Source organism: Eumetopias jubatus, unplaced genomic scaffold (assembly GCF_037043125.1).
Source record: "Eumetopias jubatus isolate StellerSeaLion01/CBP00866 unplaced genomic scaffold, mEumJub1_p1.0 scaffold_10, whole genome shotgun sequence".
NCBI classification, from domain to species: domain Eukaryota; kingdom Metazoa; phylum Chordata; class Mammalia; order Carnivora; family Otariidae; genus Eumetopias; species Eumetopias jubatus.
Genome location: NW_028274816.1, coordinates 22,703,855 through 22,771,299, shown reverse-complemented (window position 1 = coordinate 22,771,299; position 67,445 = coordinate 22,703,855). Strand labels below are relative to the sequence as shown.

Here is a 67,445-nt window from a genome sequence, read left to right as displayed (position 1 = left end):
GAACCAACTTCCTCTCCCATCTGTGCCCCGCTCCAGCCTCAGTTTGCTCCTTTGTAAAATGGGCTGATCATGACTGTCCCTGGGATGGCTGTCAGGGTTACATGAGATGTCACACATGCTATTTCTGGATTCTCTCAGCTCTGCTGCCTACCATCTGCACACGACCACAGGTGACTTGCCCTGCCTCCCTGGGCCTCAGTTTCCTCATTTCCAAAAAGGAATGTATAAAACCTGCCCTGGAGAGTTGTAAAGCTCCTTTATTTAATAAATATTTCCCGAGTACCTACTATGTTCCAGTGACTATCCTGTGGGTTGAGAATGTAGCAGTGATGATGAAGAGGGACAAAAATCCCTCTTCTCATGGAGCAAATCTTCAAAGGGTGGGGGGAGAAGAAAAATGAAATAGGACAATAGATAAAATATATAGTACAGTACGGTGGGAAATAATAAAAGCTCTAGAAAAATAAGGCAGGGTGGGGGGGCCAGGGTTGCCAATTCTAAAGAGGGTAAATCCAGGGATAGAATCTCTGACAGGTTGACATTGGATGACATCTGAAGGAGGTGAGGGAGCCCTGAGATATCTGGGGGGGGGGAACAGCATGTCAGGCAGAGGGCACAGCAAACGCAAAGGCCCTGAGGTGGGAGCGGCCTAGGCTAGCTCCAAAGAAGCAGGAGGCCGAAGACAAAGAGCAGCAGGGGGTGAGGTTGCAGAAGCAAAGGGGTTGGATCCTGTGGACATTTTATAACTCTGGTTTTGCTTTGGAGAGGAATCTAGCATATCACCTGGTACATGGTAGGTGTGTAATTCATTGGAGCTCTAATGATAACGATTCCTGGCATCACATCTCCCCACAGCGCCTCTGTTGTCAGGCTCCAGGGTGACACACAGTGACACACACACCTGCCTTTCCACTGGCCCGGCTTTACCGGAAGGCAGCCCCAGCATTCCCGACACACCCATTCCCTCTCGGACTCCTTTCCAGGCCTGCCACACCCCTGTGGCTGGCTGGGCAGTGGGCACAGGAATGCTGGGGCAGCCGCGGGCTGGGCCGACCTTGGAGGAGGCCTAAGGACAAGCAGCGGCAGCAAGGAGGAGCAGTGGAGTGCGGCCTGCACCCCCAGGCTGAGCGGGGAGTGCCTTCCAAGTGTTCCCTCCCAGCCCTTGAAGAGAGGGGCTGTCTTAGGAAACCGAGGCTTGGAGAGGTCACTCCCTCAGGTGCGTCACACCCATACTGCCACCCTTAGGGGCTGCACTCTTCACCAGGACTCCACCCCACCGGACTGTGGGGACCGTTTCCCACCAGGCTCCCCTTCTGAGAGAGAAGAATCTTGCAGCTCCTGCCCGCCAGCTCTGCAGCTGCCCGCAAGCCTGGACAGGTCCTGGCTGGTGCCTCCTCAGTGGCTGAGGATGGAGTAGAGGGGGAATCACGTTTCATCAGCTCCGGGATAGAACCCAGGTTGCTGAGTCAGGTCTTTTCCCAGGGCTTCTTGGACTCAGCCGCCAGCCCTGGAGTGGAGGCGGCGGCCCAGAACTGGGCCCCCCCAGGCCCCCCTCCTTACCTGTCTGACTTCATCTCAGGGCACTCTTGCTCTTTCTCTGCTCCAACCACACTGGCCTCCCTGCTGAATCCCACCAAGCACACTCCTGCCTCAGGGCCTTTGCACTTGTTCCTCTTATTCAAACATACTTGCTCTCTAGTATCCTCCAGTCTTTACTCAAATGCCACCTTCTCAGTGAGGCCCTCCCTGACTACTAGAACTGAGCCCCACCCCCAGCCTGTCCTTCCTGACCCTCTTCCCAACTTGATCTTCCCCTGTAGCTTCACCTTTCACTGTTCCACGTATTTTACTGATTTGTCTTGTTTATGGTCTCTCTCCCATTGAATGTTAGCGGGATCGCCCTTAGACTGGCCTGGAAGGACCTCTGCACTGTGCTTCAGAAGGCCCTGCTCTGGCCCTCCTGCCCTTCCAGGAAGCCAAGTTGGGACCGCTAGAACCTGGGTCTACCTCCCTGCCCTCTAGACCATTCCCTGCCCAAATGGTCCCAGGCCCCTCCCAGGGCTGTCCAAAGGGCAGCCAACATAGCCCGGGTGTATATTCCTAGGCCCAGGGGATGGAAGGCTATCTATGGGGATCAGTGGACAAAGCTTGGATGTGTGGGCTGGGGTGTACACACAGGAACCTCATGGTGTGGGATAGAGCCTGGTTGGGGGGGCGGTGTGTGTGTGTGTGTAGAAAAGTGGATTGACCATTGCTCCTGGGCTGAGGGCTAACTCTGCCCGTGCAGTCACATTCTGGACCAGCACTCCAGATGTCTGAAGATCCAGATTAAAACCTGGCCTTCCAGATTGCTGTGAAGACATGCTTGTTCCACTAGGAAGATAGACTACCTTTAATTTAACAATTCAGTCAACTCATATGGTATGTGGGCCCTACACACTACTAGGACTGGGATTTTGAATATTTTCTGCATTTCTGTATCTCCAGCACCTAGACCAGTGCCCGGCACAGAACACATGCTTGGCAAATAGTTGTTAAATGAATGAACAAAAACGCCCTGGGGCAATGCCCCCACATACTCTTGGGGGCCCCAGAAGTGGTTGGAAGGGCTGTGGCTTTTCTGTGTCAGAGCCTCAGAGTCTCAAGGTCCGGGTGGGGGGGGACAACTCTGCCTTGCCTAGGGGCTCTATATGAAGACCCTCTCCCACCACCTGCCTGCTCCCACACCCCATTATAGCTGCAAGAGAGATCGATGTGGGGCTCGATCCCAAGACCCTGGTATGATGACCTGAGCCAAAGGCAGACGTTAACTGACTGAGCCACCCAGGCGCCCCTACTCTTCTTCTTACTCTTTTTTTTTTTTAAAGACTTTACTTTTAAGTAATCTCTACACCCATGGTAGGCATGGATCTCACAACCCAAGATCAAGAGTCTCAGGCTCCACCGACTGAGCCAGCCAGGCGCCCCTGGAGTTTTTTATTCTTAATAGTAAAAAGAGCTCATACTTGGGAATCAAGAAGACCTGGACCCCAAAACTGTCTCTGCCACTTCCTGTCTGTGTATGGCCTTTACTCTTCTTTATCCTCAATTTCCTTTTACAAAGGGAAGCATGAAAACTCTCCCGGGGATGTTGGTGGGAGAATGTAGGTAACCGATTCTGGGCACATGAAGAGCATGGCCAGTCATCGCCCAGTGTTGACTGCCGCCGTCACCGCCACCACTCTTACCACCAGAACGTCCAAGGCAGTTGATGACACACCTCGGACTCCCGCGCAAGGTGCGGGCCAGCAGGCGGAACGGCTCCGCCCTCAGCCCTTCCGGCGGACCTTGCCCCCGGGTCTCCAGCCTGGAAGGCGCGCGGCCGTCCCAAGGTTCGGGTGAAGAGTGCCCTCTGCTGGGCGCGTGGGGAAGGGCTTACGGGGAAATCACGGCCGCCCTGACCCCTGAAGGGGCTTTGTGCAGACAGGAAATGTGTCCCTCGGGGTGGGACGTGCAGTTTCCACTCAGAGCAGATAAAGGAGCAGTAACCGGCCCTGTCAGTGTGTCAGCAATCACCACAGGAGAGATAACACTGAGGAGGCTTTGTATGCCAGGCATCCTTGTAAACACTTTACAGATACCAACTCGTTTACTCCTCCATTTTACAGATGAGAAGAGTGAGGCACAGAGGTTAAGAGATTTGTCTAAGGCGTCATACACTGGAAGTGCTGGGATTTGAACCTGTGCCTCGAACCATGCCTCCTTAGTGGAAAGTAGCTGTACCTTTAGCCAAAAAAGAGTTGGCTCTGTGGAGTTCCCCAGTGAGTTTGGAACTGGACATACAGGGTGTATGGGCTGAAAAGGGGGCTTTCCATAGTGACTGTCCCCACCCACTCAATGGCAGGCCAGCCGCCAAGCTGACCTCAGGGCCCCCTCCTGACTGGCCATCCCTCAGCATTTCCCTGCCCGGATCCTCTTTTGGCATTGCTGTGTGGGCAGGGGTGGGGGTGGGGGTGTTAAGTAAAGTCTACACCTAGCACAAGAGGCTATGAATCTGAGGCCTCAGCTACTTGCCCACCTTCCAAGGATGATAGTCATTTCCCTTAGGCCCCCTCAAGGGCCTGGACAGAGCTCACCTGGGGAGATGGGGCCTATCTGCCTACCGTCTGCTCAGGTAGGCAGCAAGGGAAAATGCGAGAAGGGAGGCTTGGGCTCTGCCCATCTCAGCCCTGCTGGTCGATCTGCTTTTGGAAACTCTTTTATCTTTTCCCATCTGAAAAATGACAGGGGTGGATTAGTGGCAATTTCCAAAGTGCTCTGGATTTGGGGTTAGGGAGAAACACTGGGAAGATGAGGCCAAAAGGCAAGTCTCTCAGCTACCTGACCCCTTCTTCCAACACGTTCATTTAAAAAATTATTTTTAAGTCTTTAAGTAATCTCTATACCGAACGTGGGGCTTGAACTCAAGACCTTAAGATCAAGAGTCTCAGTCTCCACCAACTGAGTCAGCCAGGCGCCCCTACAATTTCATTTTTTCATTGGACTAAGGATCTGTGACTTTAGCTTTACGTCTTGGGGGGAATCACTTAACAGAATGAGCCTGAGGGGGTCTTTTCAGCAGCAAGCTGTCATCCTGGACTGACCCCCCCACTTGGAAGTGGGCAGCCTTGATCCCAAACGGGGCCACAGGGACTCCTCTCATGCATCCCTAGCCATTGGAGGACTGGCTGTGAAGCATTTGCAGAGCTGGATGCTCCAGGGAGTTTACCTCAACATTGTCAAGGGAAAAGACTAGAATCATTATGTCCATGGTTAGTGGTGAGATTAAATAAATGCTAACCCATCCCAACTGGATTATGTCGCAGACAGTAAGGTAGCCTCCTAGGCCCTGTTATGAAAGCTATAATGCAAAATGCATGTGAAACGTGGAAGGGAGAGGTTGGAAGGATGCATACCAAACTGTTGCACCACAAAATATGAAGGATCAGCATTCCAGGTATGTAATGTCAAACATCCAGGCCGTTCCCACTGGTATGGCCAGCAAGATTGATTATTTATGGGTGCTAAACTCTTGAGTGGTTAGCATTGGTAACATATCATATTTTGACTTATTATGGGCCCCAAAGACCAGAGTGCTAAAATCCCATTTTGCAGAGGAGAAGCAGGCCCAGAGTGAGAGAGGGATGTAACATCCATACCCATCACAGAGCCCAGGTTTGTTTTTTTTCCAAATCACTCAGAGGGTGATGACTAGTTCCATTGCCAGGGGAATCTAGATCCATCCACAGAGCTCAGGCTTGGCTAGAAAAGGCCACTCTTCTTCAACACCCTCAAAAAATCCCAGGGGAGGAAGGCCAGCCTGCACAGTGGCTGTTTGGTTTTATTATTAGTCTCAGCTGTAGATAGGGTTTCAGGCTTTATGCGGGCGTTTCAGAGAGGAGTTTAAGATAAGGGGCAGCAGGTGTTTGCTGGCCGAGACACCTAATCCTCTCACCTTATCAGCACGAGCAGCAGGGTCATGGTGGAGGGAGATGGAGGCCAGAAGAGCCAGAGGCTGCGGCTGGACAGAGAGGCAGGAGGTGGCCTTGACCTGCAGGCTAAGGTGCTGTGGACCAGGGACCAGTGGGAAGGTTTCTCACCCAAGTTGAGTTCCCCTTTGATTTCCCATCTAGGGCCTGAGGTTTCAGGACACCCTCCAACTCCTCCTTCAGAGCCTAGGTCCCAAATTTGACTGTGCATCAGAATTGCCTGGAAGGCCTGTTAAGTCACATTTCGGGGGCCCACCTGCAGCTTCTGATTCAGCCGCTCATGCTGCTGCCGCCCGTCCAGGAACTGCATTTTGAGTGCCATTGCTTTAAAGAATTAGTCACTGTTGGGGGACGAAAACTTTTATCTCAAGTTCAGCAATCCCTTTTGGCTTCACTTCACATTCTCTTCTCTTGGTTCATTGCACATAAGTTAAACTTCGCTTTAACAAAGGCCTGTGTGGAATTGTTCTTTCCCCACTGTCTCTGCATCCCCATATTGTTAGGAACGTTCCAATTTCACGTACATCCTGGTGAGTTCTCTAATTTTCTGTCTGGCTTGATTCTGATGATGATCAAGTGCCATTTAAAAAAAATACAATGAAGCCATTCTTTAAAGGAGGAAAATCCCCTCAGAGGGCAATTGTGAGGGTTTAAAGGAAATAATTAAAGTTATTTGGCCCTAAAAAGTATTAAATAAATGGTAGCTGTTACCAGTGAACACAAATAGCATACGGTGTGCCAGATATGAAGTCATTTAATCTCCATAAAAACTCCCCATTTGATACATGAAAAATGTAAGGCAAGTCGAGGTTAAATGTGACTTTCTAGGAAGTAGCAGAATCGGACCCCTCCCTGCCTTTTGATACAGAGCCCACCACACGGAAGAGGAACTCTTCCTGTACTGCATTACCGGAGAGCAGCCACTGTTCCAGAAAAGATGTTGCCTGTAGCTCTGGTAGGGCTCAGCCCAGGGCTAAGGGGGTTAATGGTTCTCCCACACAGGAGAGCAGCTCAGAATTTGTAGAGAGAGGGGCGCCTGGCTGGCTCAGTCAGAAGAGCATGTGTCTCTTGATCTCAGGGTTGTGAGTTCGAGCATCACGTTGGGTATAGAGATTACTTAAAAAAAAAAAATTGTAAAGAGGATAGATTTACCCTCATCAGGCCCACCTGGACATGTATATGAATCCTGAGCTTCCTCTCCCTTCGGGAGGAAGCTGGGTGAAGCCAGCAGGGTTAAAAGTGCTCACTCCCCGTACACAACTCTGACTATTCTAAAAACCACTGAATTGGACACTGAAGTGGGTGAATGGTGTGGTATGTGACTCACAGGGCAATAAAACTATAATACAAAGAAATTCACTCCCCAGGCACCTTGGGAAAAATTCCTTTAATAAAAAAGTTGTAGTACATTTACACGATTGTCATCACCCTTTATCTACAGCACTCAGTAGGGAAAATAAAAAATAAAGGACAACATAGTCACGCTCAGTATAAAAACGCAGGAATTCATTCCAATAGGAGGCCTTGTTGTCTGGAGAGGAGAGAGAAGTGCACGAGGGCACATGAGCGGAACAGCTCAGGCCTGGGCTTCTGGAGAAATCCAGGGGACCGCTGAGGACCCGCCTCTAACTTTTTGAAGACAGTATTAAAAAAAAGTCCAGGGTGTAGCAAGAGGCCTCATTCTAAGGAGCGGGGTCCATTCCAGAGAGAACATCATCACCGGGAGGTGTGGGGTAGTGGGGGGTGGTCAGAGTTGGTCTGGGCATTTATGGCAGGTGATAGACTCCCAGAAATTTGGCCTCGGAGGCAACCCTGGCCTAGTCTGAGAGGTTTCCAGAGGTGAAATCAAACTGCCCATGTCCCTCCATTCTGGAAGGCTTAGAAACCAACCCTTAATGTCAGACTTGAGGGCCTCTCTCCTCCAAGTTGCTAAGGCCACTTCTTGACAAGCTCCCAAGTCCTTGGCTGAGGGGGAGGACTCAGGCTCCTCGGAGATGCCACTGTGGCCCAACCTTTAGTCCCTGGGCCTGCTGGCAGGCGGTCTAGTCGTCCTGGCCTCCGCCATACATGTCAGCCAGCTTCTTGAAGCGGCTGCCCCACTCGTTCAGATAGTCATAGTCTTGGTCCTGGTCAGAGGCTGAGGAGGTGAGGGAGCTCAGGGAGGCAGCGTCAGAGCCGCGGCCCTCGTAGTCAAACACCAACAGGGAGTCGTAGGGCGGGGCTGTGGGGTCCGTGTTAGCTGCCTTCAGGTTCTGGGGCGACAAGAGCGGGTGGTTAGGAGCGGCAGGCAGACCCCGGCAGCTGCGAGAGCTCGGGCACGTTGAGATCCCCCTGCTGAGCCTGCGTCTCCTCATCTGTGAGGACATCTCTTATTCCATTTAAGGTGTGTTTGTGTTTGTATTTTTTAAAGATTTTATTTATTTATTTGAGAAGAGAGAGCACAGAGGGAGAGTGAGAGGAGAAGCAGATGCCCCGCTAAGTGGAGAGCCTGATGCGGGGCTCGATCCCAGAACGCCAAGACCACGACCCGAGCTGAAGGCAGAAAGGCAGACGCCCAATGGACAGAGCCACCCAGGCGCCCCTCCATTAAGGTTGTTTTTTTTTTTTTTTATTTGACGGAGAGAGACACAGCGAGAGAGGGAACACAAGCAGGGGGAGTGGGAGAGGGAGAAGCAGGCTTCCCGCGGAGCAGGGAGCCCGATGCGGGGCTCCATCCCAGGACCCTGGGATCACGACCCGATCCAAAGGCAGGTGCCCAACAACTGAGCCACCCAGGTGCCCCTCCATTAAGGTTTTGAAAGGCGAAATGAAATAATGCACATAAATATTGAGCACGGAGCCCAGAATACGGCAACTGCTTGGTGCGACAGGCCAGTGGTCAGAACTCGGACGTCACACCCTAGTTTTATGACCTCGGACAAACCCCTTAACCTCTACATGCTGTTTTTGTCTTGTCTCTAAAATGGGAGACTTCATATCGTTTTAGAGGAATAAATTAATACATGTAAATATCTGTAAAGTGCTTATTAGAATAGTACCTGGCATATAGTTGAACATTATTTCCTCATTTGTAAAATGAGGATAACAAGAGGATTCCCTCCCCACAGCTGATGTGGGGATTGAAAGAGACCGTATTTGCAAACTATCTAAATGTCTGTCCAGAGACATTCTGGAAGTGGTCTTCATCTAACTGGAGGGAAAAGTTCCAGGTATTTGGCTCCAAGGCATTTTCTCAAACCATCTGCTCTGAGCAACTTTCCCCAGATGCTTTTGTTTTTGCACAGCAAATATGCTCATGCTAAAGAACAGAGTCTAACCACCAGGCTACTTCCAGAAGGCAAGGAGGGTAAGCAGAAAGGTTCAAGCCAGGATGAGGTATTGTGACCGCCCACCAAGCCCTCTGCCCATTGCTGCTTCCTCACACTCTCTAAGATCCATCAATCTATCTTTTTTCCCTCCCTCCCTCCCTCCTAGCCTTCCTTCCTCGTATTAAGAACCTCCACTAATGGAGCACCTGACTGGCTCAGTTGGTAGAGCATGAGGCTCATGATCTCAGGGTCTGTGTTAAAGGCCCATGTTGCGGGGCGCCTGGGTGGCTCAGTTGGTTAAGCGACTGCCTTCGGCTCGGGTCATGATCCTGGAGTCCCAGGATCGAGTCCCACATTGGGCTCCCTGCTGAGCAGGGAGTCTGCTTCTCCCTCCGACCCTCTTCCCTCTCGTGCTTTCTATCTCATTCTCTCTCTCTCTCTCAAATAAATAAATAAAATCTTTAAAAAAAAAAAAGGCCCATGTTGGGTGTAGAGCTTACTTAGGAAAAAAAAAAAAAGAAAAACTTCCGTTTACTGCTAATGAGGTACCAGGCTGTGATAGGTGCCTATCATCTATCTCCCATGTACCTAGTTCAGTGGTTCTCACAACCCTGGCTGTATACTTAATTTTAAGCTTGGGGAGCTTTAAAAAAATCAGAGCCTAAAACACAAATGAATCCCTGCTTTCCAGGCATTGCTGTTTTTTAAAGTCACTCAGATAAATCAAACACGTTACCACAGTTAAAAACACTGGAGATACTCAGCTATTATCAATAATAACTATCATTACCTATTAAAGGCTACATGCCAAGCAAGTGGGTCTTAGACTTAAATTGGGATTTTTTTTAAGTTTTTATTTATTTGAAGAGAGTGAGCGTGCACGCGCGCGCGCGCGCACACACACACACACACGTGGGGGAGGGGCAGAGGGAGAAGCAGGCCTCCTGCAGAGCATGGAGCCCAATGTGGGGCTCGATCCCAGGACCCCGAGATCATGACCTGAGCCAAAGGCAGCCACTCAACTGACTGAGCCACCCAGGCACCCCTACTTGGGAATTTTTAAGAAATTCTGAAGCTCAGGCCACATCCAGATCAATTACATCACAATCTCTGCAAGGAGTCAGAGACATCAGTAGTTTTTGAAATTCCCCAGGAGATTCCAATGTTTGGGAACCTTTCAGATGCTTGCTCATCCAATTCTTAAAGCAACCTGTAGGGGCGCCTGAGTGGCTCAGTCCTTAGGCGTCTGCCTTGGGCTCAGGTCATGATCTCAGTGTCCTGGGATTGAGCCCCGCGTTGGGCTCCCTGCTCAGTGGGAAGCCTGCCTCTCCCTCTCCCACTCCCCCTGCTTGTGTTCCCTCTTCCACTGTGTCTCTCTCTGTCAAATAAATAAAAAATAAAATCTTCAAAAAAAAAAAAAAAGCAACCTGTAACAGGGTGGCTCCGACGGTTAAGCACCTGACTTTGGCTCACGTCGTGATCTCAGGGTCCTGTGATGAGGCCACTTAGGGCTCTGTGCTAAGCAGGGAATCTGCTTCTGCTTCTCCCTCTCCCTCTGCCTCTCCCCTCTGCTCATGCGCTCTCTCTCAAAAAGAAAATGCAACCTATAACAGAGGGTCCCCAAATCTGGTCCACAATGGGATCACCTGGGACCTTTAAAAATTCAAACCCAGGTAGTCTGGCTGCACAGTTTTCTAACAACTGTTATATTTGTTGAATAAATGAATAATTCATAACCTATTGTTAACCACTCTGCAACTCAGAATTTCATAGAGGAGAAAATAGAAGCCCAGAAGTTACTCAAATATGCCAGAGGTCACACAGCTGGCTGGTGAGGGAGGCAAGATTTGAACCCAGGGTCAAGACTCCAAGCCCATGCTCTTTCTCCCATGCTGCTGGTGCTTGAATAAAGGGCTGCCCTCAGCTGGCCCCCTAGGCCTCACCTCGATGATGAAGTTCCCGATCTCATCCGGGTTGGCTGGACGTGGACGGTACATGGGTGTGGGGATGAAGGTTGGCGCCACATCATTGCGGAGAACCACCTCAGGCCGGGCCTCCAGACCCCGGTGGAGTTGGGTGATGTCATAGTCCTTCATGGATGTGAAGGAGAACATGGGATTGAGAAGGCAGCTCCCCACCATTTATGTTTCAGCCCACTCCCCTGCCATGTATGTGGGTGTTCTGGTTCATGGGTAGGACTTAGAAGCCCTTGTTTCCAACAGCCCCTCCCCCCAAATTAAGCAGAGGCTCAAGGCCACCTTGGCTGGGGTCAAAGGGACTACAGCTATGGACCAGACACCCTCTCAGAACAGAAGAGTTGGTGGTCAATCCTACATGAAGACTGATGCGTTAGGTCAGATGCAGCTAACGTGGTTAGTTGGTTGACCGAACCATCCCTGCCAGTGGCCCTGGAGGCATCCATCTCCCAACCCCCTAGACCTTCCAGTGCCTCACCTGGTCCTCCTCACCACCTCCCTCTTCACCGTAGTAAAAGACATTGTCACGGGTGTCATCTTCTGGGAGTAGAAGGGGCTCCTTCACCTTCCTCTTCTTCCTCACCAGCAAGAGGAGCACCAGCAGGAGGACTGCAAGAGTTAGGGAGGGTAAATATTCACCCCCCACAACCACACAGCTGTGGCTGATACCCCACTCTCAGAGCCCCACCTAAGTTTAGACCCCGTTCCTCGGTAGCCAGGCTCCCCTGCATGTAGGAAAACCCCGAACTCCTTATCAAAGTGTACAGGATTGGCCCCTACCTGTCTCCACACATCTATACCCCCGCGTGGGTCTAATCCCAGTGGCTTCCTTAGAGCGCCTCAAGTACACCCAGCAGTCTCCCGCTTTAGGACCTGCGCCTGGGCAGGTTCCTCACCTGGAACGCTCTGCATGCACACGCGCGGCTCTCACCCTTCAGGCCTCAGTCTGGCATCACCTCCTCCTAGCAGCAACCCGACCTCATCCCTGCCCACCCCCATAATTGTCAGTCTTCCCTTGTCGGTGATACCATGGTCCTCAAGGGATTCTCCCAGCAGATGTTACTTTTCTTTTTTTTTTTTTTTTTAAGATTTTATTTATTTATTTGAGAGAGAGAGAGAGAGAGAGAGAGAGCACATGAGAGGGGGGAGGGTCAGAGGGAGAAGAAGCAGACTCCCCGCTGAGCAGGGAGCCCGATGCGGGACTCGATCCCAGGACTCCAGGATCATGACCTGAGCTAAAGACAGTCGCCTAACCAACTGAGCCACCCAGGCGCCCAGATGTTACTTTTCAACAGGACACTTTTTCAGTCCCCAGATTACCCCTCAATTAGCCACAAACTTTAAGTTAAAAGCAAGACAGTGCAAGTCTATGTGGTGTAGTAATTTGAATGTAGGTGCAAATACTATGTTGGTATTTCAAGAGAAGGACTGGATTTTAGTGATATGGTTGGAAGGGCTGGCAGGCTATTTGGACTTTGGGGTACTGGCCAGCTAATGCCTGGCTGTTCTCCCTAATGCCACGACCACCTCCAGTTAATCCCATATAAAGAAGCAACCCCAGGGCCCTCTCTGTGGCTCTTCAGTGTGAGAGGATACGGCCACTATTTACCTTTATCACTTCTTTGGCCTGTTGACAGAATTGATGTCCATCTCTGGCCCAACAGCACAAATCTAGCCTTCTTGGGGAGTCTATGGGTTCTCAGGACGCACACCTATGTGGGCTATACTGCATTCTTTCTCTCCTCTCTTCCTGCCCATTGAGTCTGAGGAAAGGCAGGAGGTGAAGTGGACTTTTCACCGGCACCAAAGCTTATACATCTGCCTACTGATATCTCCATTTGGACTGCCTGGCAATTCTCTTCCCATGATCTTTTCCAAACTGGTTAATGGAAAGTCCAGTTTCTACTTGTCTGGGTCTTAGAAATATGGATGGTTCTTTTCCTCATATCACATAAGAATCTGAACTGATTCTGCCTTGAAATAGGACCATCTCTCATCATCTCACCCCTAGATTACGGCAATAGCTCCTTAATGGTCTCCCTGTCTCCACCCTTACCTCTGCACAGTCTGTTTAGTAGGAATCCTGTAAAACTCAAGTCAAATCACATCACTGCTTTACTCTAAACCCTCTGATGACTTCACATTTCATCCAGATCCTTGCGGTAGGCTTCAAGGCCCAGCATGATGCTCCGCCAGAGCCATCACCTCTCTGACTTCACCTCTTACTTTTTTCCCCTTTTGCTTTTTCCACTCCAGCCATCTGTTGTTTCCACACACCAAGCACAGTGCTGCCTCAGGGCCTTTGCACTTGCTGTTCCTGAGATACCTGCATGATCTGCTTCCTCACCTCTTTCAGGTCTTTACTCAAATATCCCTTCTCAGCAAAGCCTTTCTTATCCATCCTACTTGAGATGGCAGACCTCCTCCCCCTGCTTGCTTTTTCTCCATACCAACACTGATTTCTCTGCCAGATCATTTATTGTCTGTTCTCTGCACTGGAAATTAATCTCCATGAGGGCAGAAAGTAGTCTGTTTTATAAAGTGCTGCACCCCCAGCGCCAGAAACAGTGCTGGGTGTGCAGTATGTGGATTAAAGCTTGCCCTTGTTGAATTCCTATCGGATTGAATGTGTTTCTGTATAAGGACCAATTCAGAGAGTGGAAAAAGACAATGTGAAAGGTTCCACCTTTAGAGTAAAGAATTTAGTTTGTAACTAAACACGTATGCCCCGTAAACTGGTGACTCTCAAACCCTAGCACGCATCAGAACCCCTGGAGGGCTTGTGAAAATACAGATTACTGGGTCTTAACCCTAAGTTTCTGAATCAGTGGGTCAAAAGTGGGCCTGCGAACCGGCCTTTTTAACAAGTTCCTGGCACTGCAGATGCTGTTGGTCTGGAGATCGCACGTTCAGAATGACTTGCTCTAGCCTCTAGATGACATCACAGCAGGGCTCAGTCTGTCTGTTTCCCCCACGGTCTCCCCAAAGCCTGGCACATTCCAGAAGCTCCATAAACATTTATCCACTGAATGACACTCCTAGAATTAAGAGTATCAGGAACAGATGGGCAATGTTGGGGACACCTTAGTCCCAGCAGTTCAGGGTAGAATTGGGTCTTCGAACTATCCCATCCTCGGAGGGGAGAGAGCAGGGGTACTCACGCAGCAGAGCCAGGACAGCCCCCAGGATTGGGAGGAGGAAGCCCCCCTTCCAGGGTCTGGAGCAGTTCTCCACGTGGCCATGGCAGTCACACACGGTGGCCTTGATCACTGTCAGCTGTTCCTTGTTGCCACGGTCAGCCAGAGAAAGGTGCACATCATACGTGTGTTGCTTCAGGAACTTCTTCAAGGACAAGGCCACTGTGTTTCCTGGAGGAAACAGATAGCGTTTACCACAAGGCGGCCACAAGTGGAATGTAGTGTATCACGCTGGAGATTAAGGAGACCGCCTCTACATCTGGTCAACAGGGAGAAATACCCCAAAAGCACACTTAGGCCAAGTGTTAAAAAAAAAATTGTTATTTGGCCAAAGCCAAATTCACCAACATGGAAAGGATTATTGGGATAGAAAATAAATTCATCACCTTATTTTCTTAAAATCAATAGTCACAGTATTTTTAAAATGAAGTTCTTAAAGGTTTATTTATTTTATTTATTTATTTGAGAGAAAGAGAGAGTGCACGTGTGCATAAGTGAGGGGAGGGGCAGAGGGAGAGGGAGAAGCAGGCTCTCTGCTGAGCATGGAGCCCAATGCAGGGCTCGATCCCAGGACCCCAAGATCATGAGCTGAGCTGAAGGCAGATGCTTAACTGAGCCACTCAGGTGCCTCAAAATAATGAAATTTTAAAAAAATCATGTCATACAGGGCCAATAATTTCTCAGCACCACTAGATGCTTGACTGTTCTCAAAAAGAACACACTGAAATACATTCTTCCTGAGATAACTAACCCCATCTTATAATATTCACATTGACCGCCTGTTTTCCTATTTGAAAGTTCACTACCATTATTACAGCATTTTGCCCTTGCAATAGTAAATATAATGTTTATGCCTTAACTATCTGATAGAATTTCAGTATCTGAAACACTGATAGTTCTGCAAAAGCATTATTTTTTTCAAAGATTTATTTATTTCAGAGATAGAGAGTGTAAGGGTGCAGGGGGAGGGGGAGAGGTAGAGAGAGTCTTAAGCAGGCTCCACACTGAGCGTGGAGCCCGACACAGGGCTCAATCTCAGGACCCCAAAATCATGACCTGAGCCAAAATCAAGGGTCTGATGCTCAACCCACTGCACCATCTAGGCGCCCCAACAGCATCAGTTATTAATAAATCCAAATGCACACGGCTTGGTGATATAAGTGACATTGTTGAGCATGTCAGAGAGGCTGCCGGCCTGCACCGTCACAGCATTAGTGAGGCACACAGGTTCGGGGGTGCTCTGAGGCTATACAGTGGGCACTGTGCTAACCGGCCTTCAAAGGCCCAGCGTGGGTGGCAGGTTAACCTCAAAGCAGAAGCCGAGCTTCACTGGGGCTGCACAAGGGGTCCCACTCTGGGGAGACTGTGTGGCGATCCTAGAATGGGGAACAGGGCTCTGTTTGTGGGTGAGAAATACAGGGTCAGGGGCTTTTCGGAAGAAAGGCCTTCAGTTTAGACTCATTTCTCAAGAAGGAGCTATTAGCCAGGGTAGCATGACTTCTCATCATGCAGGACTTTCCCAAGCATTACAGATCCTCACTGTTAAGTGCCAGCAGTGTCCCCCAATCATTGGGGCAACCAAAAACCACCCCACGATTCTAGCTCACCCACCCTCAGGCTTGCTGGCTTATTTCAGCACTGACTTCAAGCCACTTTTTGTTCAAAGGTTCTGCATACTCACTGGGCTCCTCTTAGTTAGAAAGCCAGAAGGCAGACTTCGCCCTGTTCCCATGCGGCAATGGCAGGCAGACAGGGAGCTCTGCAGGCTGAATATTTGGTCTACCACGTCGTGGAGGCCAAGGTGGAGTAGTTCACTGTAATATCCCTACCACCGTGCTGTCCCCGTGCCGGAGGGCGGATTTCTCAGGTGACGATGACGATGGTGGTGCTGGTGACTAAGTGGAAACTGACGGGGAGTGAGGCTCTGCTCTCATCTTCACCACCGCTTTAAGAGGAGGTTACTATTAGCCTCACTTTACAAATGCAGAAATTGAAGCTTAAGGAGGTTAAGTAACCAGACCGAGGTCACGCAGGGGTAGGGTTTGGATTAACTCCCCTGACAACAAGGTCATGGTCAGAGGGAAAAACTAAATTAAAACCAAGAACCAGGGGCGCCTGGGTGGCTCAATCTGTTACCCATCTGACTTCGGCTCAGGTCATGATCCCGGGATCCTGGGATTGAGCCCTGAGTCGGCTTGTTCCTCTCCCTCTGCCCTACCCCCCACCCCGGCTTGTTCTCTCTCTCAAATAAGTAAAACAAAACAAAAATAAAACCCAAGAACCAGGTCTCAATACTATCATCAGGTGTTTGTATCATTGGGCTTCGGCCATAATGCTCACACCTGACTGAGCCAGATCTGTGACTGCTGCCTGGGACGAATGCTCATAAGGTGGCCGCTTCCATCTACTGAGCACTGATGTACCAGACAAGAGGCCTCTCGTGGAATCACCTACTTCATCTTCATGGTATCTGGATGGAAGTAGGACAATTATTGGCACCATTCTACAGGTAGGGATAACTGAGGAACAGTGAGGTTCAGTAACTTGTCCATAATCACAAAGCTAATAAATGGAGGAACTGGGCGTTGAATCAAAGCATTCTGGTTCCAGAGTCCATCCTCTGTAAATGGTAAGACCAGGGAGAGGAAAAAATGGCTTCTAGGCCACAAGGGGGTGACAGGAGACCAAGGTGGGTTCCTCAAAGGGAAGGTGCAGGACATACATACCCAAATCACAGGAATCATAAAATTGAGACAATGTGGGTATGTGAAGCAGGTCTCCTGAGTCCTTTCTGGGCTGGGCTCAGCAGCAGTCACAGACACTGGGCACTTGGTTCCTTTGGGGCTGAACCTGTGTGTACTGGTTCCCTATTTCCCTCCTGGGGAACCTTCTTAGCTCCAAGAGGAAGGCGGAGACATTTTAAACCAAAGTGAACAGTGTTTCTCCAGGGGCCTTACTGGCTCTTGGGGCTGGATCCTTCTCACACACCCCGGGTCCTCACTCACTTGGTGCCAGTTAGACCCTTTCCCAGGTCAGTGACAACTGAAAAGCCATGGAAGCCTGAGAAGCTCCGGGAGGATGGGAAAGAGAAAGGACAGAGAGGTGGAGAGGAGCAGGTGCGTGGGGGACCAGGACTGTGGCTACAACTTCTTCCCGCGCTCTGTGCCCTTGGGCACGCTACTTAACCTCTCCGAGCCTCACTGTCATCTGTAAATGGGGATAAAAATACTGACCACAGAGGGTGGTAGAAGTATTAAATAAGGAAAGGAAAAGCATTTTGCCTATCATCAGGGTTCAATAAATAGTAGGCAGCAGAACACCAATGGTAAATTAGAAATGTCTGGATTCAAATTCTGGTGGCATCATTTTCTAGCTCAAATGCCTCTGGCAAGATATTTAACCTTCTGTAAGCCCTGGTTTCCTCATCTGTGAAATGGGCGCACACACGTATATGTGGGTTGCCGTGAGGACTGAGTAACCCAATCTATGAAGCGTGTGAAGTGCCGTCTGCCACACAGTAAGCATGCTCAGGGCATATGAGCTAGTATCGCTGCAGGAATCCTGGTTCTTTCATTATGTGAGATTGAGAAAGTCACACCCTCTCTCTCCTTGCCCCAGTTTTTCCAACTGTACAGGAAGGTGACTGGGCTAGAACACTCTTTTTTTTTTTTTTTCCTTAAAGGCTTACATTAAGTTAATAAGCAGCATTTGGTTGACGTTCTTAACTCAGTGGGAACGTGTACAGGGTCCTGGCATGGGGCACACACCCACCTACCACCACCACTCACTCACCTTTCTCGTTGACCTCTGCTGTCCAGTAGATGTCCGAATCGTGTGTGAGCTGGGCCTGGAAAGGGGAGGTGTGGGGGGACAGGTCCTTGTCCGTGATGTTCAGCACTTGGGGCACAGGGCTTTGGTTGCAGATGGTGATCTGACGGGGCTCGGGGACCGGGCCGTGGTCGTTGATATCCATAAGTGTTAGCAGGAGGGTCCCAGTGCCAGTGGTGGGAGGGCTTCCTGTTCATAATTACACACAGGAGCCCTTTTTAGCATCTGCCCTTGGTTGGGGTGATAGATGAATGTTAAGCTCTCTGACCTACCTAATCAGCCTCAGGGAGGTTCCTGTTTATTGCCCGCTATAACTTTTCAAGCCCCTCCCTGTCCTGCCCTAGTCTCATCATAGATCAAACCAGTGATGGCAAATCCATGACAATCATGCCTTCATTCTCAGCAGGTTTTCCCAACCGATCCTAGCAGTTACAGCCACTGCCAATCTATCCCAGAGAGAAACCTACTGGCCACCTCAGGGCTGATGCGCTTTAGGGGTGGCTCTTTTCACAGTCCTACCGTGACTTCTCGCCTGCTTCCAGGCCTTGCTTTGCTGGGTCAAGCAGAGATGTCAAATCACATCACAACCCCCAGCTCTGTCATGGTGTGACATCACTAATCAATCATGCCATCTTCCAGGCAGGCCCTTCTAATCCAATCACAAGGGGAAACCAACAGGCCAATCTAGGGGTCAGTGAACCCCACACTTGGGCTGAAATAAGTCTTTCTCCTAACACTTGGGTCTTAGGGAAACCAGAGCCAGCCAATCCTAGTCTTAGAAGTCTCCTCTGCAAGTTTCCCTTGACCCTCTAGATTGCTTTGCTGACACCCCTCTCTGACACCATACTGTCTGGGGACGGGATATGCTATGCCTTGGGCTCCAAAGGTACCCAAGTGGAGGGGTTGGAAGGAAGCTCTCACCATCATCTGTAGCCAAGACCATGACTTCGTAGACATTGTTCTTCACAAACTGTTCATCCTCACGGTCTAAGATCCCCGTGGCAGTGACCTGCCCACTGTCTGGGTCCATTGCTAGCCACCCTGCTGGGTCTCTCAGGATGTGGTAGCTGGGATGGAAAAGTTGAGAAGAATCATACCCAGAATACTTAGAATTCTGGTTATCATTCAAAGCCTACTCATTCCAACTGGCAGATGGTGTCATGGGACTTGGGGCTCCGAGGCAGGATCACATGAAAAATGCATCTCACCCCTAAATGGGAGCCCAGCAGGGACACATGAGAGAGAGTGGCTATACCTGCTCCCCTGGATCTCTTCTTAAAGTCCTTAGCCTTGGGAAGGGTAGGAAGGGAAGGCCCTGTGCAGGGGTGATGTTCAAAATATGTAGCAATCTTTATGGTAATTAGAACAAACACTGACCATAATAAATAGCCCATCCAATACTACCAGTGCTTTTGGATGCATCTGAGCCCAGCTCCTGGTTACCTGATCTTCTGACTCCCTTTGTCAGGATCCTGCGCAGTGTAGGTGCAGACAGGCTCCCCGACAGAGATGCCCTCCTGGACCTCGATGACTTTGGAGGGTGGGACGAACACAGGTGCCTCGTTCACATCGTCCACGTGGACCACTACGGTGGCTGTGGAGGTTGGGAGCTTCACCACAAAGGGAGCCTCGTTGGTCACTTCAACATACAGAACGTGCTGGTTTTTGACCTCGAAGTCCAAGCCCTGAGAGAGAAGAGGAAGGAGGACCTGAGCCGCCAGTGTGTGAGGAGGACTTATGCAGTGCTGTGATGTCAGAAAGAAAGGGCCCACGGTGAGGGGCTGGAGGCTCCCGGCATCAACAATGCCATCCTTCCAGGGGTGCAGTTGGTTAAGCACCCAGCTCTTGGTTTTGTCTCCAGATGTGATCTCAGGGTTGTGAAATCGAGCCCCATGTGGAGACCTGCACTGAGCTCTGTGCTTGATGCTCAGTCTGCTCGAGTTTCTCTCTCTCCCTCTGCCACACCTCTCTCTCTAAAATAAATAAATCTTTAAAAAAAGAAATGTTGTCCTTTCCATAAAACCTCTTGCACTTTTTTTTTTTTTTTTTGAGGGGGTGGAGAGGGAGCGGGAAAGAGAGAATCTTAAGCAGGCTCCATGCCCAGTGCTGAGCTTGATGTGGGACTCGATCTCACAACCCTGAGATCATGACCTGAGCTGAAATCTAGAATTGGATGCTTAACCATCGGAGCCACCCAGGCTCCCCATCCTCCTGCCCTTTCTGAGTGTCTTGTAGGGCCTCTCAGACCACCCCAGACCAGTAAGCCTTAGAGATGGTTCCCAGTGGGGTGGTGGTCCCCTAGGGGCTATTGTAGAAACTTGTGAAGGCCTTTCTGGTTGTCATAATGATTGGGGATGATGTTGGCATTTATAGGCTGGGGCAGGGACACAAAGAACTGTCCCCCAGGCCATGTGACTTGCCAATAGCCCCTTGGACATTCATGTATTCATGGGTGTGAAAAATCTGTTTATAATTACTTGTTTTACATATAAACTAAGTTTTTGGTGTTGTTTTAATATATACTGACTTTTCCAGGAATGTAACTTCTGAGGGGAGCTTGTAATTTGATTTGTCCAGGCCTTTCCTACAAGTTGTGTATTTGCTGTTGTGTAGAGACATTGGTATGACTTGTGGTACACCTGAGCTGCCTGAGTGACATGCAGTATCCACTACATTTGGACAATTCCACAAAGAGACACACGTAACTGACTACCTCATTATGTTTTCTAGTATGCACCCCAAAACTTACATATAGAAACATCTTATTATCAGCAACTCTTCTTGTAAAATTCTCCTTTATTTCACAGTTATGACATTCTATTTTTCCAGAAATTGTGTAAGTTATAACTTATTATAAATAAAATTAATTTCACAATATAACAAGGGCATTACAAAGTTTTTGTTGCAAGGAGATAGTCGTTAAAGTATTATATAAAACCCTGCTTCTCAAACTAGGCCATTCTTTTTTTTTTTTTTTAAGATTTTATTTATTTTGGAGAGAGAGAGAAAGCACAAGCAGGGGGACCAGCAGACTCCCTGCTGAGCTGGGAGCCCAATGCAGGGCTTGATCCCAGGGACCTGAGCCGAAGGCACCTGCTTAACCAACTGAGCCACGTAGGTGCCCCTGGCCATTTTTCATAATAAACCAGGAGGTAAAAGAAATCAAAAAAAATTAGGCCCATCTTCTTAAAGCATCAATTTTATTCAAAGACTTTGTGAGAAGCAAGCATCTAACTACTAAGTAACTTTGAACATTTTACTATGCAAAAACCTAGATATGTATTATGGATTAAACACAAAACTAGCAAGAATTCCAACAAAACAGAGACCCTCTGTGTGGGAAGACTAACTGGGGGCAGCCACCGGACACCAGGATCTGGGAGGAGGGGCTCCATTCCTCTGCCTCCATCAGATCAGTGACTCTCCCCGGTATTATGAATTGAGTCCCTCGGTAAGATTTACTTTGAACAAATCCATTCCCTAACACGAGAGGGATGGGTAAGTGTCAGAAGCCACGGGCCTGGTGCACTCCCTGGTGAATGTTCCAAAGCAGGTATCCCAAGGCATGTGGTCCACCGCCCTGTCCTGGGGGCTGTAGACTTGACTGCCCCAGGGGTGACCCCTGTCTAAAGCCCAAACTGACTCACCTTTCTGGTCATCAGGATGCCCTGGTTGCTCTCGGGGTGGGTGGTGATGGTAAAATGGTCCCCGTCATCACCTTCCAAGATGCGGTAGGTGGTGCGCCATGCTGGTGAGTTGGGGGCATCCAGGTCAGTCACCGTCAGCCTCTGCACCTCATGGCCCACCGTGTTCTCGGGTACACGGGCCTCGTACTGTCAGTGCGGGAAGCACAGCATCGTCAGAGTAGAGACTGATCACCCGTCCTGAGACTGTTCCACTCTTCGCCAGCTGTGGATCCTCCATGCAACTCACTCTTCCTGGGACCACCCAACCCACACACCAGGGTTTCAGGGCACACACAGATGCAGAATGTCCTCACAGCTGCTGGGACAGGCCATAGGGATCATGGGCCGGCTTTTCCTATATCCAGGGCCAAAATATTCCAGGAATCTCACTGGGATCTGGGTGCCCTAAACCCTGCCACGTGTGGCCATCTAGCTGAAATCAGAAGGGTACGAGGAGGGTGGCAAGAAGGACTAGGGGCCTGATTGCTGTACGGCACGGGTCAGGAACATTTTTGGAAATTCTGGAACAGGTGGCAAACACTGGGAACTCAGCTGCTCAGAGCAAATTTTTAATCAAGCCAAAATAATGTTCGGTAGCCAGAGTTATCTAAAGATGGAAGGGGGGTGGATGGGTGTCATCTTGATTGGCCCTGAGTCCTCTGTCGCTGGAGGTGACCCAGAGCAGTCACGGGGTGAAGGTGGGCACGTACAGGTATGAGGCAAATTCTAAGTGTTCATACCAACAAGGATTTTCTTTCTCTCTCTCTCTCTCTCTTTCTTTCCTTCCTTCCTTCCTCCCTCCCTCCCTCTCTCTCTTTCTTTCTGTAAACTCTTAACACTAAGGAGGGGCTTGAACTCATGACACCAAGAGTCACATGCTCTACCAACCGAGCCAGCCAGGCGCCCCTCAGTGAGGATTTTTCATATTGAGCACTTATGTACCAGGGATTGTGTTATGAACTGTACAGAGATTATGCCTTTTAAAACTCAGAACAATGCAACAGGTTAATATTATTACCTCCACTTCACAGATTAGGAAATGGGGCACAAAGAGGTTAGGTAATTTGTCTCTGGTCACACAGCTAGTAAGTGGTGGGGCGGGACTGGAAGCAACGTGAGCTGGTTCCAGAGTTCCATTAGAAAGGAAAACCTGAGTCCTTCATCATCTACTGAGGGAAGAAGGATTGAAAGGGCACTTACCTTTGGAGGATCAAACACAGGAGCATTGTCATTGGCATCGAGGAGTTCTACTATGGCCACTGCGGTGGTGGTAGAACCATCCCCATCCATGTCTGTTGCCTGGATGGTCAGTGTGTACTCGGGGACTCTCTGGGGAGAAAAGGAGAGTTCAGGCTGAGGGGTCCCTCAGTCTGGGCTCCCAGAGGCATAGCCCTGGATGTATGTGGAGGGACGAGGAATGTCTCCCCTTCTCACAGTGTCCTCTTGAATCCCTGCCCCACTGCTCACCCACCACAGGGAAGAACAGAGGCAAACAGGGGAGGGGGAGGGGAAATGCAGACCCCGACGGTTCTCTTGGGCCAACCGGCGGTGGAGTCTGGGCATTGCCCCCTGACCCTGGGCTGATGCAGAATGGAAGCTCTGAGTGGGGATTTGGGCAAAGGTATTAATTAGGAAACAGTAGGCAACTCCAATATCCTTGGAGCTAACTCTACTTTGTAGCACACAAGGGACAATTCTGGGCAACGTGCATGCTACGTAAGTCATTCTGAGAGGAAATGAGAAAATCTACAGAAAATATCAAACGCCTGCATTTTACAGCTGCCTCCTCAGCCTAACGAGACCATTTGGCACCATGCAGCTGGCTCCAGAGAGCTGTGGGACATCAACACGGGAACACAACAGCGACCATGGACAGGGGCTCCTGCTCTTGAGCATCAGGCCCCAGCCTGAGCAAGCCTGGGTAGGAGCCACTCACCTCCCGGTCCAGGCCACTGGAGATCACACTGATGGTGCCCGTGCTCCGGTGGACAGTGAACATGAGGTCATGAGGGTCCTTTGGCTCTTGGCTGTGGATAGAGTAAGCAACCACCCCATTGTACGTGTTGACGGCATCGTCCTCATCGGTGGCTGTCACCTGCATCACAGAAGTGCCTAGAGGGCAGAAGGACTGGGTGAGCATCCTTCCTTCCCTGCTCTAGTCCCAGCCTTGCCCACTTCTGGAACTGTGAGAGGCTCCACCCTGCTCATCGGCTTGGACTTGTATTCCACTTTGTGGCAGACAGCTAGCTGGTGTCCGTTTTCCATTCTCCGCTTTTTTAGAAACAAAATCCTCAATCATTTTAAGCTGAGCACAGTCCTGCCTGGAACAAAGACTATCTATTTCCCATCCCTTCTTGCCACTATGGTCTTGAGACTAAATTTTGACGAACAGGATATATAACTTCGGCGGAAGTGCTTTTCTGAGGATGGGGCTTAATCTCCACACCCCCACCCCTTCCAGGTGTAACAGCTGGAGTTCTAGCAGCAACCACGAGGTAATCTTGGAAATAAAGCCTAAATAGCAGAGCAATGAGAGAAAAGGGGCCTAGGTCTCCCACGTTTTATTTATTTTTTAAAAAGATTTTATTTATTTATTTGACAGAGACACAGCGAGAGAGGGAACACAAGCAGGGGGAGTGGGAGAGGGAGAAGCAGGCTTCCCGCGGAGCAGGGAACCTGATGCAGGGCTCGATCTCAGGTCCCTGGGATCATGACCCGAGCCGGAGGCAGACGCCCAACCGACTGAGCCACCCAGGCGCCCCTCCCATGTTTTAAAGTACCATTCCAGCCTTGATTGTCCACCTCCAGGCTTCTTGAATATAAGGAGAAAATAAGGTTCCATCTCACTTAAGGTACTGTTGTTCTTTGGGGGATGTCTGTATTGGCAGCCTAACCAACTCACACTTCTCGGATTCTCCACAACTCAGAGAGGAAGGGAACAGGAGAACACCACCCCACCGGCATCTGTCTTGGAGGCTGTTTTATCTAATCTTCACAATTCTTTACAGGAGACATTGTTCCTATTTTCTTCCTTCCTTCCTTCCTTTCTTTTTCTTTTCTTTCAAGATTTTATTTATTTGAGAGAGAGAGAGAACAAGCAGGGGGAGGAGCAGAGGGGGAGGGACAAGCAGACTCCGTGCTGAGCACAAAGCCTGACGAGGGGCCCAATCCCAGGACCCTGAGATCACGACCTGAGCTGAAATCAAGGGTTGGACAATCAACCGACTGAGTGACCCAGGTGTCCCCTTTGTTCCCATTTTCAGATGTGAAGTTTGAGGCCCAGAAGTCAAGAACTTGTCCAGGGTCACAGGTAAAGAGGCAAATCGAGATTCAAATCTATACCTTTGTAGCTCTAAAACTAGTGGTTCCCAAACCTGGCTGATCATCTGAAGCTTCTGGGAAATTTTTAAATATACAGATTCCAGGCTGTACTCTAGGATCACTCTTGTTCAGGGATCTTGGGATGGAGTGGGAGAATCTAAATTTTTAAGATGATCCCAGGTAATGTGATGCACAGCTGAGGAAATCGGGTATGGAGGGTTCTTCTAGCATTTAGGGGTCTGGTCTGACCTCCAGATGGTTCTAAAAGTTGACCCAAGGCTAGGTCTGGACCCAGCAGACCTCTCCATCTATAACCCCCCCACCACAGTCCTCTTACCAGGTAGTACCCCTTCCAAGACGCTCCCTCTGAAAACATCCTGGGTGAACTTGGGTTTGTGGTCGTTCTGGTCTGTGACAATGATGGAGATGTTCATGGGGTCTTCCACTGAGGCACCATTCTCTGATACAGCATGGCCAAAGAGCTGTGGGTGCACAGGTGTGAGGTCAGCCTGGCCCCCCTCCCCACCTGGCCCCGGGGCCCTGCTTCTTGTTGGATGCTACAGGTTACTTGCCTCATACTTTGCAATCTTCTCCCGGTCCAGTGGCTTATTCAACAACAACCAGCCTGTTTCCTTCTCTATGGTGAAGACACCCTCAGGGGGACTGTCTGCTCCAGGCCCTGTGATGCTGTAGAAAATCTTGGTGCCTCTGTCCTTATTAGATTTGAGCTGGAAGCAAAAGAAAATGGCAGCTGACAAATTCTCAACTATCTCAGGACCGCAAGAAAGGTGGGGAGGGGTGGAGAGGCACTGCCTTATCAGAACCCGCTCCCATTACAGAGGCTTCCAGGAGCAAGAAACCTCATTGGCAGGCCTTTGGATGAGGGTCCCTGCAGCCACCAATGACTGTAGGGAGAAGGCGCAGTCATACCTGATTCAGCCTCTGGGGGAAGGGGCCCTTGCCATTCTCGGCGACAGATATTGGTGGAACCACCCATTCTCTCTTGCGTCTTCGCAAGATATGGTTGGATGGGGAGATCTTCAATGCTTTCCTTTCCTGCAAGGAGAGAAGACCCCTTAACCAGACACACAAACAGCTGGAAACCACCCAACATCCTCTCACTTACAGAAGTTATTAAAGGGTGAGTAGAGAGACCTAAATGGCTTTACTACAAAAGGCAAATTGAAAATAATCCTAAGTGTTCATTTAGAGAGAACCAACTAAATACACATTATAGTACTTCTATCTACTGGGACTGCTATACAGCTCTAAAAATGAGGAAGTCTATGTGCTGACAGGAAAGATCTTTGATATACGCTGTTAAATGAAAAAGAACAAGGTATACTAAACTATAATGTAGTTTAGTATTTTACTTAACAACTTAACATAGCTAATACGTATCATCTTTTGTGTGAAAGGGTAGGAAAATAAGACTGTATTCATAGTGGCTCACACATAAAGTATGGGGGCAAATACAAAAGAAACTAATGACAGGGTTACCTGTGAGAAGGGGACAGGCAGTATATCGATGTATTTTTAAGTGCAGAAAGAAGGTCCAGACATGTGAATAGTATGCTAGCTTTTGCATAAAAGAGAAGGAAAAAGAGTCTGTGTATCTGTATATAAAATATTTAACATATATAATATGTTTAATATAAATAAATATAGAATATATAAAGAAACTTTAGAAGGAAAAAACTGGTAACAGTGGTTATGTGTCTTTTTTTTTTTTTAAAGATTTTATTTATTTATTTGAGAGAGAGAATGAGGGAGAGAGAGCACATGAGAAGGGGGAGGGTCGGAGGGAGAAGCAGACTCGCTGCTGAGCAGGAGCCTGCCGCGGGACTCGATCCCAGGACTCCAGGATCATGACCTGAGTTGAAGGCAGTTGCTTAACCAACTGAGCCACCCAGGCGCCCGGTTATCTGTGTCTTGGACAGGGCATTAGATAGATGCATAGAAACAAAGGTTATTCATTGTGTAACTCAATATTTTTAAATTTTTGAATCATGTGGATACATTAGCTCTTCAAAAAATTCTAAGAAATGTGGCTGAGTTCCTTAGGTCTGTCTTCCCCGAGGCTCATGGGATTGGCAGCCCAGTGTTGGAATCATCTTCCCTTGGGGTTTAGCCAGATGATATGGGAAAGAAGGAAAGGGAGGTGGGAAAGGGAATCCCAGGGGCAAAGGGCACTGGGCCAGGGCAGTTCTTTGCCCCACGGGCCTGACTCTCTGGCGCCCCTAGTGGGAGGTTGTAAGCTGTGGGCAACTGAGGGCCAGCAGCAAGCTGGGCATTCATGGAGAACATTGTGGTGTTTTACCTGGACTGTTCTATCATTCGGCACAGTGAAATCACCATCAGTGCTAAGCGGGGCTGACTCTTGCTCAGGGCAGTCTATGCAAATCCCTGTGGGGAAGGAAGAAAGAGAATATTAGGGAGGTGACTTCTGGAGGCTACTCCGGGGAAGCAACACCTGACAACCGCCCTCTGACTGGATCAAGGACTGTTCCAAGCCAGAAGGAGACCTGGTTTTGGTCTCCATTGTGATCAAGTAAATACGAATTTCAGATGGGGCTTCCAACTTTGGTCTCAAGAGGGAGGATCACTTTGTGGTTTGTGGGCCAAGCCCCTTTCTTTCTTCATGACACCAAAGAATCAAGATCATAGGCATTCAGCCCATCAGCCCCAGATGGCCTCATGAGACACGAGGTAAACCCAAGATCATAGCTGGAGGCAGGAGATTTTCAGCATTTCAGAAGACCATGAGTCTACCTACATGCAATAGGCATCCTGCTACCTGGTTAGGTTACCCACACAAATCATTTTTTTTTTTTTTAAAGATTTTATTTATTTATTTGTGAGAGAGAGAATGAGAGACAGAGAGCACGAGAGGGAAGAGGGTCAGAGGGAGAAGCAGACTTCCCGCTGAGCAGGGAGCCCGATGTGGGACTCGATCCCAGGACTCCAGGATCATGACCTGAGCCGAAGGCAGTCACTTGACCAACTGAGCCACCCAGGCGCCCCACACAAATCATTCTTGACAACCTCTAGCTGTTTTAGTTTATCATGCTCCCTCTGGACAAACCCCCCCGCCCCCCCCCCCCGGTTAGCCAACCTTTAAATAAGCACTCTGAGGTGCTAACTACCATTCACCAAGCCAGAGACTGGGCCCATTTCATCCCTACAACTACCTTAACCACCAAGGTAGGTATTAGCTTCTTTTCAAAGATAAGAAAACTGAGGTTCAGAAGCCGCATCGGTCTGACTCCAAGGTATTCGCTAGAGAGTGTTCTTACCCACTCTTCCTTGTGGCCAAAGCATGAAAAGAGGCCACCTGAGGGCACACCTGGGCCCCTCAGCACCATGCTCTGGCCCCGTGGTTCCCTGATGCTGGCCCAGACACCAGTAGGCTGCAGCAGGACAAGGCCCACGGGGACAGGGCTGCGCCACAGAAATGCCAGCGTGAGGCCTCCCAACTGTCCTTTTTTGAGAAATTGTCCTTTAGTCTCAGATGATGATAATGGGTTTATTTTCTCCCCCTGTTGCTGCCACTCCTTTCTTCCTCTATGATGATGATTGTTTAAAAAAGTTCTTCCTTGGGGCACCTGGCTGGCTCAGTCGGCAGAGCATGCAACTCCTGATTTCAGGGCTGTGAGTTTGAGCCCCATGTTGGGTGCAGAGATTACTTAAAAAATAAAAAAAATCCTGGGCGCCTGGGTGGCTCAGTTGGTTAAGCGACTGCCTTCGACTCAGGTCATGATCCTGGAGTCGCATGACTGAGTCCCACGTTGGGCTCCCTGCTCAACAGGGAGTCTGACCCTCCCCCCTCTCATGCTCTCTCTCTCTCAAATAAATAAATAAAATCTTTTTTTTTTTTTTAAGATTTTATTTATTTGACAGAGAGAAAGACAGCCAGAGAAGGAACACAAGCAGGGGGAGTGGGAGAGGGAGAAGCAGGCTTCCCGCGGAGCAGGGAGCCCGATGCGGGGCTCGATCCTGGGACCCTGGGATCATGACCCGAGCTGAAGGCAGATGCTTAACGACTGAGCCACCCAGGCACCCCAATAAATAAAATCTTTAAAAAAAAATCCTGGGGCGCCTGGGTGGCTCAGTTGGTTAAGTGACTGCCTTCGGCTCGGGTCGTGATCCCAGGGTCCCGGGATCGAGCCCCACATCGGGCTCCCTGCTCAGCGGGAAGCCTGCTTCTCCCTCTCCCACTCCCCCTGCTTGTGTTCCCTCTCTGTCTCTCTCTCTCTCTCTGTCAATTAAATAAATAAATAAAATCTTTAAAAAAAAAATCCTTCCTCCAAATAAGGAAGAATAACATGATTTTTTTTTAAGATTTTATTTTTAAGTAATCTTTACACCCAACGTGGGGCTCAAATTCACAATCCTAAGACCAAGGGTCACATGCTCTACCAGGCATCCCAACAGATGAGTTTGTTTTTTTAACTACAAAAGTAATGTGAACATGACAAAGCATTCAAACAGTATATGAGTATAATATTAAAAAGTAGAGTTCTATTTTTTTTTTTAAAGTAGGCTCCATGCCCAGCGCAGAGCCCAATGCAAGGCTTGAACTCATAACCCTGAGATCATGACCTGAGTCAAAACCAAGAGTTGGACACTTAACAACTGAGCCACCCAGGCACCCCTACAAAAGTAGAATTCTAAATGATAAATATCCAGAATATAAAAACAACTCCTAAAATTCAACATCAAAAATCAAAGGACCTGAAAAGACAATTGTCCAAGAAGATACACAAATGGCCAATAAGCCTATGAAAAGATGCTCAGAACCAATGAGCTATTAGGGAAATGCAAATCAAAAGTGCAATGTGATACCACTTCACAGCCACTAGGAAAACTATCTTTTTTTTTTTTTAAAGATTTTATTTATTTATTTTGAGAGAGAGAATGAGATAGATAGAGAGAGCACGAGAGGGGGGAGTCAGAGGGAGGAGCAGACCCCCCGCTGAGCAGGGAGCCCGATGTGGAACTCGATCCCGGGACTCCAGGATCATGACCTGAGCCGAAGGCAGTTGCTTAACCAACTGAGCCACCCAGGCTCCCGGAAAACTATCTTAAAAAGGGTGGGGGGATAACAAGTGCTGGCCAGATGGGAAGAAATTGGAACCCTCTGGCATTGGGAAGGTGAAATGGCGCGGCTGCCGTGTCAAACAGTTTGGTGACTCCTCAAAAGGTAAACAGCACTGTCGTATGATCCAGCAGCTCTATTTCCAGGTGTATACTCCAAAGAATTGAAAGCAGGAACACAAACAGATACCCGTAGACTAATTTCCATAGTATCATTCTTCACAGTAGCTGAAAGGTGCCAACAACCCAAGTTCATCAAGAGATGAACGGATAAGCAAAATGTGGTATATCCATGCAACAGAACACTATTCAGCTTACAAAAGTAATATCATTCTGACACATGCTACAATATGGACGAACCTTGCAAACATCACGGTAAGTGAAATAAGCCAGTCACAAAAGGACAAATACCGTAGGATTCCGTGTATGCGAGGTACCTAGAATAGTTAAGAGAGAAGGTAGACTAGGGGCGCCTGGCTGGCTCAGTTGTTAAGCGTCTGCCTTCAGCTCAGGTCATGATCCCAGGGTCCTGAGGTCGGGCCCTGCATCGGGCTCTCTGCTCGGCAGGAAGCCTGCTTCTCCCTCTCCCACTCCCCTGCCTGTGTTCCCTCTCTCTGTGTCTCTGTGTCAAATAAATACATAAAATCTTAAAAAAAAAAAAAAAAAAGAGAGAGAGAGAGAGAAGGTAGACCAGAGGTTACCAGGGGCTGAAGAAAGGGGCAAATGTGGAGTTAACTGTCCAATGGGTACAGAGCTTCTGTTCGGGACGATGAAAAAGTTCTGGAGATGGATTATGATGCTGGTTGCACAACACTGTGGATGTGCTTTAACACCACTGAATTATTTACTTTAAAATGGTTAAAATGGTCAACTTTATGTTATGCATCTTTTATTGCAATAAGAAAAAACAGCAGAAGTCTGATGTGGGAGTGTAAAACAGAAGAGTCATTTTGGAAAACTGTTGGGTAGTATTTACCAAAGCTAAATATACACATTCCCCAAGACCTAGCAATTCCACTTTGCGGTAGAGACCCAACAAACAGACACACTCACCTGAAGGCATATGTTTTAGTGTTCATAGCAGCACTGTTTCTAATAGTGAAAAACTGGAAACAGCCCGAAGGTCAATCAGGGCAGAATGGACAGAAACACCATGGTATATTCACATAATGAAATTAATCAACCACAACAACAGATGATGATGTGGATGAATCTTACAAACCTACTGCTGAATAACAGAGGCCAGATGTAAGAGAGGACCTAGGTATGACTGCACCGACATGAGGTTCAAAAACAGGCACAACTAATCTAAGTGAATGAAGTTAAGACATGGCTCATCTTTGCAAAGAGGGGTCAGTGAATGGAAGGCGGAAGAAGGGAGGCTTGGCCAGTAGGAGGGGAAGGAGGGATCTAGGCCTGAGTCAGCTCCAGAGGGCCCTGGAGGCAGCGAGACTCCCAAGGTGACCCTTTGCATCCTGCACACAGCTGTAGAGACCCATCTTCTGAGGATTCTGGCTTTGCCCGAGGGCTAAAAGGGCCAGGAATGATATATGGCAAAGGTTAAATCACCTTAATATAGAGCAACCGTTAAATAATCTATGGAACGCTTACTCCATGGGTTATTTATCCAACTATGCAAAATGATATTTATAGTTGAGTTTGTAAGTTATCTAGGAAAATTCTTATGCTATGAAGTGAAAGAAAGTAAGCAGAATGTAGAAAGGCCTATGTAATATATGCAACTATGCACATTTCAAAAGACTAAAAGGAGGGTGCTTGGGTGGCTCAGTTGGTTGAGCGACTGCCTTCGGCTCAGGTCATGATCCTGGAGTCCCGGGATCGAGTCCCACATCGGGCTCCCTGCTCAGCGGGGAGTCTGCTTCTCCCTCTGACCCTCTTCCCTCTCCTGCTCTCTGTCTCTCATTCTCTCTCTCACAAATAAATAAATAAAAAATCTTAAAAAAAAAAAAAGACTAAAAGGAAATGAAAATTTCCAACGACTGGGGTTACCAGCAATTTTTAAAAATTTTTCTGTCAGATTTTTCTCTTAATATGAATTGTGTCGTTCTCCCCACCAAACTCATATGAAGTCCTAACCCCTAGTACCTCCAAATGTGACTGTATGTGGAGACAGAGGCTTTAAAAGAGGTGACTAAGTTGTGGCGCCTGGGTGGCTCAGTCGTTAAGCATCTGCCTTCAGCTCAGGTCATGATCCCAGGGTCCTGGGATCGAGCCCCACATCGGGCTCTCTGCTCAGCGGGAAGCCTGCTTCTCCCTCTCCCACTCCCCCTGCTTGTTTCCTGCTCTCGCTGTGTCTGTCTCTGTCAAATAAAAAATCTTAAAAAAACAAAACAAGTAAAGGACTGATGAATAGAATGCATGTCAGGGTCTGCCTTTGATGAAGTTAATGGACACAGAGACCCCTGTAGGCACTGACATTAACTTGCTTGGTGATCCTGGGTAAGGCACTTGAATTCTCTGGGTCTCAGAATCAATTGTTTGCTCAGGTTTTGTGCCTGAGGCCTGCTTTCCCTTGGCTTAAAAGGAGAGATGCATGCTATTAGAGTAATTCAAGAGTAGTAGGACCAAACACACTTGCTCCTTGATGTAATAAGAATAAGAAAAGCTTAAAGGGAATACCTAAAACCCCTTAGATGACTGAGCATACCTTAAAAGTGTATTAAGGATGCATACAAAGGCCCCTCAATGCTGTTAGTTGGAAACATCAATATACTGATGCAGAAATTGAACCAATTATTAGGAATTTAGGTTTTCTCATTTGGAAGATGGAAATTAGACTTCACAGAGCCATCCTGAACATCAAATAAGATAAAACTCCAAACCACAAATTTGTGAACCCCAGAAGCTTACACAGACTCTTATAACACACCAGGAAGCTGAGGTTCAGAGGTGAGGATAGCCCAAGGTCATATAGCTAGTGAGCGTAAGGCGGAGATAGAACCCAGGGTATTCAGATTCTAAAGCCAGGTTCCTCAACATAGTGGTTGATTCAAGAGCTACTTGAGTGCTTCCTAAGTGCCTAACATTCTTCTAGAAACTAGGGAGGCATCAGGAAACAAGCGTCTATCCTCAAGTACCTTTAAATTTGTACAAGATACAGCCTCTTTTCCAAAGTCATTTTTCTACTAGACTATTCAACGATGCATTGATTGTAATTGTAATAGCAAAACCCCAATCTCAATGTCTATCAATAAGAGATGAACTTTGTATTATGACACCATCTATACAAGAGAACACTATGCAGCCACACACACACACACACAAAAAGCTGAAATGATGAGGAAGCTCCTATGTATTGATATGGAAAGATCTCTAAGACATACAATTAATTTAAATGAGATAGATCAATATAGTCTATGTTAATACGCTAACATTTGTATTTTTAATTGTATTTGAAAAATACCTCTGGAAGGTGACCCAAAAAACTAGGCTTACAGGTGGAAAAACCAGCAGGTAGGGAACAGGGATGAGATTTTTTTTAAATTAATTATTTGTCAGAGAGAGCGAGCACAAGCAGGGGGAGTGACAGGCAGAGGGAGAAGCAGACTCCCCATTGAGCAAGGAGCCCGATGTGGGACTCAATCCCAGGACCCTGGGATCATGACCTGAGCTGAAGGCAGACGCTTAACCGACTGAGCCACCCAGGTGTCCCAGGGATGAGTTTTTTTTTTTTTTTATTGAATACCCTTCTAAATTCTGACCTGCATGAATGCATTAGCTATTCAAATACTGATTAAAAAAATTAACAGTCCCGGGGCACCTGGGTGGAGCAGTCGGTTAAGGATCTGGCTCTTGATTTCAGCGCAGGTGGTGATCTCAGGGTTGTGAGACTGAATTTTTTTTTTTTTAATCCAGCCCCAGACACATGGGGCTCTGCACTCAGCTCGGAGTCGGGCTTGAGAGTCTCTTTCCCTCTCCCTCTGCCCCTCCCACTTGTGCTCTCTAAAATAAATAAATAAATCTTTAAAAAAATTAACAGTCCTGTTTCCCTTTCTCAAAACAGCCTTCTTCCTAAGGGAAGGTCTTCAGCTAGCAGAGGGGTGGCCAGATAAGTTTGTTTAGTTGTTTCCCTTAACAAGACACTAGGAGTTCTCCAATCTTCCCCTATCAGGTTATACAGCTAGAGGCTAATGGACTGACCCACCCCATCAGAAGCCTTAATCCCCCAAACTCTAAAAGCTGCCAGGAACTCAGAAACTCTCTCCTCTTTTCTACAAAATCTGCCCCACCCCACAAAATGCACAGGACACTTCAGTGTCCTGTTGCTGGCACATTTACATTATCATATGGTTCCAAATATTTGTAGTTGGCTATCCATTTTGTTAGACAGGACAGTGCCAACAATCAAGGAGAAGTCAATAGTCATGCACTCCAAGTGTACGTGCCTCCTACTCAGGCTGCATATTCCAGTTGCATCAGAGGGCCTGGCCCCATCAGCTCTAACCTGCATTCAGTTGGATACAGAGCACAATCTAGGGGCATGAGTCAGGCAGGCAGGAACAAGCTTCAACCCACTCTGCCTGAGACACCCAGCTAAATGTTTTCCTATCCAATTCCTTAGAAAATAACCTGCAAGGTGAATATTACTGCCCCCATTCTGACAATGCAGAAAACAAGAGGCTGCGTAGAATTGAAATGCCTCAGGAAGCAGCTTCTGAGAAGTAAGTAAAGTATATGAGGCCCCCTAGGTAGGAAACAGTAGGACCAGATTTCAAATCCTAAAGACAGGTAAATGGTGAAGAGCATGGGATTTAAAGTCTAAAAGACCTGGGCTCAAATCCATATTGTGTGAGCATATGGAAGCTGTTTCCTCATCTGAAAATGGAAATAATACTACTTAACTCAAAAGATTATTTGGAGGATTAAATAAGATAAAGCTTATATGCACTGGGCACTATGTCTAGCTCACAGCAAGCCCTCAATAAAAGGCACCTCTAGCCTACTCACAGCTAATTAAGTTTCTGATTCTAACTCTGCACCTCTCCCTACACCAAAGAGAAACCATTTCTCAAAGTGGGCAAGGAGTTAGCTACAGCCAAATGCTTTACCTGAGGGATGAAGCACCAAAGCAAGAAAGAGATACATAGGACCAAAGAGCCTAATAGGGAGCTGGCTCAGTTTGCATTAGGAAAGGACTGTTTTATAGGGGATGCACCATGGTTTATTGGGGGAGGCAGAGGATGGCCACCTCACTGACAAGCTAAACTGCCCAGGGGAACTTGCGGAGGCACCTGTAGGAACATGAGCAGTTTTTTCTGCAAGCCATGAGTCACAGAGAGGCTGGCAAACGGTAAGCCCTGAGGCAGATCATTACAACTTCCTCCTAGATGTTTCCTGGCACCACTGGCTTGTATTACTGGTTTTTAAATGAAATTGATCTGAACCAGGTCTCATCATCACTCATCCCCTTCTACCCCACCTTCTAACAGCTAGTGAAGTAAGCTGATTCCCATTCCTGACTGTAGCCTAGCTCCACAAGGCCACACATCCTGGCCAAGTCATGGGGGCATGAATGGGCTTGTGTCAAACTTTTTCCGGGGCAAGTTGGTGAGCACTGATGAGCACATGGGGCAACAGTTCAGACCTTAAGACTGGAAAAGACACCTAAACATAGTTCTTCTGCACCCACCTGGGACCTTAAAGTCATTTAACTGCCTTAGATTCAAGAGATTTGGAATCACAAAGCCAATGAACCTGATGCAGAGTTAGGTATTTCTATAATATAAACTGATAGCTTTCAGCACTGAGCCTAAGTACACAATTCCTAGAATACTGTTGGGAAAGGGAGTTAGTAACTTGAGATTGCTTCTAGAGAAATAATAATCAGAGCTCTGTGTATCTGCACTACATAGAAAGACATCCAATGGAACCAGGAGTCCCTGGCCTGTGCTCAAAGCTCCTCTCTCAACACCATCCTGCCAAGCCTGGCCTCAGATCTTGAACTGGCACCAGTATAAAAGTTGGGTGAGAAGAGTTAAGTCCCCAGGGTACAAGAGCTGTTGAAAAAAAAGAAAGCTTTTTAAGTAGACTAAGAACTGATGGATACTGGGCTGAGAACTCATTCCAGTCCTGCTCTTAACATTGGAATTGCCTAGACACCTCCCAACTGCCAGGGGAACACCCCTGAAGGTCAGGAGCTTGTCTTCTCAGCCACGACATGGAGGTGCTATATAGTCTCAATGTCCAACTTTACTGGATGTTCTGACAAAATAAAACCACCCATCTCTCTGGGAGTAAAATGTCCTTCAAGTGATCAGTCTTAGCCAGTTTCTCTGCTGATCTTTGGGCATTTAAACTAGAAGGGAACGGGCACCTGGGTGGCTCAGTTGTTAAGCATCTGCCTTCGGCTCAGGTCATGATCCCAGGGTCCTGGGATCCAGCCCCGTATCAGGCTCCCTGCTTGGCAGGAGGCCTGCTTCTCCGTCTCCCACTCCCCCTGCTTGTGTTCCCTCTCCCACTGTTTCTCTGTCAAATAAATAAATAAAATCTTAAAAAAAAAAAAAAACTAGAAGAGAAGAGTATTATCAGTTTTAAAGTATTGTGACCAAAAGGAAGCTTGTGGGGGATGCAAGAGAGATAATCAAGTCTCCATTCTGGCTCGGCTTAGGGATACATCTAGTTCATAAAGCAAACCAATGTGTGCTCATAACTATCACTGCCTTCTGTTAAGGGGCTGGGATAACAAGTTGCATGGGATAAGTATGCAGAACTGCCTTAAAAGATTCTGGCATTTTCCTAAGTAAAACTCTATAATAGGAAAATAGTTCACTAAAATACAAATTAAAAGAATGAGTGTTGTGAAATACTTTGGAAACAGGTGCTGCTATGTACTGTTAGGGGTTGGGGGAGTGTAAATTGGCACCTTTCTGACAATCAAGAAGCCTTAAACAAGCCCTTTGACCCAGGAATTGTGCCAGAAAAATCATCCCAGACAGGACAAAACTGTAACAGGAAGGATATATTCATAACTATTGCTGAAACCAAAAAAAAAAAAAAAAATAAGTCAGTCACAGCAACTTAACTTTCAACATAATTATGTGTGCTACTGTCACTCAAATGTTTCATCTGCAGCATTAAATATCATAAAAGAAAATCTACAGGGGCACCTGGCTAGCTCAGTCAGAAGAGCATTCAACTCTTGATCTCAAGGTCCTGAGTCTGAGCTCCACGTTGTGTGTAAAGATTACTTAGATGAATAAACACTTAAAAAAAGAAAGAAAGAAAGAAAGACAAAGACAAAGAAAAAGAAAACCTATCAAGGAAAAACCCTACTCTGCTGAGGAGAAAAAAAAATAAAGCCAGGTCACAAAACAGCCACTTATTTATTTATAAAAGTTTATTTATTTTTAGTAATCTCTACACCCAACAAGGGGCTGAAGTCACAGCCCCAAGATCAAGAGTTGCATGCTCTTCTGACTGTGCCAGCCAGGAACCCCACAAAATAGTCATTTATAGACAAAACGTAAAATGCTATTATACTTGTAAAAGAGAGCAGGGGGAGGGGGGGTTGAAAAGACAAGACAGAAAATGGGGCTCAACCTTGGCACCAGGAAGGTGGCCTAGCTTTCCATAGAGTCAACGATCCCAGAAGAAAACGAAACCCAAGACGGTGGACAGTGAGCAGCACCTAGTCTAAGGCGCCCAACCGGGTGAGGGAGTGCGCGTGAAGGATGCTGGGGCTAGGGGGAGGGGTCGGGTGGGGCACGGGGAGTCCACAAGGCATGCTGGGAAGCCGAGGGGTTCACTGACCCGAGGGCCGTTAGTACCTTGTTGGGGAATAAAGCGCTTCCGGCGGCTCCACAGCTGTCCTCCCAGGACCCAAACTCTCTTTTCCAAAAGCTGAGGGCAAAGCTGGCCGACTCACTGCCATGGAAGTGTTCGTGATGATTCATCGCCACGAGATCACCATTTTCCGGCCCGCCGAGGAGTGAAGCACTGTGCTGGAGCTGAAGTGCGTGGTGGAAAGCATTCTAAAGTGGCCGCCGGTGCAGCAGGGGCTTTACACAGACGCCCAGCTCCTGGACGGCAGCCTGACCCTGGCCGAGTGTCGCTCTACCTGCCAGATGGCTCCGCACCTCAAAGCCCGGTTCACCCTGGACCTGGATCTTCCAGCAGAGGGGGCCCGCGGGGCATTAGGGGCCCTCAGCACGGAGCCCTTCTACCCACCCAAGTAGAAGACAAAGCTGGATTGTTAGGCGAGCAGGACTGGAGGGCGAGCGGTAGGGCAGTGAAGCCGTGGAACTCCGGCCCTGCCCCTCAGATCAGACGTGGACCAACACCTGGTTAGGGAAATGGCCCTGAAGATCATTTGAAAGGACAGAGGTCCTTTAGGAATGGTGGGCTTCTGTTTTGCGTATCTTCCAGTTTTTCGGTAAACATGAATTTGACTTGCTATCAGATATCAGTTGCTTTCAGTTGTGATCCCCCTCCCCCTTTACTAGAAAAGTTATATAACCCCATGTTGTTGAGGCGAAAGATATTCTTTCTGGGGAATTTCTTTTTGCCTCTCTGTTGAAAACTCTTTGCAAAGACTGCGTTACTCAGGTTCCTCCTTACCCTTGGGGGCAGGATCCTCCCTCATCATCCTCGGAGAAAAACCCCAGCTGGGCTGTACTCCACAGCACTCTGGGAGTTTGGAGTAGGGCTGACTCAAAGTTCAGCATGAGGTGTGCTGCCTGGCTTACGGATTCCCACCCTCCAGGACCATACAGAACAGAGACCCTAGTGATCACCCTGGGCTATCTGGGATGGCAATTAAGGGGTAAAAGCATTGGTTCCCAAACACAGCTGAATGCGTCACCTGGAGAATTTTTTTTTTTTTTTTAAATCCAGATTCCCTATGTCCAGCCCACCCATCACTACTGAATCAGCTTCTGGAGGTGATCTCAGGGAGGCAGTTTATTGGTTTCTAAAAGTTCCTAATTGTCTCATTTATTTCTCCAAAGTAGTTAAATTGGAATGGCTTTTTGAGGGCACTTCAAAAGATGTTACCAAGATTTCAAATGTCCAGATCCTTCCTTTGAACAACAACACATATATCTGTTATATCTGTTTATGCAGTATTTCCCCCTGGATTTTTTTTTTTTTCCAAGATTGATTTATTTATTTGACAGCACAAGCAGAGGGAGCGGCAGACAGAGGGAGAGGGAGAAGCAGGCTTCCCGCTGTGCAGGGAGCCCAACATGCCTCTTGATCCCAGGACCCTGGGATCATGATCTGAGCAGAAGGCCGATGCTTAACCGAATGAACCACCCAGGTGCCCCTCCCCCTGGATATTTTAAAGGTATCTTGAAATCAGTATGTCAAAAAGCAAATCCATGATAAATCCATGATCTTTACCCTTAGCCCAAATATGGTCCTTTTTCATGGGTCTCCCAGAGAATGACATACCATGTGTCAGCTACTCAAACCCAAAATCTGGGTCCTAGAAGCAGCTCAGAGTCTGGGTCTAGAGTACCTGGGCTCAAATTTTGGCTCCATCACTGACTTTGGGCAAATTTGTTTCCTCACCTATAAAATGGAATGATGTTAATAATATCTAACTCAGTTAAAGTAGGTAATACTTTGCACAGTGCCTGGCATGCGGTTAGTTAGCATCATCATCTTTGATGACCATTCATGCCTCTTCATTTCTACCCACACTGCTTTAGTACATACCACATCATATTTAGCTTCAATGGGTGCAAAAATCTCCATTTAAAAAGAAAGGATCTTTTAAAATGCAACAGATCATACATTTGAGAAAATGAAATGAGATCACTTTCTTGTTTTGAAACTCATCAGTGGTGTGCCATTGTTCTTTTTTTTTTATAGATTTTTTTTTTTTTTAATTTATTTGACAAGAGACAGCGAAAGAGGGAACACAAGCAGGGGGAGTGGGAGAGGGAGAAGCAGGCTTCCTGCCAAGCAGGGAGCCCGATGCGGGGCTCGATCCCAGGACCCTGGGATCATGACCTGAGCCGAAGGCAGATGCTTAACAGCTGAGCCACCCAGGTGCCCCATGGTGTGCCATTGTTCTTATGATAAAAAACAAAATCTTTAATGTGCTCAATTCCCTGTCTCCACTGTCTAGCCACATTAGTGCTCTTCTTAAATGCAGCATAACCTTTCCACATGCTGCCCCCCTGTCTAGAACAGTGTCTCTCTACATTTCCACTCCAGTTTACCCAGTTAACTCCTAACATCTTTCAGATCCCAAAGCAAGTTACTTTCTCAGGGAAGCTCTAAGTAACTTTCTGCCATATAATTCATTACAACTGTGATTATATGTTTACTTGTTATTATCTAATTATCTATCTCCCTTACTACTCTCAATAATGCCCAGAGGTAAAGACTATGTTAGAATTTGCTTATCACTGTATCTCAACACTTAGCTCAGTGCCTGATACAAAGTAGGTGTTCGATAATGTTGAGCAAACTATGAAAGTCCTTTGACCCAGCAATTTTGCTTCTAGGAATGCATTCTAAAGAAATATGTATACAAACTATTACAGTTGTAACAATACTGCTACTTTACCACCGCTAACACCTAAACATTTATTTACTAAATGCTTTTCCATATACTAATTCATTAAATCCATACTAGAGCCTTATCAGATCCTCATAATTATCCCTAGTTTACAGATAAGGAAACTGAGGCATAGACGTTAAGCAACTTACCCAAGTTTCCACAGCTAGTTAAATAGACAGATTTAACCCAGGCAGGGGCGCCTGGGTGGCTCAGTCGTTAAGCGTCTGCCTTCGGCTCAGGTCATGATCCCAGGGTCCTGGGATCGAGTCCCACATCAGGCTCCCTGCTAGGCGGGAAGCCTGCTTCTCCCTCTCCCACTCCCCCTGCTTATGTTCCCTCTCTCGCTGTCTCTCTCTCTGTCAAATAAATAAAATCTTAAAAAAAAAAAAAAAGATTTAACCCAGGCACTCTGGACTCCGGCTCAGGCACTCTACACATTATAACAGTTATATTTCATGGAAATTTCAATTGTAGAAATTTGAAATGGTACCATAAATATTCAAATCGCACTTTGTATGCAAAGTTTGAAGAAATGCAAATCTCCCAAATTAAATAATGTAAAGTCACATAATTTCACAACTGGAGAGACTAGTGAATTGTAAGCACCCCCCTAGCTTCCCTACCCGACACACATACACTTCACATATATTCACACGAGAACATAAATCTTCAATCATGGGAATTATAAATTATTTGAGGTTTTCAAGAACGCATCTTCTAAATCATGCAACTGCCCTCTAAAGACTTTATTACAACAATATTTGGGATTAAGAAAAAGCCCATAAGCACCTCTTGGGAGAAAATAAGATCATAAATGAATATCCTCTTTAAGAATGGAAACCAGGATGCCTGGGTGGCTCAGTCAAGTGTCTGCCTTCAGCTCAGGTCATAATCCCAGAGTCCTACATCAGGCTCCTTGCTCAGTGAGGAGCCTGCTTCCCCCTCTGCCTACCGCTCCCCCTGCTTGTGCTGAGTCTCTCTCTCTCTCTGACAAATAAATAAAAAAGAATGGAAGGAGGGCGCCTGGGTGGCTCAGTCGTTAAGCATCTGCCTTTGGCTCAGGTCATGATCCCAGAGTCCTGGGATCAAGTCCCACATCGGGCTCCCTCCTCGGCAGGAAGCCTGCTTCTCCCTCTCCCACTCTCCCTGCTTGTGTTCCCTCTCTCGCTGTCTCTCTCTGTTAAAAAATTTTAAAAATCTTAAAAAAAAAAAAAGAATGGAGGGGAGCCTGGGTGGCTCAGATGGTTAAACGTCTGCCTTCGGCTTAGGTCATGGTCCCTGGGTCCTAGGATCGAGCCCCATGTCCAGCTCCTGGCTCAGCAGGGAGCCTGCTTCTCCCTCTGCTTCTCCCCCTGCTCATGCTCTCTCTCTCTATCTCTGTGTCTTGAATGAATAAATAAAATCTTAAAAAAAAAGAATGGAAAAGAACTTTTCTTCAAAATGCTTGCTAACTAGATTTTGACATCTAAAGAAAAATGAGAAAAACTTCATTTTTGCTTTGACTGAATGTCACATTTTCCAGCTCTCAACACCCAAGGAAAATAATGCAAGTGCTGAGATTTTACAGTTTACTTCTGAGTTAAGCAGTTTACATTTTTTAAAGCTTTGATGACTTCAAATACTTCTGAAACATTCAGATAATTAAGTCATCAAACAATGGTTAGTGTTAAAATTAATGGTTTATTATTATTATTTTTTATAAGATTTATTTATTTATTTGACAGAGAAAGACACAGCGAGAGAGGGAACACAGCAGGGGGAGTGGGAGAGGGAGAAGCAGGCTTCCCGCCGAGCAGGGAGCCCGATGGGGGTTCGAACCCAGGACCCTGAGATCATGACCTGAGCCGAAGACAGATGTTTAACGACTGAGCCACACAGGTGCCCCAGTGTTTTATTATTTTTAATATTATTTATTTGAGAGAGAGGGAGAGGAAGAGGTGAGAAACAGATTCCCCACAGAGCCAGGAGCCCATATGGGGCTCGTATTTATGACCCTGAGATCATGACATGAGCTGAAACCAAGAGTCTGGCACTTATCTGACTGAGCCACTGAGGCGCCCCAAAACTAATGGTTTTTAAATGGCATAGTAACCTTATTAAGTTTACTGCAAAAAGCCTGTCATCTTTAAGGTATTATTCGAACAGAAAAGCTTAATTTATGTGAATGGGGTTAAGATGAACAATTCATGTGATCATCCTTCTACAGCAGTCTTTCCTAATAAGGTGATCTCTGATAGGTTTCTGAAAATCCAAATACTTTACAACTTTTTTTTAACTCCTCCCCACTTCCACATCTGTAAAAGATAAAAACAAGGGTTTAGCTAAATAAATCATGGTATATCCACCACATAGAAGACTATGGACTTGTTAAAAACAAGATAGATGTGTATTTAACAATATGGAGAAAGATGCCTGTGATTCAGTAAGTTAAAAAAGGAAGTTACAATGTTTATATGCTTGATATAGTCCAATTCTTGTTTTAAAAATTCCTTAATGCACATAGAAGTTTCTTGTAAAGAAAAAGGTCCACAAAGATTCACATTAAACCACCGGATGCGCTTATCCTTAGGCAGGAGAATTGAGGAGGAGAACTTTCCTGTGTTTATTTCTGATTTGCTTCTATTGAGAGGCAGTGGAGTACAGTGGTTAAAGCTTGGGCTGCTTAGATTTGAATCCAAGCTCTGCTGTTTATCAGTTGTGTGATCTTGGGCAAGTTACTTAACCCCTCTGGTCTCAGTTTCCTTATCTGTAAAATGGGGAAGGGGTGTTATGATGATTAAATATGCTAATACATCTAAAATGCTAAGAGCTGTACCTGTCACATACTAAGTGTTACATATTTTATTGAAAAACATGGTCTTTTACAGTGAACATATATTCATGGATTATTGTAAAATTCCAACCAACCAGCCCAACCCCACATAAACAATATCAGTAGTACATATGGAGGGGGATGTGATAAAAATGAAAAGCTCCCTAGGCAAGTCTGATACTCAGCCAAGCTTGCAAACTACTGACTCAGGGGATAAAGACCGGTAAACCAGTTGGAGTGTGGTTGAGTCCCCGATGGGGAATGCAGGAGCATTCTGGAAGCGGAAAAAGACCATAAAAGACAAGAAAATTGCAGGTCAAGCAGCCCTGGTGGGAAGCCCCAGCTGAGGCAGACTCCACAAGAAGAGGGCAGGGTGTGGGCCTGGCATCTTGTTCTGGCTTGTGTATGAGGAGCCCACAAGTAGCTGTCTTTTCTCTAGGCCTGAAGCTACGACAAGATGGGACTCGTGAGAAGGCAGCCAGCCTTTAAGCAAGACACTCAGCAGAGGAGCAGAACGCTCCAGTCCTGCCCTGTTAGCGACCAGCCAGCAGTCCACCTCCTTAGAGCTCCAGGGACATGAAGGCACGTCTCACACACATGACACTTAGAGCCTCAAGGCTGAGGAGCTGAGAGCAGAGTAACTTGTCTCAGGCCACATAGGTTGGGTTGAGAAACCAGGCTGAGAACCCCATTTTCCCCTGCCCAGATGTCCACCACCAGGCCTGTGCCCACCGCTGGCTTTGACAAGACCCTGAAGAACTGAATACACCTGAGCTGGGGGGTGGGGTGGGTTTGGGGAGACAGTGAGGAATACGCTAGGGTTTCCCAAATTAGGGGGAAGAATTGTCTCAGAAAAATACATATGCACTCTTGTACACAGTGAACTCCAGGGGAGCAAAGACTTCCTCAAGCTGATGGGAGACCCTGAGATCAGAACTCTGGGCCAGATCAACTGACCTCTGGCCTCCAACACAGGGTTAAGTTTTCTTGGTAAGAGCTGTAATGCTGAACTAATCTTACGTGCTCTTTAGCAAAAATTGGGGTCCTGAGACTGAGAGGGAAAAGGAAAGCCTGGGATTGTGCCTCCTTGGCCCCATCTCCCCATCCAGCCCTTGAGATCAAGTCTTGGGGTCCAGTGGAGAACAGATCTCCCCTCCCTGGGGGTCTGTGGAGCCTCGGAGGCTCTCATGAGGGGGAAGGAGCCACCCACTCGCCCACCTCCTGGCTATGGGGCCCTGGCTCTGAGGCCCTCTCCTCAGATGTCAGACAGCAAAAGAGTCAGAGTTGTGAGTTCAAAGATGGGGTATGGGGGAAAAATGAAGGTGTCTGTGTGCTCTCTCTTTCCAGGATAAGGCATTTTGGTTTACTGAGACAGCAAGAGCATCCCAGCACCCCAGAAGTTCAGCAGGATCATGGCTACCATAGCCTGGAGGGGATTCTATTAGCTTGAGGAGTTTGCAGACCACTGAAGCTCTAGTGACCCAGAATCGGAAGGGTGCCCAGATTTCCCTGGGGCAAGGGGAGAGAGGCAGAGTGTATCAAGCTCCCCCACTCAGAGCAAGGTGGGGGGAGTCCTTGAGGGTGGCGGGGGGAAGTGGAGCAGGAAGGTGGGGGTGGGGAAGAGGAGAGGTAGAAGATAACCAGCCAGAAGCACATTCTCTGCTGAGAACTGTGAGTGAGAGTGCTATCAGGCCTGGTATCTGAACCAGCCCTATCCCCCCACATCCTAAAGAGGAGGCCAGGGGTCCTGGATAGAAATGCCCCCTCCCCCCAACTCCAGCTCCTGGTGATTAACAGAGGCCTGTGGAAGGAACAGGAATTCAAAGCCCTTGGGTCAGAAGTTAACTATTTCCAATCTTCCTCTAGCTTGGCTGCAACCAGAAGGACTCACAACCTCTTCCCCTCTCACACACTTAGGAGTGTGGTTAGTATCCCACACTTAGGGAGACCAACCTGGGCTCAAATCCTAATTCCACAATTTACTAGCTGGGCGACCTTGGATAGGTTACAAAGTTACAAGCCTAGGTTTCCTATCCAGTTAAATGAAGCCAATTCAACACCCCCCCCCCCGCCCACGGGTATCGGGGGATTAAAAGGGCTTATTACATAAAGTACATAGTGTAGTCTCTAGAACTCAGTAAGCTCTCAGTAAATGGTATTTAGGTTGCTTTTTTGTTTGGAAGCCCTTCCTTGATGGGTAGCCCTGCTGCCTGGCAATGACTGGTAACTAAATGAAATGAGGGGGAAAATTTGAGACTTAAAACATTTTTGGATCTGGGGAAAGCGGGGAAGGGGAGGCAAAAAGTGAGGCTGGAGGTGGGGCTCAGGGTCCTGGTTCCAGGGGAGACTTCAGAGACGCTGGCCTCCAGGAGAGCCTAACTAGGACTTCAGCCACATCTGCCTTTCCCAAATACCTTACTGCCTCTCTGATGGGGGGCGAGTGCGGGGAGTGGGACAAATTTCAAGCTGGACTGGACCTTGCCTACTTCTCCTTTTGCCTCTTCCCACCTTACACTCCATAGTCCAGCCAGACTAAATATATTTAAGTTCCTGGCCCCCATACTGTGCCCTTGCCAGGAACACTCCCTGCTACCTCTCCTGCCCCAACTCCCTTGCATAATTCTTCTCCGGCCTTCAGCTTGGACATCACTTCCTTCAGGTCCCCCTGAGAACGTGTCAGCAGCCCTTCCTATGTGCCTCCCTATTTTTTTCTCCCCTACCTCCTGCTTGATCATATGTATATATACAACATGTTATATATTTTATATATATAAAACATAATATATATTATACTGTATATATACTTATTATATATAATACATATCCTATATATATTAACTTATTTTGTCTGTCTTCTTCCACTAGCAGGTAAATGGCCCATGAAGCCTGGGTTTTGGGCATGTTTTGCTCTCTAACATAACCATAGCACTTAGAACAACAGTATCTGACACTTGGTAGGTGCTCAGTAAATATCTGTTGAATGTCAGATTCATAATTAAAATTGCCTGGCGGCTGATCTGCTTCCTCCTTTAATTGGGGAGTTCACTGACATTAATGAGATATGAGTCTTTTGTCATTTCTGAACATCTAACACCCAGTAGGTACTCAGACATTTGTTGGCCGAATGACCAGTCAACTTGTCCTTGGGTCTCAGACACCTCATTGCCTCCATAATGAGGGAGGAGCTGGACTCGACCACCTTTGTCCATTTGAGGAGGCTGCTCCCCACTCATACACTGTCCAGAATAAAAATCACCCAGGAGGGGGACGCCTGGGTGGCTCAGTCGTTAAGCATCTGCCTTCGGCTCGGGTCGTGATCCCGGGGTCCAGGGATCGAGTCCCACATCGGGCTCCTGGCTCAGTGATGAGCCTGCTTCTCCCTCTCCCTCTACTGCTCCCCCTGCTTGTGCTCTCTCTCTGACAAATGAATAAATAAATCTTTAAAAAAATAAAAAAAAAAATCACCCAGGAGGAAGACCTCACCTAAGAAATTCAGGTCCATTTCCAGATTCCCTTTCTATTTGGGGGGAAAATAACAAGCACTGGCTTAAGGACAATTAAAGGGAAGGATTTGTCCCCTAACACAAAGGATGTGACCAAAGACAAAATAAAGACTTGCCAAGTGAAAATCAAGAACCCAGAAGGGATGGGTCTGGTGAGGACACTGTTGGAGGAGGGGGATGGCAGAATCCAGAAGAGACTTGGCTACTTCAAGACTGAGAAAAGCTGACTTCTCAGGACACAGCCAGAGTACTGAGATCCTCAGGTAATCCTCAATTAACCCAGCAGTTATGCTCCCAGGTATGTACCTAACAGATAATGTACATCAAGACTTCTCATCAATTTTGATTTGCCAAATCAAAAACCTGAAACTCCTCAAATACCTATCAACAGTAGAAGCATCAATCATCACATAATGGAATGCTATAGGACACTGATAATCCTCTACAAGTACCTCCAGAACTATGGAAGAATCTCACAAGGTACCGTGACCCAAGAGGATATTTTATATGATTCTTCTACATAAAATTCAAATATGGGCAAATTAATCTATGGTATTAGAAGTCAAGATAGTGTTTTTCTTGGTGGGGAGGATAGAGAATGGGAAGGAAGGGGCATCTGAGGCACCGGTAATGCTCTTTCTTTTTTTAAGTAGGCTCCACACCCAGCGTGGAGCCCAACGTGGGGCTTGAACTCATGACCCTGACATCAAGACCTGAGCGGAGATCTAGAGTCAGATGCTTAACCGACTGAGCCAAATAGGCACCCTGGTAATGCTGTTTCTTGATCTAGGTACAGGTACGTGGGTGTTTCAAATCTGTGACAATCACTGAGCTGTATACTTATCATTTGGACAATTTCCTCCATGTATGTTATTCTTCATTAACAGTGGTTCTCTGAATGGAGACAGTTCAGCCTCAGAACTAAAGCCTCAACTGATTTGGGCAGGAGAGGCCCTCCTCTCCCTCATCATCCTCCAAATGCTGTGCAGAGCTGTAGTTTCCAGCCCTAGAAACTCACTGGTCATCATAAGCAATGCCTTCCTTACCCTCAGCAGGGAGACGAGGGCACCCTGCACTGCATAACCTAGGAACAGACTGCCATGTGAGGAGGTGGGGAGACTAGAGGTTTGGGACCTGCTCCCCAGGCACAAGCTAATGGTGATATGCAATAGGCTTCAGCAACCAACCCTAGTCTGCTGCTGAGGCAGGAAGGCAGCCAGCCAGGCTTGAAGCCCCAGTTCCCAAATATTCATTACTCAGGCAGATTTACTGGGCACTGAGGAATCCCCCTGGATTTAAAATCCTGGCCTTCGGGTAACTGGGAGGCTCAGTCAGTAGAGCATATGACTCTTGACCTTGAGGTCGAGTTCGAGCCCCATGTTGGGTGTAGAGATTACTTTAAAAAATAAATAAAATTTAAAAAAATAAAGTAAAATCCTGGCCTCACTGCTGACTGCCCCAGTGACACCAAATTGCTCACCCCTTTTACAGCAAAGGACAGTTACCACCACCTGCTTTGCAAGGTGATCATAAACATAAAAAACATTAGACTATAAGCTCCCCAAGGGCAGGAACTTGGTTTTGTCCATTGCTTTACCTGCAGTTCTAGAACATTGCCTGACACATGCAGATGCTAAAAGTGTATGTTTACTGAAAGAATAAAATATAAATAGAGGGCATGGCCCAGAATGGAGGCTCCAAAACAAAAGGCAATTTTTACAGAAGTTGAAATAGGCAAAATCATCTTGAAGTTAATTCATGCTCAGTCAGATTCATTACTGAACTTTGAAGTTTCCTACCAAAGCTAATGTGGGTTAGCTTTAACCTTACTCAAACACTGACTAAGGGTGAGTTGAACCTGGTGAGGGGCCATAATGAAGTACTGGATTTCTTTTACTGTAATTAAGCTGCTTCTCTCAACTGTCCACCATTAAAGATGTATGACTGCATTAGTTCAATCACTTTTAATCACTGTACTAATATCATGCAAATTCCTTCCTCCTCCCTCTTCTTGGTCTTTGCTTCCAGACCACACTTGAAGGCAGCCCCCCAGACTGTGGGGTTCGGGTGGGGTGGGGAACATTCCAGCTCTGCCTCCCTCCAGATTAACCTCTTGCTCTTGGCTGACCCAAGCCTAGGGTTACTTGACCCAAGCCCCATCACTAGGACACCGAGAGACTGTATCTAAGCCAGTTTCCCTACAGGAATGTTTCTGGAAAACCTTATGATAAGAATCAACAAATGACTAATTGCTCTTAGGACAGGGGTTGTTATTGGTGTCTGTGAGATTTGGTGCTCCAACACTCTACTTCCTTTCCTCCACCTCCCCCTTTGTGGTAGTAAAAAATGCCACAGAACTTAGGAATCACAAACTTCCATTCAAGTCCCAACTGGTCCCAGTAGTAATGCCTCTGGTGAAGCCACAACCACTCAGGCTTCATGTGTAAAACAGGTAGACCTTCACAAGACTGTCATGATTCATGCAAATACCTTCTGGGCATCCTGTGAAGTATCAGGTCTGGGACTAAACCTAAAGGTAAAAGTCCTATTTGTGACGCTCAAGGAAGCCAAGCTCCTGAGAGGTTCAGCCTAGCAAATTGAATCCATTTAGCCATTTCTGTGTCTCCACCTTTGAAACCTCCAGCGGGGCTGGGTTACAGGGTTTCTGAAGTACCAACTCTCAGATTAAGAGCTCAAGCTGTTTAATAGTTACCTTACCAGCCTCAAAAGAGTGTCAGGAGGACAAAGCAAGCTCAGAGTTGTGGAAGTGCTTTGAAGAGTAAAGTGCACATGCAAACAAGGTATTAATTATATCAGATAATTTCTTTGAGCTCAACTTCATAGGCACCTGTGATATTCATAACCCAGGGGCGAACAACAGGGGCAATTGTTCCTTAGCAATAAGAAAACTTGTCTGCTTGGCCAAACTTGAGTTTGTATGTACCCTCAGGATAACCCTTTCAACATGGCTGGATCCATCCTGTGCAGTGAGGACAGAGAGCTGGGATGGAGGTGGGGAGGTAGAAAGAGGTCAGCAGCTGAGGACTAAGGAGAGAAATATCAATATTTTTTGTTAGGGTGTCTCAATTTATTGGGGCCAATTGGACCCAGAAACTTGCTTTTACTTAAAAAAGAAGGTAGCAGCCTGTTTCACAGGAGAACTACTCTAGAACCAGTCATGTTGCAGGGAGGCTCAAGATCAGCTAAGCACATTAACCCACCTTTTGTTTTATAACCCAGGTGTGCTCCTGGCATGAACCCACCATTTTCACAACCATAAACCAGACATCCAAAAAAGCAGAATTTTCTCCAAAGGTTTAAAAGGCCTGACATCACCAGGAAACACTCGCCAACTGGACCATGAAATCGAAAACCTGGTCACTGCTTCCTCCCAACAACCTCAAGCTTAGTGAAGTGACAGTTAATCTGATATTACTTGCTTCAGTAAGAAAGATAAGGCACAGTCAACACTCAAAAGCCATGAAATTGTAGTCAGAGAACTTGACAATGATGGGGAGGAGTACAGATTTGGCAGAGGTCTGGTTAGCAATGAAGCTTCCTCAGGGAGCCGGAATTGGATTTGGGGCCCTGCCCAAGTTAACATTTTTACAGGTTGGCTGAGTTGCAGTTTGTTAGCCAGTCAGTAATAAACCCATGTGCAAGAATTTAAATTTTATGAGGCATGGCCTCTTAATGCCTCTGCTTGGCTCCCTACAGCCAAGAGTTTAAGGAGCCTGGCCTAGCCTGGGTGTTAATTGTTTTGTCAATCTGCAGGGTTGTTTGGGAAAAGAAGGGGAGAAAAAGGCTCCTACAGACTCCAGACCCCAGTCCTCTTTTGGAGAAACAAAGGAGAGCCAAAGGAGAGGCATTGGCACCTCTACATTCAAACTGGTAATTTGTACCTGGGGTAAGGGGTATGCTGATGAAGGCATTAGAAAAATGCTAGGTGGCAAATGTTCTTAATCGTTCTGAAAGCCACGTAAACTGCAGATCCCCTCCCCAGGAAAATGCACACACAAGTTCTTCAACAATTTCACAGGTGAGGGATCCTCTGGAACCCCCACCCAAGGATCCTGGGTTACACTTCTGTTTAAGAACTTGGGTTTGGGCACCTGGGTGGCTCAGATGGTTAAGCGTCTGCCTTAGGCTCAGGTCATGATCCGAGTCCTGGGATCGAGTCCCGCATCGGGCTCCCTGCTCCTTGGGAGCCTGCTTCTCCCTCTGCCTCTCTCTCTCTCATGAATAAATAAATAAAATCTTAAAAAAAAAAAAAAAGAACTTGGGTTTGATCAGTGGAGAAACCCCTACTGTCCTGTCCTGGATGGAGGGAAAGAGGCCCCCATCAGCCCGTAGTAGTCCAGGTCTCATAACAGACTGGTTCTCCGCACCAAAGTGACACCCCGCTCTCAAGTTTTTGAACTTGCGAGGGGGGGGGACTAGTAAATTGGGTGATCAAAAATGTGCTTTGATCTCCCATCCACCGCGTCCTCAGCTCAAGACCTTCCGGCTTGGGATACCCCCACTCCCCCAACATTCCAATCCCAAGATGGGGGGGCAGGGGTGTCCCAGTGCGTGATGGCCCCAGCCCAGGTGTGCCAGACCCAGTTTCCACGAAGGCTGCAGGGGCGCAGGCCCTCCGGGAAGGGCAGGGTTAAGAGTGCATTCCAACTGCCGGGGAAGAAGGGGGGCGGGGGAGGGGAACGCGAAGAAGAGAAACAGACCCGGTCTGTCTGTCGGAGACACAAAGCACGGTACACAAAGGGGGCCCGAGAGGGGCGAAGGGGGCTGCCCGGGGCACGGCTCATCCCCACACCTGCGCGGGGGTTGGGGGAGGAATGTGGACGACGCATTCCTTTGCTGGGGCCAGTGGAGGAGAGCTTCCCACGTCCGGGCTGGGTGAGGAGCTCAGCAGCCCCGCACCCTGAAAGAGGTCTAGGTAAGCCGCGGCAGCAGGGGAAGGAGGAGCTGGAGGTCAGAGAGCGCTATGCTCTCCATCCTTCTCTGTCCGCCATCCACCCCCACGCTAGCCCCCGGGATGCTTTCGGCGCCTTCTCCATACTCGAGGCGGAGCTAGCGGCGCCAGATTTTCCCCCGCCCCAGCCTGGGCACCCCTCGCGCGGACTACTGGAGTGGCCCACGTGCGACCCCCGGCCCCGCAGTTCCACCGGGGTACCTCCGGGAAGGTCTTACCTTTCCTCTGCGCCGGGCCCAACTCTGGCTCCGCGCCTCCAGCCTCCAGCGTCACCTCAGCTTTCCCGAAGCCCGCCCGGCACGGCTCGGAGGCCACGCAAGGCAGCCAGCAAACCTGCGCCTGAGGGAAGACGGGAAAAGGGGGAGGCTGGGTCACAGGCGTGCCCGGTTCTGCGTACCCCGCCCGATATTCCTCACGGGGCTCTGCTGGGCCACCTTGGCCCCAAGGAACCCGGCAACTCTTTCTCCTCGACGCCACCGCCGCGTGCGGACCCGCCCAACTGGACCAACCCCGGCCGGGGCAAGGGCGAGGCAGTGGAGTACCTGAAGGAGGAGGACGAGGAGGAGGGATACGAGAAGCCCATTAGGGAGCTCCATAGCTGGAGAATGAAGGACGAAGAAGCTGCAGCCTCCGCGGGACAGTGCTTCGCTAAGCTTTCCCGGTCCCTCTGAGCGCCGCGGCCCGCGGGAGCTAGCGGGAGGTACGTGGGGGGGGGGGGGGTGGCCAGGTGAGAGCAGGTGGGTGCTGATTGGTCCGGCGCCGCAGGTCCCGCCCCCTCGCAGGTGGGGCCGCCGCTGGGCTGGTGGGGACGCCCACGATATACGCCTATATTCGTTTTATTGCCGCAATTCCGAAATGCCCAAGGGGCTTTTCCGGAGCTGCTACCCGCAGGGACCCAGGCTCTGTCTCACGGATTCTGGGTTCGAGGGAAAAAAACAAAACAAAAAATCACCCCGCTCCTCAGTCTCCGCGGCACTCGAAGAAAAATGTTTTTGTGCCTTGCGGCTACAGTGGGAAAAAAGTGGAGACGCATCTGAACCCGACTGGAAACAGAGGCGCCCCATTCATACTGCCCCGAGGCACTCTGTTATCCAAAGCTTTGATGGAGGCCGGGTGTGTCGGCTACAGCGGGGGCTGCCCCCTGCCTCTTTCTCCAGCTCCCCCCATGCCAGCCCGCTGAGGACACAGGAGTAAGGTTGAAAACTGGCAGTGAGGTGCAGAGAGGCCGCGTTACAGACTCTGCTGCAACTTGCGGAAGACTCATTACTTACATTGCACAGCCCAACAAATGGAGGCTAGGAGAGAAGGCCCCAGAGTTCAGAGGCTGTCGTGGCGCCAAAGGGGGCGAGTAGACGGGCTTTTTATTAGCCCCATCATCTCCTGGGACCCCCCCTCCCCCATTAAACACAAACGACTTTCTCAACTTTACGTAAAATGTAAATAAAGACTTTTTAAAAAAGACATTTTTAAAAACGCGGCTGTTTTTATTGGTCTGAAATACTGAATACAATTTTTTTTTAAGATTTTATTTATTTGACAGAGAAAGACACAGAGAGGGAACACAGTAGGGGGAATAAGAGAAGCAGAGGCAGGCTTCCCGCGGAGCAGGGAGCTCCAATGCGGGGCTCGATCCCAAGACCCTGGGATCATGATCTGAGCCCAAGGCAGACGCTTAACGACTGAGCCACCCAGGCGCCACATACTTAATATAATCTAAGTGAAAACTGGGCAAGCGGCCGTCCAGCGAACTTCCCACATAAGCAGCTCTCCTACTGCCCCTTCTTGAAAGAAAGATGGATTTGTCCCTCTTTTTTTTTTTTTAGATTTTATTTATTTATTTGACAGACAGAGAGCACAAGCAGGGGGAGCTGCAGAGGAAGAGGGAGAAGCAGGCTCCCAGCTGAGCAGGGAGCCCGGTGTGGGACTCAATTCCAGGACCCTGGGATCATGACCTGAGCCGAAGGCAGACGCTTAATGACTGAGCCACCCACGTGCCCCTCGTCCCTCTACTTTAGACCTGAAGTGCTTTCCTTTTCATGACACACAAGTGGGCCCCGGACACAGAAACTGTCCCGAGACTCAGTCCCTCCACCCTGCATACCCTCTCCTCACCAAGCTGAGCTTTCCCAACGTGTTCCCTGAGACCTCTCCACTTTCCCTAGCTGCCCTGAGAACCCAGGCTGACCCCTCCTTGTTCCTCTCCTTCCTCCTCCCCAGCTCAGATGCAGGGGTTTGAGGAGGAGACTAGAGTCTGTAATTATAGATTCTTTGACCCTCAGGGGCCAACCTGGTGGCCTGCCTGTCTTTCCAACCACTAGGCCTGTGGCTAAGAGGAAAACGGTTTGCTCTGGGACCGTGGGAGTTTTCTCTCTCCGAGCACTGGCACTGGGGCCATACTGCCTATGTTCAAACCTGTGTTCGACCATGATTAGTACTATGGCCTCAGGCAAGTTAAATAACCTCTCTGAGGCTCAGTTCTGCATGCATTAAGACATTTGCCCTCTAAAGTACTAGGATTAAATGAATACATATAAATGAGGATTAATTAATACATTTAAAACGGTGAACTCAGGGGCGCCTGGGTGGCTCAGTCGTTAAGTGTCTGCCTTCAGTTCAGGTCATGATCCCAGCGTCCTGGAATCAAGCCCCGCATCGGGCTCCCTGCTCAGTAAGAAGCCTGCTTCTCCCTCTCCCTCTCCCCCTGCTTGTGTTCCCTCTCTCGCTATGTCTCTCTCTGTCAAATAAATAAACAAAATCTTTAAAAATAAATAAATAAATAAATAAATAAAATAAAACACTGAACTCAGTACCTGGCACAGAGCAAGTGCCCAAAGATTGTCTGGTATTACTGCTTTAGGATCTGGCTCATTTGTCCTCCACCTCGTGAGTGCTTTCTGTCCTTCTTAAGCACCCTCACATTCCCCAAACTAAGAAATGTAACCCTTCAATTTCACAGCTGATGGTAAAAGCAAGCAATTGGTATCTGGTATTAAGCTCGGTCATCCGGCTTAAGGTCCCAGCGGCTGGGGGTTGGGCATGGGCAATGCGCTGGAAAAGCCAGAGGCAGCTCGCTGAGCTCCACTCCTTGCTAGCTTCGGTCTCCCACAGGGGTCGCTTTCTGTGCCCGAGGGAAGGTTAGCTTGCGTGCAGGGGCGCATCGTGGCAGCGAAGGCCCCAGATGGTACCCAGTGGCTTCGCCTAGCCTCGCCTCGCAGGTTCCGCTGAGCCTGCAAGGAACCAGATGAAGCCATTAAGTGGAGCGTTAAATACAGATGAGCCTCGAGATACAAGCCCTAATTAAGTAAACACCCGACTGGAGGGCCATTGAACGCACTCATTTCCGCCTCTTTCTAGGGCACTCAGCATTCCGGGTGGGGGCGAAGAGAGGAGAGGAGAGGAGAAATTGAGAGTCAGCCCTTCTGCCTTCAACTTGGACCACGCTGCTGTCTTCTCCATAGCTCCCCCTTGTCGCTCGTTCGTTCGTTCGTTCATTTATTCATTCAACAAATTCTCGCTGATGGCCTGCTCTGTGCCAAGCACTGGAGGAGATACAACAGTGAACAAAACAAACAGCTCTGCGCTCTTGCACCTTCCATCCCTGGCTGTGCACGTGGTGGGGGGGAGGCGCGCCTTGCGGAAAATAACCAAATAAGTAAATATATGTTAGATAATAGGTGCTGTGTAGATGAACAAAGAGGAAATAGGAAGTGCCAATTCATGAGAGAGAAAGTAGGGGCACCTGGCTGGCTCCGTTGGTGGAGCCTGTGACGTTTTTTTTAAAGATTTTTATTTATTCATTTGAGAGAGAGAGAGAGAGCACAAGCAGGGAGAGAGGCAGAGGGAGAGGGAGAAGGAGATGCCCTGCTGAGCAGGGAGCCCAACAAGGGGCTGGATCCCAGGACTCTGAGATCATGACCTGAGCTGACGACAGAGCTTAACCATCTGAGCCACCTAGGCGCCCAGAGCCTGATTCTTGATCTCAGGGTCATGAGTTCAAGGCCTACAATGGGCAAAGAGACTACTTAGAAAAAAAACAAAAAACATGAGACAGAGGTAGGGTTGGAAATTGTACATAATGTGATCCAGGTGTTTCAGTCAGGGTCCAGCAAGAGACAGAATCCAGGTCAGAGGGTTCAAGTCTTAGTGAGGGGCCTAGAGGAATGGGCAGGGTTCAGAGAATCAAAAGGGATACTGAGGCTCCGGGAACCAACAACAACAGAGAGGCCTTAGAACTTTGAGGACTGAAGGGCAAGGGGAGGAAAGATGTCACTGAGAGTTGGGAGTTGGGGGGGAGCTGCAAAGTGGAGGAAGGACTACCCCTCCCAAATGCAGCTGCTGTCCGGCCACCTGGCCAAGCAGGTAGGATGTAGGAAAACTCCACTATCTTTCTCCTTTTGCCATTCATTTCCTGGCAGCACCTCTCATGGGCCAAACCCACCCAGAAGCCTGAGGGCAGGAAAGCCCAGGTGGTACGGTCTCTAGGGGTTATTCTCTCCAGTCCCAGGGCAGGATGGGGAAAGCAGAAAATGGATGAGGGGTGGGTGAGCAATGGGGAAAGTCAAGAGGCCTCAGTGAGAAATGGACATTTGAATAATACCTGAAGGAAGTGAAGAAGCAAGTTACAGTAAGGATATCTGAAGAAAGGGTATTCCAGGCTGACAATTCCCTAGCAAAGGCCCTGAGGCAGTAGGTTACTTGGGACAGAAAAAAATAATAATAAAAAATAAAAGCCAGAATGGCTGGAGTGGAGTGACAAGTAGGAAATGAGTCAGAGTTGGGAGGGTGGGGAGCAAATCTTGCAGAGCATCATAGGCCATTGTAAGAACTTACTGAGTGGGAGGGGAGGAAGACCCTGGAGGTTGTGAGCAGAGGCAAGGCATTGAGACCACATGGAATGGGGATAGAAGCCAGGAGGTCACTGGGAATCCTACTGCAATCATCCAGGCAGAAACCGAAATAGCTCGGTTTAGGGTGGACTTTGTAGAAGGGATAAGAAATTATCAGATTAAAAAATACCCAGAAAATGACAAGTGTTGGCAAGGATGTTGAAAAACTGGAATGCTTGTGTGCTGTGGGTGGGAATGGAAAATGGTGCAGCCACTATGGAAAACAGCATGGCAGTTCCTAAATAAATTAAAAATAGAATTTCCATATGATCTAGCAATTCCACTTCTGGTTACATACTCAAAAGAATTGAGAGCAGGGACTCAGATATTTGAACATCCCTTGTTCATAGCAACATTATTTGCAATGGCCAAAGAGGAAGGAGCTATCCAAGTGTCCATCCACAGATGAATGAATAAACAAAATAAACAAAATGAATGAATTAACAAAATGTACAGAGTTTCAGTTTTGCCTAATGAAAAGAGTTCTGTGGATGGATGGTGGTGATGGTTGCACAACAGTATGAATGTACTTAATGCCACCTAACTGTAGTTTATATGAATTTTACCATGATTTTTAAAAAGTTTCTAAAAAAGTGATTAGGGGCGCCTGGGTGGCTCAGTTGGTTAAGCGACTGCCTTTGGCTCAGGTCATGATCCTGGAGTCCCGGGATCAAGTCCCGCATCGGGCTCCTTGCTCGGCGGGGAGTCTGCTTCTCCCTCTGACCCTCTTCCCTCTCATGCTATCTCTCATTCTCTCTCTCTCAAATAAATAAATAAAATCTTTAAAAAAAAATAAAAAAATAAAAATAAAAAAGTGATTAGAATCTGGGTATATTTTAAATCTACTGCCAGGATGTCTGCCTGGCTTAGTCAGTAGAACATGTGACTCTTGATCTCGGGGTTGGAGATAGAGCCCCAAGTTGGGTGTAAAGATTACTTTAAAAAAAATTTTTTTAAAGATTTTATTTATTTGAGAGAGAGAATATGAGAGAGAGAGCACATAAGAGGGGAGGGGGTCAGAGGGAGAAGCAGACTCCCCACCGAGCAGGGAGCCTGATGCGGGACTCGATCCCGGGACTCCAGGATCATGACCTGAGCCGAAGGCAGTCATTTAACCAACTGAGCCACCCAGGCGCCCCCCAAAAAAATTTTTTTAAATAAAGATATTGCCAACAATAAGATTGGCCAAACGATTGGATATGGGTGCAAGAGAAAGAGGAGGTCAAGGATGACTCCAGTACTTGGGGCCTGAAACCAGCAGGATAGCAATGCCATTTCTTGAGTTTGGGAAGGTATGTGTAGTAGACACTGTCAGGGTACTGCTCAGATCCTCCCTGGGATCCCTTTAATGATTCCTGAGCTCCCCTTTTTCGGCTTCTGTGTGCTGATGCCCCTAGTAGCCTGCACATGTGACTCTCTTCAGAGACCTGCTCATCTGCTATTGTTCCTTTCCCTCTGCTCCTCCCCCTGCTCCTGTTCTGTCTCTCTCTCAAGTAAATAAAAAAAATCTGGGGCACGCGGTGGCTCAGCTGCTTAGGTGTCTGCCTTTGGCTCAGGTCATGATCCCAGGGTCATGGGATCAAGTCCCGCATAGGGTTCCTTGCTCGGCGGGGAGCCTGCTTTTCCCTCTGCCTGCCGCTCCCCCTGCTTGTGCTCTCTCCCTCTCTCACTCTCTGTCAAATAAATAAAATAAAATCTTAAAAAAAAAAGAAATCAGTAAGATGTAACTGATAAGCATCTGACAGGGTGCTAGATGCATAGAAGCAAAACCAGTGCGGGTTGTCTGACCCACTTCACAGAGCTGAGGTGAGATCCAATGAGCTAACAACAGAGAGCTAAGTGTTTAGCGAAGTATCGTACAAATAATACAAGTCATAATAAAATCAACTACTATCATTTTCTGAGCACACACCGTATTCAGACTCTGTACTACTAATTACTTTCATGCATGAAATCATTTGAATCCTCACAACTCTACACAGTAGTTCATATTATTCCCTTTCACAGATGAGGAAACTGGGGTTAAGCCCCCCAAGACCACACACTAAGGCAGAGGCAAAGCTACAGTGTAACCCAGTTCTGCCTCACTCCAAAACTCACTGCCTGAACCAGTTGCCAGGCTGCCATCCATCAATATTTGCTGGAAGAATGGATTTGTGAAGCAGGTTTTTGGTATGTCAGGAAGAATTCCATAATATTCAATCCTTTCTCTTAAAAACCTCTTAAAATAAACATATTTGCCCCTGGTTCAAGGTTAAATTCTGGGTCCTGCAAGAAACATTTAGAAAGAGCTTTTCTGCCCATTTTTGGTAGCAAAATTCCCAGATCTCCCCTCCCACACAGCACACTTAGGGGGATGTGTCCCAAGACAAGCGGATATTTTGCAGTCTTTTTCTAGGAAGTAGCCTTAAAACTGGGTGAGGCCCTATTTCCTGTCCTTCCCCTCCAACTGCCCAGTGCTCTGCACAAGTGATTCCATAGTCTTACTTCTTTATATTCGTTCTTGATTTTTCTGGGACCGTCCTTTTTTCTGGTGAGGTCACTGGCCAGCTCCTTTCATCTATCACTTCTGAAGCCGGCAAGGTGCTGAGGCAGCTCATCCCCAGCAAGAAACCTGATCCATATAATATACCTTCCCTTTCCTTGAGTCTTGGGAGGGGCTGTGCTGCCTTTAGCATCAGTGAGTTTTTGCCAAGGCCTGAGCTGTCAGTTTCCAGAGATCAGAGGCCAAGCATTTATGTATGTGTGTACACTGAGCGCACAGAATCAATTAATCAATAAGCACTCACAAAGCCCCCAAGACCCGTGGTTGGCTAAGGTCTAGCTAGGACTTTTGAGAACTATATGGCCAAAAAGGGCCTTAAAGAAAATAATAACAACAAAAACAACAAAATAATAATAATCTGTCCTCAAAGCCATTCTTCATCCTTCCCCTGAGAGGCACTGGTGACCTGCAGATTAGGTTTCCCAGGATCACTTGAGAGATGACTTCCTGCTGGGATCAGCCAATGGGAAGCACTAGTGGGAGATTGGAGGGCAGGACAGTGGAAACCCAGGGTATTTATTCTCCTGCATCAGTATCTTAGCAATGTCTGTGTCTTTATAGCTCCCGCTGTGGGTCCAGGTTCTGCCAGACTCTGGGCTCCAGAACACCACGTTTTCCCTTTCTTCTTCCTGCTAAGTGGTGGATGACTTCTTGCTGCCTAATCTATAGGTTACATCACTGTCCCTTATCTGACTTCTCAGCCTTTCCATCACCTCTGCATTAAGTTCCCTCTGCTTTATTTTATTCTTTTTTAAGATTTTATTTATTTGTCAGGGAGAGAAAGAGAGAGAGAGAGAGAGCACAAGCAGGGGGAGTGGCAGGCAGAGGGAGAAGTAGGCTCCCTGCTGAGCAAGGAGCCCTATGCGGGACTCCATCCCAGGACTGTAGGATCACGTCCTGAGCCAAAGGCAGACGCTCAACCGACTGAGCCCAAGGTGTCCCAAGTTCCCTATGCTTTAAAGACAAATGGTGGTTTTGCCTTCTCTATTGGACCTTGACTGATAGAAGAGTTAAAACTTACACAGTACTTACTATGGGTCAGACAGTGTTCTAAGTGCATTATAAAAATTAACTTACTCAATTCTACCATCTGAAGAATGATTACATTTTACAGAATATTTTTTGCATTTACTTCTTACAAAACAGGTGTGGAGAATTTGATCTACCCTAAATAACATCCCAGATCTGGATACACATCAAAAATTGCCCAGGAAGCCAATTAAAGATAGAGGAGGTGATGGATGTCATCCTAGCCCTACTGAATCAGATTCGCCAGTCCATGGGGCCCAGGAATCTGGATATTAAAAAGCTCCCCAGGTGATTCTGATGCAGCTAACCCAGCAGCCCTCCTTGAACTGGTATTCAGGAAACCCTGACCTTGTTTCAGTGATGAGGACACCTAGATCCAGATCAGGAAAGTGACCTGCCCATGGTTGCACAGCAAGCTCTATGATAGACAAAAACACTGCCAAGGATATCACCTTCAAGGTCACATGGCTGGTTTCTGACGTTTGGACTTGCTTTCTCTAGGAGCCATCTGAAGCCACTTATTATTAGAAACGTTTTGGAAAATTCAGTGTGTAAACAGACATATGTGCAGGATTGCTGAGCAGCTGATCAGTGTTTGGAAAAGAAAAAAAGAGGCAGCTTAATCCACTTAATCTTATTTTCAGTCTTTTCTGAATAACTTCAGGGAGTTCATTAATCCTTCCTCTATTCTAACCTTCTCCATTCTGACCAAGACTGTGGTTGGGCCAAGAATCTATACCTTTTAACAGGGGCCTGAGGTGATCTGACAATTTGGAAACTATGATCAAAATCCAAAAAGCCCAGAATCTAAATGGAGTTTGTAATAACCAACCCCATAAGGGCTGGATTTTTGTTTTCTCCCTGCATCCCATTGCTATATTCCCAGCACCAACCAAAGTGCCTGGCACACAGTAGCTGCTTAATATTTATTGAATGAAATAATAGTAAGACTTTTTCTTACATTTTGAAAATATTTTCTGTACAGTTATTCCCTGATTCTCACAATGGACAGAATAGATACCAGAGTCCTCATTTTACAGAAGATGAAGTTGAGTTCAGAGAGACTGGTGACTTACCAGGTAACGCAGCTAATGAGAAGTGTTAGAAGCTCTCTCCATGAAATTCTCCCCTCCGCTGATGATGGTGAGGGGGAACATTAAGTGGGAAGATGCAAATATGAATGAAGAATAAACTATCAGACTTCAGCTCAAGTAAGGTGATAAGGGTAAGAAATTCTAGCATTTCGCTGGAGGAGGATATTGGAGGCTCAAAAATTCCAGCGGATACACAAATCTCTCTATCTCTGGAGTCTTTTTTTTTTTTTTAAGATTTTATTTGACACACAGAGAGAGAGAGTACAGACAGGGGAAGCAGCAGAGGGAGAGGGAGAAGCAGGCTCCCCAGTGAGCAGAGAGCCCAACTCGGGGCTTGATTCCAGGACTCCAGGATCATGACCTGAGCTGAAGGCAGATGCTTAACCAACTGAGCCACCCGGGCGCCCCTATCTCTGGACTCTAAACTTTACTTAGTCATCAGTTCAAGCAGCCCTTGCTTGCCTGCTTTACTGGTAATAGTAACATCTCCTCCTTATTGCATATCATTAAATGCTAAATGTTTTATGCATCTTATTCTATCATCTCTCTCCAGGACCACTGCAATAGCCTTCTGTAGTCTCCCTCCAATCTGTTTTCTGCATTATTGTCAGACTGATCATTTAAAACTGCAAAGTCGGGCGCCTGGGTGGCTCAGTTGGTTAAACGGCTGCCTTCGGCTCAGGCCATGATCCTGGAGTCCCGGGATCGAGTCCCACGTCGGGCTCCCTGCTCAGCAGGGAGTCTGCTTCTCCCTCTGACCCTCTTCCCTCTCGTGCTCTCTATCTCTCATTCTCTCTCTCTCAAATAAATAAATAAAATCTTTAAAAAAATAAAAATAAAACTGCAAAGTCTTGGAGGCCTAGGTGGCTCAGTCAGTTAAGCATCTGACTCTTGATTTCAGCTCAGGGTCATGTGATGGACCACCACCCCTCCCACCCCCACCCCACCCCCAGTCTGGGCTCTGCACTCAGTGGGGAGTCTGCTTCCTCCTTCTCCCTCTCCCCCTGCCCCTCCCCCACCTCTAAAATAAATAAATAAATCTTTAAAAAATAAAACTGCCAAGTCTGATCATTTTGTCTCTCTGATTAAAATCCCTAAAAGCCTTCCCACTGTGCTCTGTCAATGTTCTGCCTCATCTAGCCCCCACTTTCCTCTCCATTCATTACATTGTTTATTGAGGGCCAACCACCTGTCAGGCTCATTTTGGGCACTGGCAGATGCAGCAGTAAATCAACAAGGTCCTTGCTTTCATGGAGTTTATAATAAAAAAGTAGATAAGTAAACAAACAAGATAATTACAGACAATTGAAAGTGCTAAGATGGGGGAGTCTGGGTGCTCAGGTCATGATCCCAGGGTCCCGGGATCGAGTCCCACATCAGGCTCCCAGCTCCGTGGGGAGTCTGCTTCTCCCTCTCCCTCTGCTACCCTTTCTGTCAAATAAATAAATAAAGTCCTTAAAAGAAAGAAAGAAAGAGCTAAGATGGAAATAAAGTAACAAGATAGTCTCTGGGGAAGCCCATTTCTGATAGAATGGTCAGGACAGATGTTCTGAGAAGGCAACACTGAAGCTAAGATGTGAAGGTCGAAAAGGGGCCAGTCATGGGAAAGTTGGGAGAAAGTATTCCAGGCAGAAGGAACAGCATGTGCAAAGGTCCTGAGGTAAGCAACTTCTAGAAACCAGGAACAAAGTAGTCAGTGTGACTGAAGCAGAATGAGTCAGAGAGAGATGAGGTAAGACTGGAAACACAGGTGAAAGCCAGATCATACAGGGCTCTGCAGCCAAAGAAAGTGGTCTCTTATTCCAGAAAAAAAAAAAAAAGCTACTGAAGAATTTTAAGCAGAGGAGGAATATGATCTGATTTATATTTTGTAACAATCCTTCTGGCTGTTGTGTGAAAATGAATTCAGGGCAGGAGGAATGAAAGTAAGGGACAAGAGAGGAGGCTGGTGCTGGGCCCAGAAAAGAGATGACAAGCTTGCCTGGGACCATAGGAGAAGATGGAGTAGAGTGGTCAGATTCTTTTTTTTTTTTTAAGTTTTTTTTTTTGTTCATGATATGTAGTTTTATAGGAATAAATCACATATATTTTTTAAAGATTTTATTTATTTATCTGACAGAGAGAGACACAGCGAGAGAAGGAACACAAGCAGGGGGAGCGGGAGAGGGAGAAGCAGGCTTCCCGCTGAGCAGGGAGCCCGATGCGGGGCTCGATCCCAGGACCCTGGGATCATGACCTGAGCCGAAGGCAGACGCTTAACGACTGAGCCACCCAAGCGCCCGAGTGGTCAGATTCTTGATAGAGCTTTGGGGTGAAACTGACAAGATTTGACGATAGAGTCATTTTGAGGATGAAGGGAAAGAGGAGATGGTGCTATTTAGGGAGAAAGAATCAGGTGCACGAGGAATCAAGAGTTCCATCTGGACTGTGAAGTTGGTCAGACGCAGATGTTGAGTTCACCATGGACCATGGGTCCATTTGGATATCTCCAAACAGATGATACTTAAACACAATGGATTAGCCCTGACGCGCTCTGACATTTGAAGAGTGGGCAGAGGAGAAGGGACTAAGAGAGGCGAAAGGAAAACCAGAAGACTGAAGTCCCCAAATGAAAGGGTTTCAGAAAAGAGGAGGTGATCAGCTGGGTCAAAGCTGCTGGAAAGCCATGAAAGATGTGGTCAGGGATATGTCCATTGAATTTGGCTGCCTGAGGTCAATGGGAGCACAGTTTCATGGGAGAATCAACCCAGAAACCAGACTGGATCAGACAGAACAGTAAATTAGAGGTGAGGAAGCATGTACAGACAAATCTTTTCAAATTTTCCTTCAACGGGGGTATAGCTGCAGGTGTGTGTGGAGCCAAGTGAGGGTTTGTTTTTTTTAGATAGAATTTACTAGAACCATGTTCTCCAAACTTCAGTCATTGAAGGATCGTCTTTGTTTCTGCCCCATCCTTACACCACAGGTACTCTATACTTAAAATTAGTCTTAAAATTAACTCACTTTTAGGGGTGCCTGGATGGCTCAGTTGGAATTTCAAGGAATTTCTGTTGTTGTTGTTATGGCCTATGTGATTTAAAACCACCTAATAACAGGACTGTACTCAGAAATACTTCTTAGAACATTTCTTTTTTTAATTAGAAATAACTTATGCCTGGTTTAGTGAACAAATCCTAAATGTAGACCCTGAATAATTTTTGCACAAACAGGTAGAGGGAGAAGCAGGCTCCCTGCCGAGGAAGGAGCCCGATGTGGGACTTGATCCCGGGACCCTGGGTTAGGGTTAGTGAGCTGAAGGCAGACGCTTAACACCCTGAGCCACCCAGGTGTCCCAAGCTCAAGAATTTTCTAGCAAGGAGGCCAGGGTCAGCCTTCAAACATAACAAAGTTTGTGTCCTCATGGAATTAACAGTTTGCTCCTCCTAATATCCCTAGTTCCTAGCACAGTGCTAGTACATAATAGGTGCTCTTTTTTGCTTTATCTATATGTTTTTTTCTATTAGTTTTCTACAAAGAATGTGTTATTTGTGAATTAAAAACCAGTCCTATCCAGTCCAGGGCACCTGGCTGGCTCAGTTGGTAGAGCATGAGACTCTTGATCTCGGGGTTGTGAATTTGAACCCCACATTGGGTATAGAGATTACTTAAAAATAAAATCTTAAAAATAAACAAACCAATCTTATCCGAACTCCAATTTGCCAGAGTATCTAATCCAGAACTTATCAATGAAAACCAGAAAGAACAACGTCAGGATCTCCCTTTGGATGTTAAGCCCTAGATTGAGAAGAGAGGTGTCCAAACAGGAACATCCAGGAGCAGGTCTCCTGATTCCAAGCCTACCCCCCCTCCACCTACTAACTTGTATTTTGTAGGTCTTTGCTCTCACACCCTCATACACAATAGTTAAGGACATCAGAACCAATTCACTAAAACAGGGACAGCAAGGCAAAACATCACCTGTAAGTCTTTAAAAATTTAAAGAGTCTGATAAAGTCCTTCATTTGGCATCTGCCATGATAGGAAATAGCCTCTGGCATGTGCCTCTGTTGTTTTCCCTTTTCCAGACACTTTCTGTACAAACACCCCTCCCCACGGTTTACCATCAGCTGCTTGTGGGAGGGTGTCAGGGCCCTTTGTGGGAGGAGTTGGAGGATGGGGAAACCCTTTATATTCAGACGAGTGAAACTAATGAGTTGATACTCTCCAAGCATGTTGAGGATCAAAGCTTTGATCTGAAACTTTGGCAAGAATACAGCGACCTGTGGGCATAGATGGGCCCAAGCTGGGAGGCCCTGGAGAGCAATACCAGGGGCTGTGCACACCCGGCTAGCCTGCCTGCACGACCAGACAGGTGTCAGAGCTGGCTGGAGAAGGCCAGGTCCCTGAGCTGCATGCAGGAAGAATTTGGAACCATTGTAATTAAATTAATTACAGGAATTTGGGGGATGGGTTTGGGTGGAAGTAAAGGACAAGGAAGAAGAAAACATTCCCACCAAGCCAAATTAACCAATGTTAGAGTTTTAGCTTTAGTTTGCTCCCCAGATGATGCGACTAGTTTCCGTTTTATATGGTAAGAAATAAGAATATGGTGATTAAAGCAAAAATACTGGATTTTTGCATAGAAATCCATTCCCATTTTAACCTTTAAAGAGGCAAACACTCTGAGGTGGTTTATGCGCTCCTCCCTACATTTAAAAACACTTTTACATAATTGTAATAGCCTGACAACTTGCTTTTTTCATACAATCTTATTTTTAAGAATTGTCTAAATCGACATACATGAATTTACTCCTTTTTCACTTCCAGCACATGCACAGACCACATTTTGTTGGTGGTCATGTAATACTTACGAGCATTCCTCTCTACCAATACTTAAGAGCATTCCTCTGTACCAGAAAGGATCCCAAGTCCTCTCTGTACATCAACCCCTTGAATTCTTCACCTAGGAGGACATAGGGATAAATCAAATTTCTCATTGTCACACAGCTGGTAAGGAGCAGGGTACGATTTGGGGCCCAAGCCTGGGGCCAAAGTTCAGGCTCTTACCCACTGCACCGTCCAGCCTGCCCTTGAGGTGCTTCCCAAGTTTTGATCTTTCAGGCAAGTGACCCAAGTATTGTATCAATTAGCTATTGTTGGGTAACAAACTATCCCTAAAACGTAGTGGCTTAAAACAATAACAGTTTGTTATTTCTCATGATTCTGTGGGTTGACAAGATGGGTCTTCTGATCTTACCTGGACTCAGTAGCTGTGGTCAGCTGGCAGCTTGGCTAGTTGGCCTATGATGGCCTCAGTCACATGTACGGAGCCTCAGCTGGGATTTCTGGCCTTCTCTTTCCAGCTGGACTTCTTCAGAAGATGGTGGAAATGTTCCAAGAGAGTGAGAGCAGAAGCTGTAAAGTCTTGGCAACAGCCATTTCTGCTGCATTCTTTCTGTTAAAGAAAGTCACAAGATGTGGGAAAACAGACTCCATCTTTGCTGGGAGGGGATGCAAAGAATTTGTGGCCACCTTTAATCTACTAAAGTAACCATCCTTATATATACTCCTGGTGTATAGGCAGTGTGTGTGTCTCTAAAGCGTGTACCAAGAAGGAGAATTGCCAGAACTGGATTTTCCAACTTGGGTTTTTTAGTTACTCAAAGATTTTTTTTTTTTTTTAAGATTTTATTTATTTGACAGAGAGATAGAGAGCACAAGTCGGCAGAGCGGCAGGCAGAGGGAGAAGGAGAAGCAGGCTTCCCGCTGAGCAGGGAGCCCGATGCGGGGCTTGATCCCAGGAGTCTGGGATCATGACCTGAGCCGAAGGCAGACTCTTAACTGACAGAGCCACCCAGGCGCCCCTCAAAGATTTTTTTATTGCAATATAATTCACATACCATAAAATTCACCATTTTTTTAAAGATTTTATTTATTTATTTGACAGAGAGAGACACAGCAAGAGAGGGAACATAAGCAGGGGGAATGGGAGAAGGAGAAGCAGGCTTCCCACCGAGCAGGGAGCCCGATGCGGGGCTCAATCCCAGGACCCCGGGACCACGACCTGAGCTGAAGGCAGACGCTTAACGACTGAGCCATCCAGGCGCCCTAAAATTCACCATTTTAAAAGGGTGAGTTCAAGGGTTTCGAGGTTGTGCAACCTATCACTATTAT

At 47.5% G+C, this 67,445-nt stretch overlaps 1 protein-coding gene across 2 annotated transcripts; it reads right to left on the bottom strand.

The window, feature by feature from the left end:
• Nucleotides 1-7,549: 7,549 nt before the first annotated feature.
• Nucleotides 7,550-52,771, bottom strand: CDH3 (cadherin 3). 2 transcript variants are annotated; one of them, XM_028095947.2, is made up of 17 exons: nt 52,598-52,771; nt 52,281-52,563; nt 51,957-52,077; nt 27,144-27,229; nt 25,754-25,879; nt 25,396-25,551; nt 25,161-25,305; nt 23,439-23,614; nt 22,703-22,831; nt 21,464-21,649; nt 19,260-19,501; nt 18,738-18,883; nt 17,781-18,005; nt 13,953-14,159; nt 11,270-11,400; nt 10,759-10,905; nt 7,550-7,759 (listed from the first exon to the last, which is right to left on the bottom strand). In XM_028095947.2, exons 2-17 carry the CDS (start codon nt 52,332-52,334, stop codon nt 7,550-7,552), a joined length of 2,487 nt encoding a protein of 828 aa, XP_027951748.1. In that variant the 5' UTR covers nt 52,335-52,563; nt 52,598-52,771. The 2 variants fall into 2 exon arrangements, with proteins under 2 accessions (XP_027951748.1, XP_027951751.1); XM_028095950.1 differs by lacking the exon at nt 52,598-52,771 and adding an exon at nt 46,981-46,989 and having other exon boundaries at nt 25,754-25,889; nt 27,136-27,217; nt 52,296-52,334.
• Nucleotides 52,772-67,445: the final 14,674 nt, after the last annotated feature.

Coding starts and splice junctions, on each gene's coding strand:
- CDH3 (XM_028095947.2), bottom strand. CDS start 52,334: ATGGAGCTCCCTAATGGGCTTCTCGTATCCCTCCTCCTCGTCCTCCTC. Junction 27,230..51,956: donor GGGCCCGGCGCAGAGGAAAG/GTAAGACCTTCC, acceptor CCTTCCCCACAG/GGATTTGCATAGACTGCCCT. Junction 7,760..10,758: donor TCGGGAACTTCATCATCGAG/GTGAGGCCTAGG, acceptor TTGTCGCCCCAG/AACCTGAAGGCAGCTAACAC.